Genomic DNA, 72089 nt, shown 5'->3' with positions numbered 1-72089 from the left:
TCACAATTTTTTGAGTGGGTATTATCTCTTCAGCAAATATTTATTGAGGGCTCCTTGGTGCCAGATAGTATTTCAGGTGATGAGGATACAATAGTGGACAAAAATAGTCACGGTTCCTGCCCTCTTGGTGCTTATTGTCTAAAGGGAGAATTGACATTAGATAAATCATGTCACACATTATGAAAAATTGCAACAGGAAGAAAGTATACTATTATGGGATAGTGAGCATTCAAATAGGGCGGTGCTCCAGTTCACCTTTGTCCTGTGACCAAAAGTTTTGCTCAACAAGTTAATAGAGGAAAGGTCATGACATCTTTATGAAAAATGTTCCAACTTGCAGAGAAGTGTGCAAATGGGCACACTGGGTTTGCTGTGACTTTTAGGGCCACTATGATTGTGGGCACTGATGTTAGATGACTTTAAGTGGAGACCTGTTCTGCTGCCCTCCTGAATCTTTTGACTCATCAAAGGTGCCTTTTCAAAGTCAAGAATGGTTCCAAGATTGTTCTCCGAAAGTGGTGGAGCTCGTGTTTAAATCTGAACCTGGGAAGCTGGTTCAGGTTGACCAAATGTCCTCTTCTCCCCAACCATCCTGGAATTTAGAACCTCCAGACAGCCCACCCAGAGGTGGGAACCATGGAGTTTCTGGGCAGCATTCCTACTCCAGCCTCTGGAGTTTCTCATTAGGTCTTGACTCCCTATTTCTGTTCTGGTAGTTCCTGATTATTTTCCTTTTTGCCCAGATGCTGATCTCAGTTTTTAACTCCTGCCCGGTAAATTGAAATCACCTCTGACTGGTTTCTTGTTTGTAAGTTGGTTTCTGTCTCTGGAAGAGTTGTGCTCCCATCTCCTGATAGGTTTCATCATTGTTTCCCCTTGCCTGTCATCTGGGAGGCAGGCAACTTCAAGTTTCCAGGATATATGATCATCTTGAAAGCAGATCGACTTTTGAGCTTCGTTTAGTGTCCTATTATGGTGATTAACCCAGAGTCATCCTGGTGTGGCTTTGAAGAAGTGAAATGCATCCTCCCTGCATTCTTCTCTGAGCTTCTTAGTGCTTTCAGGTCTTACAGGTAAATGTGTCTTACAAGGCTTGTATCTTTGTGTGTCTGTGGAACAAGTTACCATCGTGAGCAGGTTGAAAATTATTATTGTAATAAATTTGAAAAATAAGACTGTTAAATAAATTCATGATCACCAAACCAGAAACAAAAGTAAGGCTCAAACCTGGTCCCTTTTTATCCTCTCCCTTAGCAGCATGCTTTCCCGTTAGCCCAATCCTCCCTAAACTAGGTCTCAGAGTGTAAAAGTGGAACCAATTTTTATTTGTCTGGAACTCACCAAAATGTAGCATCTTTTCCCTCACATCCTCATGGAGTTACCAGCTCATTATGTTTGATTTACTGGACAGTCTGAAGCTCTTGACCGTAAGAAGAAATGATTTCCCACACTCTCTTGTGCCCTGAAGTATTTTCTTCTTTCCTCATCAAGAGTTTTATTTAATCTTTCCCTCCCTTTCAAACGACACAAGAATATGACCTGGAAGTGACCTTTTAAAGCTTTTCATATGTAAAGCAATTTACCATAATTACGATAGGACTGAACTGAACTTTTTTCTTGAGTTTGAGGAAAATTTAATATAAGTCCATTCATTTTATTTATTTTATGTAGTTTTAATTTTTATTTTAAAAAATAAGTTTATTTAATTTTGGCTGTGTTGGGTCTTTGTTGCTGCACACGGGCTTTCTCTAGTTGCGGTAAGCTGGGGTTACTCTTTGTTGTGGTGCGCGGGCTTCTCATTGCTGTGGCTTCTCTTGTTGTGGAGCACAGGCTCTAGGCGTGTGGGCTTAAATAGTTGTGGTGCGAGGGCTCAGTAGTCGTGGCTCGAGGGCTCTAGGGTGCAGGCTCAGTAGTTGTGGTGCACGGGTTTAGTTGCTCCACGGCATGTGGGATCTTCCCGAACCAGGGCTCAATCCCGTGTCCCCTGCATTGGCAGGTGGGTTCTTAACCACTGCGCCACCAGGGAAGTCCAGAATCCATTCATTTTATATTTAAGTTCGTGAGTCACACCCACATTATGTCCCTGGTAAAAATTCTGAAAGGCCACAGCAAGAAGCAGAAAAGGGCCACCTCCATAAGAGTGTCTGTCTATGAGCCCATGTTTGCTTTCCAACCCTAAACAGAAACGCCTGACTCAGCACTGTCTGGGAAAATCAGCCTTTGATTCAAAAAGATGTTGTTCAATGATGGTGTCACAGTCCCAGCCATAGCATCAGCCCACCAGGAAGTCTGAGGAAGGGAGGCAGGCAGCCAGAAGGACAGAACTTTCTTCTCACCAGGAAGTACCTACCTCTAAGCGAGAGATGGATCACTTGGTGCCACCAGGGGAAAGATAATTTAGCCATTGTGTTCACAATTAAGAAGCATTCCTCTTTTTTTTTTTTTTTGCGGTACGTGGGCCTCTCACTGTTGTGGCCTCTCCCATTGCGGAGCACAGGCTCCGGACGCACAGGCTCAGCGGCCATGGCTCACGGGCCCAGCTGCTCCGCGGCATGCGGGATCTTCCTGGACCGGGGCACGAACCCGCGTCCCCTGCATCGGCAAGCGGACTCTCAACCACTGCGCCACCAGGGAAGCCCAAGAAGCATTCCTCTTTACTCATGGAAGACTTTCAGTGTCACTACCGCCTGGAACCAAATGAAATCCTCCCAAGCCATGGTTGGGATCGAGAATTAACCACAGAACATGGTCACAGTGAGTTTGTGGCCCGGGCTGGGCACTCTGTAATTGAGCTTGGGTCGAGACCAATCTTCTCCACGGTCGCGGTGGCCCTGTGCCATTAGTATGGTGCCCGTGAGTGGAGGAGGCTGCAGCTCACTGAAGGTGCCAGCCGTGAAAATGGCTCAGAAGAGACGGCACAAACAAGCTGCTGTGCTCAGGCTCGGGTCCATGCTGTTGGTGGCCAAGCAGGACAAGTCAAGGTCGTAGAACTGAGATAGGCTGGGACCTGGGACCCTTTACTGGAGTGCTTGCCCTTGCACCCGGACAAACGTCTCCTCGAGCAACAGAATGCAAAGCACCTATAAGGGACTGAAAATCACTGCACGCATGCACCAACTACCATTTCTGAGATGCTGAGAGCAAAAGCAGGGTATTATGCATGGCCCCTGCACATAGCACCACCAAGGGGGCAGGCAGACCCCCTAAGCCACCCCTCCGGCCCAACCCACTGATATGTCCCCACCCTCATCCCATTTAAGGGACCAGCCTGCCCTCCTCGGAGAGTGAATGAGGGCACCTGTTACTTGTTTTCTCTCCCTTGTGCAGCAGCGCAAGTCCCAGTAAAATGTTGCCTGAATTCCTCATCAATTTCTATTGATTAAAGAGTCCAAGGACCCGGGTCAGTAACAGAACAACTTGGGACTTAGGGCATTGCCCCCAAGGAGCATCAGCACTTGGGGTTCTAGTGACCAGGCAAAGAGACCCTCCAGGTGTCTGAGCACAGCCTCCAGTTCTGCCAGGGTATGTTGGCATTTCTGCTGCTCGCCTCAGCAGTGGCCAGAGGTTTCTTCTTCTCCCTGTCCTCTGCCAGGGACTGCACTTCCAGCTCTGGAGCCGCCATCACCGACCTCCAGAACTGAACTTTATTCTTACAGGTAATTTAATGTTTTCTTTGAGTTTGGGGGAGGGATAGTCAACTCCGTTTATAAAAGGATGTATCCTGGGGTCCAAGCAATATAACCAATTGGCAAGGGAGAATGTTTGTATTAGAGAACAAACGGACCCTAACTGCCGATATTAACGGGGTTAATTGGTATTTATTCTTTAATAACTCAGTAACTCAGGGATCACTTCATGTAGGAAGCCTATTCTGAATTTCCCCACCCTCATCCAAAGACACTGAGTCAGGAAACCAGGATGTATGGTCACCCTCTATAAAGTTATGTCTGAATCTCAAAGTACTTACCACACTAATCAATCTTCTGTAATCACACAATCAGAAAATGATAGAATGCAAAAAACAAAGTATGGTGTAGGGGATGGTTGATTTGGATATTCAGAAATGTGTTTACCATTGGATATTTCATCCAATGGTAAACACATTTCTCTAGAGCAGACTGCCTCGTTTCAAATTTAAGCTGTCTCACTGACTGTGTAATATTGAGCAAGTCACTTAATCTGTGCCTCGGCTTTCCCCATCTGTAGAATAGGAATAATAATATTATCTACCTAACAGGGTTGCTGTGAAGATTAAATGAATTAGTTGTGCAAGATGCTTACAACAGTGCCTGAAGCGTAGTAAATGCTACCTAAATATTACCAATTATTATTATGGCATGTGGTTGGTCCAGTAGAAGAGGTAGAATTTGAAAGGGAGCTGAAGGATAAGTGTGCTAGGTAAAGACAGCTTTTTACCAGTATGCGGGGACACACTTTTTTAAGGCTGTAAAGGTTAGCAGCTAAGGTGATGTAATAGTTTTCATTTTATTTCTACTGGTCTCCATTCACTGCTTTGGTTTGGGAAAGTAATTCTCTGGTTTTTGGCCCAATGGAACTTAAACTCCACTTCCCTTCTCCTGAGCTCATGACAGACACTGATATGTTGATAATGGCATTTTTTCCAGTGAGCAGATGAAGCCTCAGAATGCTTCTCACCATGGCCCTCCAGAAAGGTCCTGCCAGTGCGACTGAAAAGACAAGAACACATATGCCATTCCCAGGTGAGTCCCTTGTTTCACAGCAGAGGGACCTGGAGCCTAGAGAAGTGAAGTGACTTGCCCAAGGCCACACAGCCAGCCAGAGCAAGAACTGGAACTTGGGTTTTTCCCCTCTTTGGTTGGTATTTGTCTTGCCATCATGTATGGTGGTATTTATTTTCCTAACATATCACTTGGTTAGCTTAGTTTCTGATTAGAATGGCCCCTGCCACCAATTACATTGATGTAGCTTTAGATGGTTAAATATACATATATATAAAATATACATGTGTGTGTGTATGTATGTGTGTATATGTATTGTCCAAAGTTCATAAATAACAGAAGTAAAACCAATGAATCATTGAAGTAGTAATCAGTAAAAGTTTATTGTACACATACCACAAAGACAGTTTATGAACCAGAAGCACTCAAACCAAAACATGGAATGAGGCTCAAGGTGTACTGTTAAAAAACAAATTATATACTGGGAAGGCAGTGACTGTTTATTCTTCACCATGATTGGTTATACTATTACAATTTCCTTAAATGATAGGGAATTGGTTAGTGGCCACCGCATATCAGTTTGGAGAGACAGTTTAAGTTTTGCTTATGATTTTCAGAGGCATAAGCAAGAAATGACCCAGGTCAAGTTAATCTTGCAAAATGAGCTAAATTAAGCTTTGCTTGTATGATTAAACTGATTTTGTCTGCTCAGGGACTTTTCCAGGCTGATCTCTTTGGTTTTGATTTTAACAATATCACATCGTATATTTATTACATTAAAGACATATGGCTGCAAATAATTAAAAACAAAAGGAAGCAAGGTACAATCATTCATCCACGAGATGCCCTACAACACTGTAGTGAAATTCATAAGCCTTGCTTGCTCTGCAGCAGTGCTGATGGCACTATCGATCTGGCTTACCCAAATTATTGTGGCATGATCTTGTAGTCAGGTTGCAAATGAGGAACTCCAGGCTAATCAACAGCAGACTGAGTGTACTTAGAGCTTCGTGCCTATAAGCATAAATTGTGATATTTTACTGCTTTTAAATGATGCATGATGAAATGATTGAAGACATCATTACATGGAACAATATCCAACAGGGAATGTGATATTCTTAATGATTTAGCACTTCCAGCTCTTATGGGAGTGTTAAGTACTTTTACTGAAGAACTGTAGGGAAGTGGTGTGTTTTAAGATTAAGACTGGATCTAGACAAACAGTGGAGTCTTGACCATATCACAGACATGTTCAGGGAACCTGGCAAGTGGGTGAAAGTGGAGGGTCTAGCTCTAAGCTGGATCTGAGTGATTTAATTAGCATTGCTGAAACCCTAGTAAAATGGTTCTCAATCTTGGCTGAATATTAGAATCACCTGGGGAGCTTTTAAACCTCCCATGCTGGGGCCCCCTCCAGGGATTGTGAGTTAATTTTCTGGGTGGGGCCAGGCATTGAGGTTTCTAAAGCTCCCAGATGATTCTAATGTATAGGCACAGAGGTAAACCAATGGTGTGGTCCTTGAGGAGCAAATACATCAGCCTTTTTTGGATCCTCCTTTTTAACAACGCTGGTGTAGGGATTGCTGTGAGAATAAATGCAGGAGCAGAGAGAAGGCGAAACAGGTAGGCGAATACAGGGGAGGGTCAGCAATTTCTCAAAACCTTCACCTACTTGTTCAGAGTTTTAAAACTCTCCTCATAGGCGAATCATTCGATACAATTTCTAAGGACAAATCATGTCTGGAATATGACCCTATGCCTTCTAACCTCGAATTGCAAAAAGGACTTAATGTATTCATCAATCCGTTCACTTAATGAGCTTTTACAAGAATACCTGGGGCAAAAAAACAGTATGTGCTCTCCAAAAGCAACACCTGCATAACTTTTTGGAAATTGACACAGGAGAGGCACAGAATATGCATATATGGGCAATGGACTTTTCTTCTTCCCTCTCCTTCTTTGGAGCCAGGTACTTTCTCTGGTTCACGAAAATGTAACTCAGGACTGGGAGGATGGTATTGCCTTTGCATAATAAGGTGCAAGAGATAAAACTACCAGAAGGGCATATTCGACAGCTGATGTTTTTGGACACTTTGCCTGTTGGCTACACCAGGACATGAACCCCTTCCCTTTTTTTTTAACATCTTGATTGGAGTATAATTGCTTTACAGTGTTGTGTTAGTTTCTGCCATATAACAAAGTGAATCAGCCATATGCATACATATATCCCCATATCTCCTCCCTCTTGAGTCTCCCTCCCACCCTCCCTATCTCACCCCTCTAGGTGATCACAAAGCACTGAGCTGATCTCCCTGTGCTATGTAGCTGCTCCCCACTAGCTAGCTATTTTACATTTGTTAGTATATATATGTCCATGCCACTCTCTCACTTCGTCCCAGCTTACCGTTCCCCCTCCCCGTGTCCTCAAGTCCATTCTCTATGGCTGTGTCTTTATTCCTGTCCTGCCCCTAGGTTCATCAGAACCTTTTTTTTTTTTTTTTGATTCCACATATATGTGGTAGCCTATGGTATTTGGAGGTTCCTTAAAAAACTAAAAATAGAACTACCATATGACCCAGCAATCCCACTACTGGGCATATACCCTGAGAAAACCATAATTCAAAAAGAGTCATGTACCACAGTGTGCATTGCAGCACTATTTACAATAGCCAGGGCATAGAAGCAACCTTCCCTCTTTTTTGATTCTACTTAGAGCTGTACTTCCTCAGCCCTGATCTCTCATGTTCCTCCCATCCAGTGGTGAAAATTGAGGTTGCAGAGAATGACAGTAAACCCTTCCTGGGGCTGCATGTAAGAGTTGACAGCGTGAGGGCCATGAGGAGGTTAAAAGGACTGAGGGGCTAATGGAGGATTGGGCGGAGGGGGTATGGAGTAGGGGCAGCTACTGAAATGCAAGCCGAACCCCACAGGGAGGCCTCTCCCATAAGCCCACCAACCACTGAATGAATAGATTTTCTCACCTCAATCTCAGGTAAAAGACTGATTGATTGCTCTTTGGGATTTTGTATATTTGTTTGCTCTTTTGTTTTTATTTATAGACTATATTATATTACCTTTCACAACAATGATGGTTAGTGCTGGGGTAATAAAGGCCATAGAATTTCAGAGAAAGGTCAGGCTCCTGTCAATAACCAAAACTTCAGGAAGCTGAAATGCTGAAAGTCACTAGAATTTCATAGACTATAGACTTTTTAATTGGAAAAATCACTGGAGAGACTTCACTCCACTCACTAATTTTCTAATGAAGTGACCGAACTTCTAGAAATAGTGAGGGAGTGGGGTCGAGATGAGGTGAGACAGAGGGAACCTTATAAGCCAGGCTGTAAGATGAGGGAAGACATAAGACCCACTGGAGGATGGAGAAATCGGCCGCCTGGTTATTCAGGTTTGCTTTAACCTTGGGCAGAAGTGAATTATTTTAACAAAAGAAACTGAAATATTAATATGAACAAGATGTAAAGCACTTAGATATGGCTCATGTTAGGAAAAAATATGAGATCAGGGAAGTTCTGTGAGGGATAAGGGCAGAGGAGAAGCATTGCAATTTACTTGGAAGTGAGACCTTCCCGTATAAACTTAGAAAACAAAAGGATGACGCTGCTTCCTTTTCCTTTTTCCCTCTTCGCTGCTCTCCCCCATCCTTTCTCTCTCCTCTTCCCCCCTCATCACTTTCTCCAGTCCAGTGTCATCACTGGGTGGGAATCCATGTTGAGTGACATGAGGCTCTCCTCAGTCAGTGTTTCCCTAGTGATCAAGACCGTGCCATCCAGGGAATTAACCTGCCATGTGTGTGGGGGTGGCTGTGCAGGCAGAGGCTGGGAAGGCAGGGCATAGGGAGCTCTCGCCTATATTTAGCAGTCTCCCTCTGTCCCGCACTCAGACATCTGGGTTGAGTGCTACCTCTGTTAGAAATAAAAATACAATAATAAAAAGGAGCAATCTGAATTCTGAATTTCATATGGAAATGATTAGAAGTGTGAATACTGTCAATGGAAGATGTCATCATTGCTACAGAAATAGGCTTTGTCATTACAGTAAAGGCAACTGTAATTTTATTTTGGAACTCCTTCTGCCTCCTCTTTCCTTATAATCTCCAAGAAAATAATTGAAATTAAAAATTGGTCCACTCTGCCCTGCTAACCCCACCATTAAATCTTCTCAATACTATTATGTTCATGATTCTCAACATCATAATTCAGGAATGAATCAAAGAGAACCCAAACACTGAAGTTTTCTCTCAAGGCCTTTACAAGCTCCAGAATTACTGTTGGGATAATTTAATCCCTAGGAACAACCAGGCTACTGATATTTTGGTTAGTCAACTTTGACGATGTAATGTATCAATACCTAGAGAATAACGGTCTGTTTCATGGTAGAAAATTGGAGTCCTTACTTCCAATCAGAAGTATAAGGACTCTTGATGAGATACAGTGAAGCTTCAAAACCTGGAAAAAGTGGGTAAAAATATATAAGGTTTGTTTCCTTCAACATATCGAAAAGGTTCTATCCTTTTTTTTTTTTTAAGTTTATTCCCAGGTATTTTATTCTTTTTGATGTGATTTTTTTAACATCTTAATTGGAGTATAATTGCTTTACAATGGTGTGTTACTTTCTGCTTTACAACAAAGTGAATCAGCTATACATATTCATATATCCCCATATCTCCTCCCTCTTGTGTCTCCCTCCTACCCTCCTTATCCCACCCTTCTAGCTGGTCACAAAGCACTGGGCTGATCTCCCTGTGCTATGAGGCTGCTTCCCACTAGCTATCTGTTTTACATTTGGTAGTATATATAAGGCCATGCCACTCTCTCACTTCGTCCCAGCTTACCCTTCCCCCTCCCCGTGTCCTCAAGTCCATTCTCTACATCTGTGTCTTTATTCCTGTACTGCCCATAGGTTCTTCAGAACCTTTTTTTTGATTCCATATATATGTGTTAGCATACGGTATTTGTTTTTCTCTTTGACTTACTTCACTCTGTATGACAGACTCTACATCTCACTACAAATAACTCAATTTCATTCCTTTTTATGACTGAGTATTATTGCATTGTATATATGTGCCACATCTTCTTTATCCATTCATCTGTCGATGGATACTTAGGTTGCTTCCATGTCCTGGAAATTGTAAACAGAGCTGCAATGAACATTGTGGTACATGACTCCTTTTGAATTATGGTTTTCTCACGGTATATGCCCAGTAGTGGGATTGCTGGGTCGTATGGTAGTTATATTTTTAGTTTTTTAAGGAACCTCCATACTGTCCTCCATAGTGGCTGTATCAATTTACATTCCCACCAACAGTGCAAGAGGGTTCCCTTTTCTCCATACCCACTCCAGCATTTGTTGTTTGTAGATTTTTAAATTATGGCCATTCTGACAGGTGTGAGATGATACCTCATTGTAGTTTTTTTTTTTTTTATTTTTTTGCGGGACGCGGGCCTCTCACTGTTGTGACCTCTCCCGTTCGGGAGCACAGGCTCTGGACGCGCAGGCTCAGCGGCCATGGCTCACGGGCCCAGCCGCTTCGCAGCATGTGGGATTCCCCCGGACCGGGGCACAAATCTGTGTCCCCTGCATTGGCAGGCAGACTCTCAACCACTGCGCCACCAGGGAAGCCCCTCATTGTAGTTTTTTTTTTTTTTTCCTCATTGTAGTTTTGATCTGCATTTCTCTAATGATTAGTGATGTTGAACATCCTTTCATGTGTATGTTGGCAATCTGTATATCTTCTTTGGAAAAATGTCTATTTAGGTCTTCTGCCCATTTTTGGATTAAGTTATTTGTTTTTTGGATATTGAGCTGCAAGAGCTGCTTGTAAATTTTGGAGATTAATCCTTTGTCAGTTGCTTCATTTGCAAATATTTTCTCCCATTCTGATGGTTGTCTTTTTGTCTTGTTTATGGTTTCCTTTGCTGTGTAAAAGCTTTGAAGTTTCATTAGGTCCCATTTGTTTATTTTTGTTTTTATTTCCATTTCTCTAGGAGGGGTGTCAAAAAGGATCTTGCTGTGATTTATGTCATAGAGTGTTCTGCCTATGTTTTCCTCTAAGAGTTTTATAGTGTCTGGCCTTATATTTAGGTCTTTAATCCATTTTGAGTTTATTTTTGTGTATGGTGTTAGGAAGTGTTCTAATTTCATTATTTTACATGTAGCTGTCCAGTTTTCCCAGCACCACTTATTGAAGAAGGTGTCTTTTCTCCATTGTATATTCTTGCCTCCTTTATCAAAGATAAGGTGACCATATGTGCGTGGGTTTATCTCTGGGATTTCTATCCTGTTCCATTGATCTATCTTTCTGTTTTTGTGCCAGTACCATACTACCTTGATTACTGTAGCTTTGTAGTATAGTCTGAAGTCTCGGAGCCTGATTCCTCCAGCTCCGTTTTTCATTCTCAAGATTGCTTTGGCTATTTGGGGTCTTTGTGGTTCCATACAAATTGTGAAATTTTTTGTTCTAGTTCTGTGAAAAATGCCATTGGTAGTTTGTTAGGGATTGCATTGAATCTATAGATTGCTTTGGGTAGTATGATCATTTTCACAATGTTGATTCTTCCAATCCAAGAACATGGTATATCTCTCCATCTGTTTGTGTCATCTTTAATTTCTTTCATCAGTGTCTTACAGTTTTCTACATACAGGTCTTTTGTCTCCTTCGGTAGGTTTATTCCTAGGTATTTTATTCTTTTTGTTGCAATGCTAAATGGGAGTGTTTCCTTAATTTGTCTTTCAGATGTTTCATTATTAGTGTATAGGAATACAAGAGATTTCTGTGCATTAATTTTGTATCCTGCCACTTTACCAAATTCATTGATTAGCTCTAGTAGTTTTCTGATAGCATCATTAGGATTCTCTATGTATAGGATCATGTCATCTGCAAACAGTGACAGCTTTTCTTCTTCTTTTCCGATTTGGATTCCTTTTATTTCCTTTTCTTCTCTGATTGCTGTGGCTAAAACTTCCAAAACTATGTTGAATAAGAGTGGTGAGAGTGGGCAACCTTGTCTTGTTCCTAATCTTAGTGGAAATGCTTTCAGTTTTTCACCATTGAGGCTGATGTTTGCTGTGGGCTTGTCATATATGGCCTTTAATATGTTGAGAAAAGTTCCCTCTATGCCTACTTTCTGCAGGGTTTTTATCATAAATGGGTGTTGAATTTTGTCAAAAGCTTTCTCTGCATCTATTGAGATGATCATATGGTTTTTATTCTTCAATTTGTTAATATGGTTTATCACATTGATAGATTTGCGTATATTAAAGAATCCTTGCATTCCTGGAATAAACCCCACTTGATCATGGTGTATGATGCTTTAAATGTGCTGTTGGATTCTGTTTGCTAGTATTTTGTTGAGGATTTTTGCATCTATGTTCATCAGTGATACTGGCCTGTAGTTTTCTTTCTTTGTGACATCCTTGTCTGGTTTTGGTATCAAGGTGATGGTGGCCTCGTAGAAGGAATTTGGGAGTGTTCCTCCCTCTGCTATATTTTGGAAGAGTTTGAGAAGGATAGGTGTTAGCTCTTCACTAAATGTTTGATAGAATTCGCCTGTGAAGCCATCTGGTCCTGGGCTTTTGTTTGTTGGAAGATGTTTAATCACAGTTTCAATTTCAGTGCTTGTGATTGGTCTGTTCATATTTTCTATTTCTTCCTGGTTCAGTCTTGTCAGTTGTGCATTTCTAAGAATTTGTCCATTTCATCCAGATTGTCCATTTTATTGGCATAGAGTTGCTTGTAGTAATCTCTCATGATCTTTTTTATTTCTGCAGTGTCAGTTGTTACCTCTTTTTTCATTTCTAATTCTATTGATTTGAGTCTTCTCCATTTTTTTCTTGATGAGTCTGGCTAGTGGTTTATCTATTTTGTTTATCTTCTCAAAGAACCAGCTTTCAGTTTTATTGATCTTTGCTGTTGTTTCCTTCATTTCTTTTTCATTTATTTCTGATCTGATTTTTATGATTTCTTTCCTTCTGCTAGCTTTGGGGTTTTTTTGTTCTTCTTTCTCTAATTGCTTGAGGTGCAAAGTTAGGTTGTTTATTCGAGATGTTTCCTGCTTCTTAAGGTGGGCTTGTATTGCTATAAACTTCCCCCTTAGAACTGCTTTTGCTGCATCCCATAGGTTTTGGGTCGTTGTGTCTCCATTGTCATTTGTTTCTAGGTATTTTTTTTATTTCCTCTTTGATTTCTTCAGTGATCACTTCATTATTAAGTAGTGTATTGTTTAGCCTCCAAGTGTTTGTATTTTTTACAGATCTTTTCCTGTAATTGATATCTAGTCTCATGGCGTTGTGGTCAGAAAAGATACTTGATGCAATTTCAATTTTCTTAAATTTACCTAGGCTTGATTTGTGACCCTAAGATATGATCTATCCTGGAGAATGTTCCATGAGCACTTGAGAAAAATGTGTATTCTGTTGTTTTTGGATGGAGTGTCCTATAAATATCAATTAAGTCCATCTTGTTTAATGTATCATTTAAAGCTTGTGTTTCCTTATTTATTTTCATTTTGGATGATCTGTCCATGGGTGACAGTGGGGTGTTTAAGTCCCTTACTATGAATGTGTTACTGTCGATTTCCCCTTTTATGGCTGGTAGTATTTGCCTTATGTATTGAGGTGCTGCTATGTTGGGTGCATAAATATTTACAATTGTTACATCTTCTTCTTGGATCGATCCCTTGATCATTATGTCGTGTCCTTCTTTGTCTCTTTTAATAGTCCTTATTTTAAAGTCTATTTTGTCTGATATGAGAATTGCTACTCCAGCTTTCTTTTGGTTTCCAGTTGCATGGAATATCTTTTTCCATCCCCTTACTTTCAGTCTGTATGTGTCTCTAGGTCTGAAGTGGGTCTCTTGTAGACAGCATATATAAGGGTCTTGTTTTTGTATCCATTCAGCCAATCTGTGTCTTTTGGTGGGAGCATTTAGTCCATTTACATTTAAGGTAATTATCGATATGTATGTTCCTAGTCCCATTTTCTAAATTGTTTTGGGTTCATTATTGTAGGTCTTTTCCTTCTCTTGTGTTTCTTGCCTAGAGAAGTTCCTTTAGCATTTGTTGTAAAGCTGGTTTGGTGGTGCTGAACTCTCTCAGCTTTTGCTTGTCTGTAAAGGTTTTAATTTCTCCATCAAATCTGAATGAGATCCTTGCTGGGTAGAGTAGTCTTGGCTGCAGGTTTTTCTCCTTCATCACTCTCAGTATGTCCTGCCACTCCCTTCTGGCTTGTAGGCTTTCTGCTGAGAGATCAGCTGTTAACCTTATGGGGATTTCCTTATGTGTTATTTGTTGTTTTTCCCTTGCTGCTTTTAATATGCTTTCTTTGTATTTAATTTTTGACAGTTTGATTAATATGTGTCTTGGCGTATTTCTCCTTGTATTTATCCTGTGTGGGGCTCTCTGTGCTTCCTGGACTTGATTAACTATTTCCTTTCCCATATTAGGGAAGTTTTCAACTATAATCTCTTCAAATATTTTCTCAGTGCCTTTCTTTTTCTCTTCTTCTTCTGGAACCCCTATAATTTGAATGTTGGTGCGTTTAATGTTGTCCCAGAGGTCTCTGAGACTGTGCTCAATTCTTTTCATTCTTTTTTCTTTATTCTGCTCTGCAGTAGTTATTTCCACTATTTTATCTTCCAGGTCACTTATCCGTTCTTCTGCCTCAGTTATTCTGCTATTGATCCCATCTAGAGTACTTTTAATTTCATTTATTGTGTTGTTCATCGTTGCTTGTTTCATCTTTATTTCTTCTAGGTCCTTGTTAAATGTTTCTTGCATTTTGTCTATTGTATTTCCAAGATTTCGGATCATCCTTACTATCATTATTCTGAATTCTTTTTCAGGTAGACTGCCTATTTCCTCTTTATTTGTTAGGTCTGGTGGGTTTTTACCTTGCTCCTTCATCTGCTGTGTGTTTTTCTGTCTTCTCATTTTGCTTATCTTACTGTGTTTGGGGTCTCCTTTTTGCAGACTGCAGGTTCGTAGTTCCCGCTGTTTTTGATGTCTGTCTCCAGTGGCTAAGGTCGGTTCAGTGGGTTGTGTAGGCTTCCTGGTGGAGGGGACTAGTGCCTGTGTTGTGGTGGATGAGGCTGGATCTTGTCTCTCTAGTGGGCAGGTTCACGTCTGGTGGTGTGTTTTGGCGTGTCTGTGGCCTTATTATGATTTTCGGCAGCCTCTCTGCTAATTGGTGGGGTTGTGTTCCTGTTTTGCTAGTTGTTTGGCATAGGTTGTCCAGCACTGTGGCTTGCTGGTCGTTGAGTGAAGCTGGGTGCTGGTGTTAAGATGGAGGTCTCTGGGAGATTTTCGCCGTTTGATATTATGTGGAGCTGGGAGGTCTCTTGTGGACCAGTGTCCTGACGTTAGCTCTCCCACATCAGTGGGGCAGCCCTGATGCCTGGCTGGGCACCAACAGCCTGTCCTCCACATGGCTCAGAATAAAAGCGAGAATAAATAGAAAGAAAGAAAGAGGATAAAATAAAATAAAGTAAAATAAAATAAAAAATTATTATCAAGGAAAAAATTTTAAAAAGTACAAAAAAAAAAAAAAAGAAATGGACAGACACAACCCTAGGACAAATTGTGAAAGCAAAGCTATACAGACAAAATCTCACACAGAAGCATAAACATACACACTAACAAAAAGAAGAAAAGGGGAAAAAATAATCTACCTTGCTCCCAAATTCCCCCTACTCAATTTGGGATGATTCGTTGTCTATTCATGTATTCCACAGATGCAGGGTACATCAAGTTGATTGTGGAGCTTTAATCCGCTGCTCCTGAGGCTGCTGGGAGAGATTTCCCTTTCTCTTCTTTGTTCTCACAGCTCCCAGGGGCTCAGCTTTGGATTTGGCCCTGCCTCTGCGTGTAGGTCGCTGGAGGGCGTCTGTTTTTTGCTCAGACAGGACGGGGTTAAAGGAGCCGCTGATTCGGGGGCTCTGGCGCACTCAGGCCGGGGGGAGGGAGGGGCACGGAGTGCGGGCGGGCCTGCGGAGGCAAAGGCCGACGTGACTTTGCACCAGCCTGAGGCCCGCCGTGCGTTCTCCCGTGGAAGTTGTCCCTGTATCCCGGGAACCTGGCAGTGGCGGGCTGCACAGGCTCCGCGGAAGAGGGGTGTGGGGAGTGACCTGTGCTCGCACAGAGGCCCCTTGGTGGCGGCAGCAGCAGCCTTAGCGTCTCCCGCCCGTCTCTGGGGTCCGCGCTTTTAGCCGCGGCTCGCGCCCGTCTCTGGGGTTCACGCTTTTAGGCGCGGGTCTCTGGAGTTCCTTTAAGCAGCGTTCTTAAACCCCTCTCCTCACGCACCAGGAAACAAAGAGGGAAGAAAAAGTCCCTTGCCTCTTCGGCAGGTGCAGACTTTTCCCCGGACTCCCTCCCGGCTAGCTGTGGTGCACTAACTCCTTCAGGCTATGTTCAAGCCGCCAACCCCAGTCCTCTCCCTCCGTCCGAAACCCGAGCCTCAGAGCCTCAGTTCGCAGCCCCGCCCGCCCCAGCGGGTGAGCAGACAAGCCTCTCGGGCTGGTGAGTGCCGGTTGGCACCGATGCTCTGTGCGAGAATCTCCCCGCTTTGCCCTCCACACCCGTTGCTGTGCTCTCCTCCGCGGCTTCGAAGCTCCCCCCACCGCCTCCCGCAGTCTCCGCCCGCGAAGGGGCTTCCTAGTGTGTGGAAACTTTTCCTCCTTCACAGCTCCCTCCCACTGGTGCAGGTGCCGTCCCTATTCTTTTGTCTCTGTTTTTTCTTTTTTTTTCTTTTGTCTTACCCAGGTACGTGGGGAGTTTCTTGCCTTTTGGGAGGTCTGAGGTCTTCTGCCAGCCTTCAGTAGGTGTTCTGTAGGAGTTGTTCCACGTGTAGATGTATTTCTGGTGTATCTGTGGGGAGGAAGGTGATCTCCGCGTCTTACTCTTCCGCCATCTTCCTCTCATTCCTCTGTTGGAAGATTTTTAATCACAGTCTCAATTTCAGTGCTTGTGATTGGTCTGTTTATATTTTCTATTTCTTCCTGGTTCAGTGACGGAAGGTTGTGCTTTTCTAAGAATTTGTCCATTTCTTCCAGGTTGTCCATTTTATTGGCATATAGTTGCTTGTAGCAATCTCTCATGATTCTTTGTATTTCTGCAGTGTCAGTTGTTACTTCTCCTTTTTCATTACTGATTCTGTTGATTTGAGTCGTCTCCCTTTTATTCTTGATGAGTCTGGCTAATGGTTTATCAATTTTGTTTATCTTCACAAAGAACCAGGTTTTAGTTTTATCGATCTTTGCTATCGTTTTCTTCATTTATTTCTGATCTGATCTTTATGATTTCTTTCCTTCTGCTAACTTTGGGGGTTTTTTTTTGTTCTTCTTTCTCTAATTGCTTTAGGTGTAAGGTTAGGTTGTTTATTTGAGATGTTTCTTGTTTCTTCAGGTAGGATTGTATTGCTATAAAATTCCCTCTTAAAACTGCTGTTGCTGCATCCCATAGGTTTTGAGTCATCATGTTTACATTGTCATTTGTTTGTAGGTATTTTTTGATTTCCTCTTTGATTTTTTCAGTGATCTCTGTGTTATTAAGTAGTGTATTGTTTAGCCTCCATGTGTTTGTATTTTTTTTATAGATTTTTTTCCTGTAATTGATATCTAGTCTCATAGTGTTGTGTTTGGAAAAGGTACTTGATATGATTTCAATTTTCTTAAATTTACCAAGGCTTGATTTGTGACCCAAGATATGATGTATCCTGGAAAATGTTCCATGAGCACTTGAGAAGAAAGTGTATTCTGTTGTTTTTGGATGGAATGTCCTGTAAATATCAATTAAGTCCATGTTGTTTAATGTATCATTTAAAGCTTGTGTTTCCTTATTTATTTTCATTTTGGATGATCTGTCCATTGGTGTAAGTGAGGTGTTAAAGTCCCCCACTATTATTTTGTTACTGTCGATTTCCTCTTTTATAGCTGTTAGCAGTTGCCTTATGTATTGAGGTGCTCCTATGTTGGGTGCGTAAATATTTACAATTGTTATATCTTCTTCTTGGATTGATCCCTTGATCATTATGTCGTGTCCTTCTTTGTCTCTTGTAATAGTCTTTATTTTAAAGTCTATGAGAATTGCTACTTCAGCTTTCTTTTGATTTCCATTTGCATGGAATATCTTTTTCCATTTCCTCACTTTCAGTCTGTATATGTCTGAGGTGGGTCTGAAGTGGGTCTCTTATAGACAGCATATATATGACTCTCGTTTTTGTATCCATTCAGCCAGTCTATGTCTTTTGGTTGGAGCATTTAATCCATTTACATTTAAGGTAATTATCGATATGTATGTTCCTATTACCATTTTCTTAACTCTTTTGGATTTGTTTTTGTAGGTCTTTTCCTTCTCTTGTGTTTCCTGCCTAGAGAAGTTCCTTTAGCATTTGTTGTAAAGCTGGTTTGGTGGTGCTGAATTCCCTTAGCTTTTGCTTGTCTGTAAAGGTTTTAATTTCTCCATTGAATCTGAATGAGATCCTTGCTGGGTAGAGTAATCTTAATTGTAGGTTTTTCCCTTTCATCACTTTAAATATGTCCTGCCACTCCCTTCTGGCTTGCAGAGTTTCTGCTGAAAGATCAGCTGTTAACCTTATGGGGATTCCGTTATGTTATTTGTTGTTTTTCCCTTGGTGCTTTTAGTATTTTTTTCTTTGTATTTAATTTTTGATAGTTTGATTAATATGTTTCTTGGCATGTTTCTCCTTGGATTTATCCTGTATGGGGCTCTCTGCATTTCTTGGACTTGATTAACTATTTCCGTTCCCATATTAGGGAAGTTTTCAACTATAATCTCTTCAAATATTTTCTCAGTCCCTCTCTTTTTCTCTTCTTCTTCTGGAACCCCTATAATTCGAATGTTGATGCATTTAATGTTGTCCCAGAGGTCTCTGAGACCGTCCTCAGTTCTTTTTATTCTTTTTTCTTTATTCTGCTCTGCAGTAGTTATTTCCACTATTTTATCTTCCAGGTCACTTATCTGTTCTTCTGCCTCAGTTATTCTGCTATTGATGCCTTCTAGAGAATTTTTAATGCCATTTATTTTGTTATTCATCATTGTTTGTTTGCTCTTTAGTTCTTCTAGGTCCTTGTTAAACGTTTCCTGTATTTTCTCCATTCTGTTTCCAAGATTTTGGATCATCTTTACTATCATTACTCTGAATTCTTTTTCAGGTAGACTGTCTATTTCCTCTTCATTTGTTTGGTCTGGTGGGGTTTTACCTTGCTCCTTCATCTGCTGTGTGTTTCTCTGTCTTCTCATTTTGCTTAACTTACTATGTTTAGGGTCCTCTTTTCTCAGGCTGCATGTCCATAGTTCCCTTTTTTTTTGGTGTCTGTCCCCAGTGGCTAAGGTTGGTTCAGTGGGTTGTGTAGGCTTCCTGGTGGAGGGGACTAGTGCCTATGTTCTGCTGGATGAGGCTGGTACTTGTCTTTCTGGTGGGCAGGACCGCATCCAGTGGTGTGTTTTGGGGTGTCTATGACCTTATTATGATTTTAGGCAGCCTCTCTGCTAATGGGTGGGGTTGTGTTCCTGTCTTGCTAGTTGTTTGGCATAGGGTGGCCAGCACTGTAGCTTGCTGGTCATTGAGTGGAGCTGGGTCTTAGCTTTGAGATGGAGATCTCTGGGAGCACTTTCACCATTTGATGTTACATGGAGCTGGGAAGTCTCTTGTGGACCAATGTCCTGAATTCGGCTCTCCCACCTCAGAGGCACAGGCCTGACACCCAGCCGGAGCACTCTCAGTCAGTGCCACGGCTGCTAGTGTTGGAGGGTCTCCTACAGAGGCGGGGGTGGCTGTGGCTTACCATGGGGACAAGAACACTGGCAGCAGAAGTTCTGGGAAGTGCTCCTTGGCATGAGCCCTCCCAGAGTCCGCCATTAACCCCACCAAAACTCTATCCTTTCTTATGGGCAGCTGATTGGCTCTGGAAATAACTTTCCCAAAATGAGTAGGATGTTTCCTTTAGATGAGTTAGGATGTTTCCTTTAGATGTTTTTAAAAAAATACGTTGTGTATTTAATGAAATTCCTCCTCTGATCCAACCCATAAGCAAGATTTGTTGACTTTCTAGCTCCAAAAACTATGTCACATCAGACCGTATGTCTCTGTCTCTGATGCCACCATCTTAGTCTGGCTCTCATCTGCTCTAGGTCCTCCTGCTCAGACTCATGCCCCATCCCATCCACTCTCACAGCAGCCAGTGTCCTCACCTTACATTGTACAGGACCCCACCCTCCACATCGCCCCCCTTCTTAGAGACCTGCAATGAGAGAAGTTTGAATTCCCCTAATGCAATGCCCCTTCTGTGCCCCACTGTCCCCCACCCTCTGTTACTTTCTCTCCAGCCCTCTGCTGTTTCTTTCATAAAACCTTATAACAATTTATAAATAGTTCATTTGCTTAGTTTTTTCTTGTGTCATCTTGCCTACCAGATTGTATGATTCATAAATTCAGGGATGTTTCTCTTTCTGTCTTGTTCATCTTTGTTTCTTAGTGGCAAGCTTAATGACTAGTACATGGTGGACTTTTTCCCCAGCATTTTTTAAGTAAAGAATTTCAAACATACAGCACAGAGAATTTTATAATGAACACCTAAATACCTAACTCCTAGTTTCTACTGTACTTTCTTCATCACATATCTATCTCTCTCTCTATTCCTGTATCTACCCTCAACACGTGGTTGAATTTTAATACATTTGTTGAATGAATGAGCAAATGAAGAATGTTACTCTTTTGGTCAATAGCCTGAAGCTATACATCCTGAGCTTCCTTGTTTCTGAGTGGAAAGAGGGTATGGGGAACTACGTCATGTTTCGTCGGATGTGTATCTGCTCAGCTCCGTACCAGGCATTGGGCCAGAAACTGAGGATGCAGAAATAAGGACAAATTTCCTGCCTTCCAGAGGCACAGCCTCCACTAGCAAGAAGACCCAAATATGTTAGTGATAGAAGAAATAAGCAGAAAATGTTGACTAGCGATTTTTTTTCGCTTGTGTGACTTGTTAATAAAGACTGACCAGTCCTATTTTGGTGTTCAAACTGCCTGATTTCTTGGCCTTTTGTGTTTTTTGTTGCACAAGTAGACAAAAGCGATTGTTTACTTGGCCAATGCCAGTGAAGGAATATTTTATGATTCCTAGTTTAATGAGTGACAAATGCAAGCCCATTTGAACCATGAAACTCTTAGCTTTATTTTTTTTAAAAGTTCTGTACATACCATTGAAATAAACAAATAATAGAAGCAAAAGAAAAGCATATAAATGTTCCTAATCTAGGCTAACTATGGTCAAGGTAAAGAGCATCTCTGCTTAGTCTAGAAAATCGACAGAGCAGAGCAGGTAGAGCTTTCTTCCCTTCTGCACGCAGATAGTTTTTTCTAAACTATGTTTGATTATATTTTTTGGACCCTGTGTTTATTATTTTGATCGCTCAGAGGAAATGCTTACCTTTGAAGTAACATCCTAGGGCAGTGCTTTGCAATATCCTTTATTAAGCTTTACTGTGTCTATTCACATTTATAATATTTTGATTCTTATTTTAGAAGGAGGATTTTTAGGAGGTCAGTGTAGTATCTTTGTGATTGAATTCCAAGAGTACTTAGCAGGGGTCCATGTATATAAGGGTGTTGAATCATTGTGAACTGGGAACGCATTCAAGTTCAAGCTTAACTGAGAATCCTCTGTTACATATTTAAAAGTGAAGCATTCTTTTAAAAGAGGCCTATGGGCCTGGACAGCATAGAAATGGGTGAACACAGCACCGCTAAGCCGCAAAAGCAGAGCTTGTTCCTCCAACCTTGGCTGTCTCCTCAGCCCCTCACCCCTTTTATTGATGGCGTTCTGCTTTCTAACACGTTTGGGATCCCCAGCCCATTAATCTTCATTTGCTCACATTGTCCCTCCATGGGCTTCTATGTGGCAAATATTTCAGGGCCCAGTGTGGTCCTGACCTGGATTTGCTTCCTGGCTTTGCCACTAGTAGTTAAAGGACCTCGAACAAGAAATGTACTTTTTCCAAGTTCTAGGTCCCTTAACTGTAACTGGGAGACCTTAAAACCTACTTCAACATGTAAAACATGTCCACCATGGAGAAGACTCTTGATAAATATATCAGTAGTTTTACCCTACCATCTTAAGATCAGTTACCACCTTGGATCACTAAGAAATGATGTTTGCAGAGAAATATGGATGTAAGCACCTAGATATTTAGTGCAATAGGAGAAGAAAGCAAATCTGAAGGTGGATATTTTATTTATAAAATTAAACCTAATTTATTTTGCAAAAATCAACACATACATGTTCAGATCTGGTTTATCTTCAAAACATGTGTTTTTGTTTTTTTAACAAACATGCAAGCTAATTTGGCATGCCAAACATTTTTCTCTTTAGCTCTCCTTGGAAAAATTTTTTTTCATAACACAAACAAGGGTGCAAATATTGTCCAAAAACTATTTACATTTTTACCCTCCAGAATTACTAACATTAAGATTTATTGAGAGGAAAGAAAAACTGCAAGGTTTTGCCTTTGGCATTCACATTTGATTCAGCAGTATAATTAAAAACTTGTATTTGTTTTTAAGATAAACACTTTGAAGGAAATTTAATAAATCTTGGTTTTGCTCTGCAAAGGAGCCACTGTATCAAAACATTTAACTGGAGCTGTCAAGTTCCTGCTGGTAGAATATTACTTCCAGCCTATTTATTAGCTTTTCTTCCTGTAGCCCAATATATGATTCCCCCCACCCCACCCTTCCACTGAGTGAAAGCACAGAAAGGATGCAATTTCTTGTCTCTTTTCCCCCAGCATCATGCAAGGCAAGGCAGCATCACAAGTCACAGTATCTGAATTTACTTGGATTGTATATTTTTTCTTACACTTAAAATGATTTTGTATTATAATACTTACTGGGTCATCTAAAATCAACATTGTTGATTTTAAACTGTTATAAAGCCATACTTTTAGAGACATTTGAAACAATTCATGAACCATGTCTGAAAGGAGATAATTACCTTCAACCTATTCTTTTGTGCTTGAAGTAAAAGAATTTTAGGTATCAGCAGGTTACTAGAAAATAAGACTTTAGGGGGTCTATATAATTTATTCAGATCTTTTTGTATATTGTAAACAAGGATAGGATACTTTTGACAGTAGTGTATGAACAATTTTTTAAAAAATATATCCTTATCCTTCACTATAGAATAGGTATCAAGAGAGCATTTTAAATATGATTCTGATAGGTCTCTTATGAACCTACTTCCCAGAAAAAGTTGATATGAAATTTCCCAATTAAAAACAAAATCTAAAGTCATAGATTTAAGCTGAGAGAATATGGTATGTGAGGTAAGGTCATTGTGTTATCTATGGTCTGATGCACAATGTAGCACGTACAAAAGAACCTAAAGAGACATCTATCTCAAATTTCAGGCAGGATATAAGAATGCATAGAGAGGAGAGAGCTTTTCAGGTGAGACAGTGAAAGAAGCTACAGTATTCACCTAAATTAATACATTGTAAGCAACGTACACATATGTAATGCCAGTTCACAGTTTACAAACAAGATCAATTAGAAATTGTACTGTGATAGCCACACATTTTGGAGAAAAATTCCCAAGCCAGGCGAATGTGGATTGGGATAAAAACATAGGCGGTGTATACCACCATAGCAAAAATGGTTAGTAAGATGGTATTGAACATGGATCGCTCCCAGGGCTCCAAGACAGCACAGCAGCTAATGATTTGGTATTGATAGTAGAGCCAGGAGAAATAGTCCTTCACACGTTTAAAATCCATGGCTGGTTCCTTCAAGCTGCAGAAAGTCTGTCCTGTTAAAAAAGGTAACAGATTAGAAGAAAAAAAAAAATAAGGCACTAAACACAGAATCTTCTGATATTTTCATGATCTCAGCATGTCAAAAATTTTCAAAGAATGTTAATGATCATTGAGTGAATTACTAATAGGAATATTATATGGAAATAATAACAACATATTAATCACAGGAATTAATAATATTGCCATTACTACTAATAATTACTACTAGAATGAATAGCAATAATATTATTAACAGTGACATCTAAAAATAATTGCTAGTAATAACTCTAGTGATAATAATATCTACAGTTGAGTCTAACCACATTTTCTTTAGCCCTGTACATTTAGAGAGATAAATGTGAGTTTTCTATTTCCTACAGCATATATTCTGGTAGAAGGTTAAAGAATAGTGTGCAGAAAAGAGTTAATATAGCAAACCTGAGGCTGCTATTTTTAGAAGGGTCCTTGGCTGGCATCTGGGAACTTGGCTTTTGGAATGTTCTTTCTGTTCCCTAATGGATAAGGATGATTCACTATGCCTAGACAGTGCAAACACTGTAATTTATGGTGAATACCTGCTTTATTCTGGGAGTCTGGAATTTTTGTAATTGCCAGGCAAGGAGTGTCCATGTGAGCAGCCCCAATAAAAACCTTGGTGCTGAGTCTCTAATGGGCTTCCCTGAGCAGAAACATTGACATGTATCACTGCAGTTTTTGCTGGTAAAGAAAGAAGCACACTTGGTGTGTCCACTCATGGGAGGAAGAGAACATCTGAAGCCTATAAATGGATTTCTTCAGACTCCAACCGTGTCTGTCTTCCTGACTGATCCTGTTGTATATCTTTTTGCTATAATAAACCTTAGCTGTGAGTGTGAATATATGTTGAGTCCTATGAGTCTTTCTAGTGAGGCACTGGACATATAGATGGTTTTGGGACCTCTGAAACAAAGGTGAAGCCCAAAGTGTACCTTTGGGTGGTCATTTGGTTTTTGGGTAGAGAACTTATGAAAGCCATATAAAAATGTTTTGTTGCCCTCAGATAGGATCACAGTTAAAACTATGTGGAAAACCTCCTAGAAGGAAGGGCATCTATCATTTCTTTTTTTTTTGATATACCAATTTTTTTTTTTTTTTTTTTTTTTTTGCGGTACGCGGGCCTCTCACTGCTGTGGCCTCTCCTGTTGCGGAGCACAGGCTCTGGACGCGCAGGCTCAGTGGCCATGGCTCACGGGCCCAGCCGCTTCACGGCATGTGGGAACCCCCCGGACCGGGGCACGAACCCATGTCCCCTGCATCGGCAGGCGGACTCAGCCACTGCACCACCAGGGAAACCCAATATACCAATTTTTATTTATTCATTCATTTCTTAAAGATTCTTGGGAAGATTTTGCAGACAGAGACATGGTGGGTGTCCTTGGGGAGACAAGCTGACCTGTACCTGTTGTGCTTACTCCTAGGAGTATCATGGTGCTACATCATCTAAGTCCACCTCGATAACTTTTATTATTCAAATCACAGTTAAATATTTTTGAAGATCATTCCTGTGTTCTGACCTGAATGTATCTCTCTTTTATTTGATTCTCTTTTGAGTAAAAGCACGATGTTTTTGCTCCTTAAGACCGTGGACTCAGGCTATGGGGAGACTCTCATGATCCTAATGCCTGGCACAGAGACTGTCATCAGTAAATACTTGCTGAACAAATGAGTAAATGAATGAATGACAAGTAACCAACTTAAAAAAATAATTATAAATGACTCACAGTCCCGACCTAAGTGGGATATGGTAGGCTATTGCTGACTTTCAATAACTTGGCTTTGATAGTAAGGAACCCTTTCTGACAAGGAAAATTTCCACAAAAACTTCAAGTGGGAAAGTCTCTGTGTTTCCAGGTCATGCTTATTTGTAATAATGGCCAGAGTAATCCAAATAAGTAGAGAATACCTTTACTTAGTCTCCTAGAAGCCAGAGTGGAGACAAAGTAATTGGATTTGAATGGTTTGTCCTGGCAGGTGGACTTCAGTGAGAAGTTACCTCCAATGTTCTTTTTCACTCCTAACTCTGGTTGCAGAGAAAGAGCAAAGGTCAAAGGTTTAAAAGAAAATGAGTGACAGAAGAAGTGATAATTTCAGTGAACAATATTATCCAAGCAACCAAGACCTTCCACTGATAGGCTGAAAGAGAGAAATTAGGAGGTATCCCTATTTGAGCTTTTAGGCTGTCCCATGAGACAACTGTATATTTCAAACTAAATTTAATTTTTAAAAATCTTATTGATGGATACCCACACTTGCTCCGTCCTCTTCATTACCTAGACAGAGTTTGGGGTGGCGCCAGGTAACTGATCAGGAGTGTGAGAGTCCATTCACCAGGTATGAAGTTCCAGACTGTGCTGGGTGAAGGTGGGAGAATGATGGCTCAGACAGGCCCAGACCCACCTCTTAGAAAGCTTGGTCCAGTTGGGAAGACAGGTAGCAACCAAATAATGTACACAAATATATAATTATCTACTGTATTATGCCCTAAAGGGCAAGAGCAATGTATAAGGGGCTGTGGGAAACCTAATCCAGTCTGAGTATGTCTCTGGGGAAGAGATATTTGAGATAAAATCCAGGAGATGATTGTGAATCTAACAGATAAAATGAGTAGTCAGATGGGGAGACTGGACAAGACATAGGGATCAACTTGTGTTTGTGCAAAGGTTAGGGGTGGGAAGGAGCTTGATAGGTGGTCAAGGGAATGACCAGAGTGAGGCCAAGTGCCCTAGGGCCTTAGCTGAGTGGGCAAAGTATTTTGTCTTGATCCTATGAGTGAGGGGGCTCCAAAGGTTTTTAACAGGGGAATGCTGTGGTGGGTTTGAGAGGATGAGCCTTTAAGATCATATGGACATGTTGCCTTCCCTGCATTCTAAAGCCAAACTGAAATGATTTTGAATACCAATCATTTCAGTAAATCTGTGCCTCTGCTGTCTCATGGGCGTTACTCATTCAGAATCAACCATATACTGAAAATCTGTTTAAAATATTCTTAATATTCTTTTTACTTTTATAAATGAGATAAATTACTCATTTAGAAACATCATTGACTTCTTCTCTCTATATTTTAGCTTTTAAAAATCTACTAATTAATTGCCTGCCTATTGCTTTCTCTTCAAAAATTAAATTTCTTGCTTGAGCAGCCCCAGTGGATACCTTGACTGCATCCTTGTGAGGGACCCTGAGCCAGAGGCCCTAAGCTAAGTTGTGCCCAGATTTCTGAGCCGTAGAAACCGTGAGGTGGTCAGTGTTCATTGTGTTAAGCTGTACAAATCAGTCAGTCAGTCAAGGAGATGACAGTTCTAAAGCAGACCAACATGCATTACACCAAAGCTGGATACCTGGTAAGAACTTGGTCACATATTGCTAACAATTTAAAGAATTAAGATTAAAAAATTTTTTTCTTGCCCATTTCTACAGTACGCTGGATCATTTCCCAGCCCTCTCAGTAGTCAGCTCTGACGTGTAAAAAGTACTTTATTGTCACATCTCACTTCAGTCTCAAGTAAAAGAGTCAATAAAAAGCATTGATATCCCCCTTTTCGTTGATTCTTTTCCCCCTTATTAATGAAAAGCAATTTTAAAGATTATCTATTCATTGTTTCTCATCAAAAGGTGAGAGGAGAGTTGGTTATTATTGGTAAATCATCTGCTACAACCTATTGTTAGAATATGCACTATATTGAGGTTCTGGATTTGCTTCAGTAATATGTTTTACTTCCTTTTGAGTCCATTTTTAAGTCTCCTGTGACAGGGGTCCCCAATCCCTGGGCCGTGGGCCACTACCGGTCTGTGGCCTTTTAGGAACCAGGCCGCACAGCAGGAGGTGAGCAGCAGGCAAGCGAGTGAAGCTTCATCTGCAGCTCCCCATTGCTCTCCACTGCTCCCCACTGCTCCCCAATGTCACATTACTGCCTGAACCATCCCCCACCCCACCCCCACCCCCGGGAAAAATTGTCTTCCATGAAACCGGTCCCTGGTGCCACAAAGGTTGGGGACTGCTGTCCTATGGGACAACATGGAAGATTTAAGACAACCACTTTAGACAATTTAAGATGAGTAATGTGGGAAGGAGAATTCATTCATTCATTAAATAAGGGTATTTTGAGTATTACTATGTGGTTTTCTCTTAGTAGTAACAGCCTCAGAAGGAATCTGTTCCAAAATGGCATTGCAGACAGGAGATGCTCTTCTAGGCAGCAGCAAACTGGACCATGTAACAAACATGCAGTGACGAGGGGCCAGGAATTAGCACTAAATTGGGGGAAAGGGCATGGAAAAATGCTAAGGAGGAAACTAGGAAAAGAGGCTGAATTTGAGAAATAAGATGACAAAAATGGCATGAAATTAATTATTCACAGGTAACCTAGAGCTAGATGACAGCAAACATCTTAATGTCTTAATCTTTCACAATCAAATGTGAAATTAACTTGCCCTTAAAGACCTGATGGCATATCCCAGTAAAGCTAAACAAGAGACTTAAAATGCTTACTTTATTCAAGCACACCACACTTCTCCTTGTTTTTAATTATATGTTTTTTAAAAGGTGATTTCCCGTATACGGAAAAGAGGGAGGAAGTAGTTTGTTTCTTCTCCTTCTCCTCCTCCTCCTTCTTTTAATTTTTTCTCTAAACTTGGTGATTTTTAAAACCCTCTTAAATCTTTAATGAGTTTGTGCATTCAAAGTTGACACTGCCTAAGCACATTGTGGTATGTCTTCGGTGGTACAGTGGCCTGGATGGGTTTGACTCTTAACAGCTGAAGCTGTGTGGTGATGCCTTCAGGTGACTGGGGAGGGTTGTGAGCCCCTGTGGGACACAAAGCGGGTGAAGCTCTCTGTAAAAAGTGGGGGTGAGGCAAGGGCCAGCACTGTTACCTGGAGGGATGGATACTGAGGCCTGAGGAAAGGCTTTTTCTGGGTCATTGTTTGTTTGCTTGTTTGTTTTTTAATGTTCCTTTTTTTCTATTGATGTATAGTTAACTTACAATGTTGTGTTAGTTTCAGGTGAACAGCACGATGATTCAAGTTATATGTGTGTGTGTGTGTGTATTCTTTTATAGATTCTTTTCTCTTATAGGTTATTACAAAATATTGAATACTGTACTATACAGTAGGTCCTTGTTGGGTATCCATTTTACATAGATAGTAGTGTGTATATGTTAATCCCAACCTCCTAATTTATCCCTCCCCACCCCCTTTCCCCTTTGGTAACCATAAGTGTGGTGTATATATATATATATATATATATATATATATATATATATATATACCCCAACCAAACTATATATACAATGGAATGTTACTCAGCCATAAAAAAGAATGAAATAATGCCATTTGCAGCAACATGGATGGACCTAGAGATCATCATACTAAGTGAAGTAAGTCAGACAGACAAATATCATATGTCACTTATGTGGAATCTAACAAAAGGATACAAATGAACTTATTTGCAAAACAGAAATAGACCCACAGACATGGGCCATTGTTTTAAAAACAGGATAACATCTCCTTCTTCAGGAGGATCCATGTAGTACCACATTCTAATATGCTTAATGGACTTGATTTATCAGGGTTTCTCTTGTAATAACAACAGAAACAATTTCTGTTTTCATAGGATTATCTGTAGCTTAGAAAGTGCTTTTTATTGCATTTTCATAATGGGTTTGGGACTAAGGACAGGCATTGGTTCAAGTTCTGACTTCTCCACTTGCTGAGTATGTGACCTTGGCCCAGTTACTTAAGTGTTCTGGGCCTCAAGTTCCTCATCTGTAAATGGAAATAATAATCCTTTATGTTTAAGGCTGCTGTGAGGATTAGCAAAAATGCAAGCAAAGCATCAATTAAAGGGATTTGTATATGGAGGAAATACATAGATAGGAAGATGGAATCTAACTGGTGAAAGGCTTTCCCTCTCCCCCACTTCCTTTTATTTATTAAAAATAATTATTACCATGCTGGTAATCGCACCAGGAACTGGAGATACCATGGTGACTGAGACAGTCATGGCCATTGCCCCCAAGGATTATCATTCAGCTGGATATATTCCAGAAATATATATTTTAGACAATATTTACCACATGTATTAGGTAGCTAAAGTGGAATCCTAGAATATTAGCAGCTGGATGGACCGTAGAATCCCCTAGACCCAATCACTCATTTTAAAGAAAAGTACCAAGACTATGAGGCTAACATTAAATTGATATTAAATTGGTTGACATCAAATTGGTTTGTCAAACTGAATTAAAGTGACTCGACTATTCCAGGTGGTGAATTCCCTGTGTTTCGTGAATTGACATTGGATGAAAGAAGCAAAAATTCCAATGGAGGTTTTCTGTGGTCCTCAAAGTTGATCAAGGACATTGAAATCAAGTGTGTAGGTATCTGGAAGACTTCAGCCTCACCCTCTCTCAGTTTCCCCAGGCTCTACTCTTCTCTTACTCAAGACTCTTTCCTGAAATCCCACTGTTCAGCTTCTCCTCTAGTAAAATGAAGGTCTGGCAAAGTCTTCATTTATTGCAAGTATTACTGGGAACTGGCAAAGGCTAAGGTTCTTGTTAGTAGTGTACAACTTAGCATGGATAAAAGACCCGAATAAGAGTTTTGCCAGGTTGGGGGAGAAACGGAGGAAGGAAGAGATTATTAGAGAAGGATTATGAGAGTCTTGGGAACCAGAAAGAGAGAGAGTGATTTCTAAAGGGAACCCAGTGAATGAATGGGGGACACTGATCGTAGAAAACAGTGAGGACTTGGAATTCCCCTAAGAAGTTATCTCATAATTGATTGGAGAGTAAGTGGCTATTTTTTATTTCTGAATGTCACTGAATGTATTTTTCTCTCACTAGATTTGTGTACAGTGGGGAAAAGTAAAGTTTAATCTCCTCTGTCACAATGAGAAGGTGAATTCCGGGGACTTGTGATCCACATTACTCAGGGGCAAGCCTTTCTTCTGGCCTGAACAGAGAAGAAGGTTAGAATAAATAGAGCAATAAAAAAACCCACATGCTCTCATGAACCCATGTATATGAGTCATGAAATGAGAACGCTGTGAAAGGGAACGTGCGGGGCGGTGGCGAAAGTAGAGACTGGGCTTGCTCAGGAGGCTTTTTGGTTTTGGTTCTCTCCATGGGAACAGGAGTGGTACAAGGTTAGGCAACCACAATGAAAGATGAGTAGCAGAGGATTTGTTAGGGTGGCGCTTTCCTTGGAAATACTGCAAACGACTTCATCCTGCAGCCCTCCTCTGCCTAAAGAAAGTACTCCAAATTATTGGATTTTCTAAGGAAGGGATTTCCCTTTCTAAACATTAGCTAAAAATGAACCTTCCCTCCGGAGGAGGGGAAAAAGACTTAACACATTTTGGTTTAAATTTCCTTCTAAAATGTCAGAATCCGGGGCTGAAGAGAAAAGTCAGAAGGATTTGCAACTGAATTTGGGTTAACTCCTTCTCAACTTATTTTGGAATTCTACGTCAATCACCCAGCTTTTTTTGTGCTTCATATTTGGAACTTGGAAACCTGAGAAGGGGAAAAAGTATCCTGCCTGCTGCTGCAGAGAGAGATGCTGTATCTAAAAAGAGACTGTGTCTGTACTCGGAAGTAGCTTTCTTTGGAAAGAACTCAATAGATTTACTCAAGTTCAAGGCTTCCTTTAATTAAGGAATTCATTTAAAGAAGGAGCAGAGTGATGTCCTTCCAAAGAGTACAGTGTGAAAAAGGGTGATAAAAACGAGTAAATTTACAATGGAGGAGACTGATAAGCGCTACCTCAGCCAGCTGATCAGGGCCACCATCAACAGTGATAACTCATGTTGGTAGTATGTATCCATGATACGATGGCATGAAAATGGCACTTTACTTCTTTGGTCTTCCTCCCCCAAACCCACAACCTCAGTCTAATAATGAGAAAAAACATCAGACAAATTTTAACAGAAGAGCATCTTAAAAAATACCTGACCTTAAATTCTCCTAGTACCTAAAACTCTCAAGATCATCAGAAACAAGCAAAGTATGAAAAATTGTCACAGCCCAAAGGAGCCTAAGGAAACATGACCATTAAATGTAATGTGTAATGGATGGAATCCTGAAACAGAAAAAGGATTTTAGGTAAAAACTAAGTAAATTTGAGTAATGTATTGGCTTTAATAATAGCATACCAACGTTGGCTCATTAACTGTAACATGTGTCATACTAATGTAAGATGTTAATAGCAGAAACTGGGTGCAGGGTATATGGTAATTTGCTGTATTATCACCTCAATTTTTTCATAAGTCTAAAAATGTTCTAAACAATAAGGTCTATTAAAATTTTTTGAAGGCAAAAAAATAATTAGGAAAGTCTTGAAAGGTCCAGAGTTACCCTTATTCCAAACTCCAGTGAACTTTGCTTATGCTGTTCTGCCTTTCTGCAAAACTCTTCCTCATAACTTTGAACATAATTAAATAATAGTCTTCCATAAAGGACTGGCTTTCAAATATTTTCAAACACAATAGAGATGAAAAGTACATTTTACTTTTGATCCAGGGTACATACACGTACACATACACATACATATACCCATATAACTGAAATAAACATCTCTCAAAATAATACTCTGCACGTTGATATCTTATTTCTTATTCCATTCAGTTTCATTCTGCTGTGTTCTATGTTATTGTCTTCATTCACTACAAAATACCAATCGTGAGCTACCATATCGATTTCTTAACCCACCAATTGCAACCTGCAGTTGGAAAAACCCTCCTTTAAGGCTTATCTCAACTGCTAGCTTCTCCAAGATGTCTCTGCATTGTCCAGTTTGGCAGACACTAGTCACATGTGGCAATTTAAATTTTTTGTGCTCATTAGCCACATGTGGCTTGTGGCTACCATATTGGACAGCACAGATATAGAATATTTCCATCGCTGCAGAAAATTTTATTGGGCAGTGCTGTGGACTCTCTCCATCTCTCACTTGGACTAATGAAATAGCCTACCAACTTGTCTCCTTTTCACCTTACAATCTTCCATGCTGCTGTTGCAATTAACTTTCTAAAATTATAGATTTATTTTTCTGCTTGAAATACTTCAGTGGCTCTCCATTTCCTATGAAATGAAACATTCATGTAAGGCCTTTCACAGTTTGATCCCTCCACCTCTCCTGCATCATCTCTGAACTCTCCTGCTAAATGCCATTCACTCTTAAGCTTCCATGTTTTAGTTCATCCTCTTTTCTTTTCTAGAAATATTTTTGTGCCCCTCTTCTTTTAGATAAAATCCTATTCATTTTCAAGACGTAGCTTCTGTGTTCTCTCTTCTATGAAACATTCTCAGGTCAGGAAGACCACCCTTCCAAGGAATGTGTATTGCTTTCTTTTATGGGTTACCATTGTAGCTTTTATACTGTATTATAATTAGCCATGTACAGTGTTTCCCCATTAGACTATGAGGTCTTTGAATACTGGCAATATGCCATGGTCATCTCTATATCCCCAGTGCCTGGAATGTGGGATACTTATACACTGGCTGGTGGGCTGGTTGGCTGACTGAATTGTAAGGCTGTAGAAGGTAGGGACCACACTTGTACTTATTTAATATTCCCATAGCACAATGTGGGGTACATAAGAGGTACTTATGAATTCTCATTGTCTGCTTTCAGGCAATAAGTTTTAGACAGATTGTTTTCTAAGTACTGTCAAATTCAGTACAATTTTTTGTAGGATGTTTTTTTGTAGGATGAAAGGGAGCTGGTACTGATAGGACAAATACTTTTAAAGTTTCCAATACTGTTGAAAGTTCATGGACTCTGTGGGGGAATTAAAAAGCACTTCTATAGTGGTTTTAAATCCCATTAAAATGGCTTTTTACAAGGGCTTACTCTAGGTGAGTAAAAATTTAAGATCGGTAGAAAAGTGGTTCTAATGGAAAAAAATCCCAGGATGAGAACATCTGGAGACCTGAATTCTATTACAGCTTTTTTTCCTCTTCATCTTTTCTTCTCTTCATCTTTTTTATCTTTATTTCTCTTCATTCATTCATTCATTTTACTTTGTGTCCTTGGGCAAGTTCCAAAGTCTTTCTGGGTCACAGCTTCTCTGTGTAAAATGAAGATAATTGATAATTGCTTCTAAGTCTGTCTCAGTGATATGGTAAGGAATGTGGGGATAGTTTGTGAGCTCTTTAGAAATATTTGTAAGAGTCATAATGATAGTAATAGTAGTGTTTGTTGTTCCTTGTGGATTGGTACAACTTTAAACTACTTGCAAGATTTTATTATAGAGTCAAAGGGTCTTCATAGAATATTCTATAACAGTTACCTCAACAATGGAGTGCTTTGGACATTTTACAGGGAAAAAAAACCCCTCAGCCCTTATTTGTTTGCTGAATGAACTTCCTGGTACATTGAGTAATAATAACAAAACAACACATGTATATAACCATTAACACAAGCCACTATTTGAAAGACATTGCAATCTTTACACAAATCTTTAAATGTGTGTTGGGCAGGGCCACCACATTCCATTGTGTGGGCTGTGCACTGCACAAACTTGTGTCATGGTTCTTGGAGACCTGATCACAAACTGCTTCTTTATGTAAACACAGTTTGATTCACAAAGATACAAGTTTGTATGATTAAAGGAAAAACCTCACATTGTGTCTATGTACAAATCAGACACAACAATAGTTTATTGGCTTCCCAGTTTCCAAATGTCTTGCTCTAAGTTTTCTGTGGGTGACTGTAATGTTTTCTGTGTCTCACAGAAGGTTCTATTCTTGCTTAACATTTTCCAGGGAATTTCCTTGTCATCTTAGAATACTCTCCAGTCACCCTTTGGCAAGCAATTCTTCATGCTGATACTGAGGTGAATATTGGAAGTCAGACCAGAAGTGATGGACTTGAAGTCCAAGTCTTTAGAGAGAGCTAAAAGAACCAACTTAAAGGTTTGTGATAAATCAAAGCCAGAGAAGCAAATCAAACAACCATAGGGCAATTAAGGAACTTTCTTTACACATTCATGAATTGCTTGCACAATTTATAGACTCCTCAGAGAGGAAAAAACAAACAATTGTAAGTCAAAGCATGCTTCTGCTTTTAGGCAGCTAAGTTACTCAATGTTTTATAATCTTAGAAGTGAGTTACTGAAATAGTGTACTAAGAGGAAAAAGTCTCACCAACAATTTAGCCAAGTTGTTGGTATGGTGTTGGTTTGAGTAATACACAAGAGTAGAGTGTTTTTGTGGAGATCTGAAACAACCTTTTGGCCTCCAATTTCCATTAACACCAACAAAAGCGGAACAACAGAAAACATGTACTTCTAGTCCAACTATCAGCTGAGGCCGCTGGGCATCACAGTGTGTGTTGAGTAACTGTAATTTCAAAGCAGTCCTGGTGGTTTGGCATTTTATGACAGACTCTAGAGGGATTTATGAATGAAGGACTTCTGGCTGGGAAAGGAAACTTGGAATTTGACTTTAACAGAAAATTTCATAATAGTTTAGGAAATACCAAATTCACGTTAGATCAATTTCAATGTTGTGTGGCTATCAAAAAGGAGATACATATAGTGAAATTAAAAATGAGAAGCACATAGGTTAATGCTGAGTAGATGTTATGAATAGGAAGAGAAACTTGTAATAGGAGAGGACATATCTTTCCTTTTTCCTGGTGTCCTGTCATTGACTCATATAGAAACAGGGCAAGGGGAATTCCCTGGTGGTCCAGTGGTCAGGACTCCGTGCTTTCACTACCAAGGGCACGGGTTTAATCCTTGGTCGGGGAACTAAGATCCTACAAGCCAGGCAGCCCAAAAAAAAAGAAACAGGAAAAGTATCCTTCTTTATTCCTGCCAATTTGGGAGTGGAGAGTAAGGCTTTCAGGTCAAGATTTTAACTGTAATGTCATTTCCTAGGATGAACCTCTTTATTACTATTTTTTTTTTTTTTAAAAAGAAAGAAAAAACCCATTATCCTAAGGAAAGAGGAAAGAATATAGCTTCTGGGTGGCTTTTTCCTTCTGTAGATATTGTTCCCAAGGGCTGCCAATTTGTTTTTAGAGGTAAAAAGTGAACAGAGTTGCAACACTAACAGTGGACTTAAAGATGTTAATAACCGTTTAAATAGGGGGATATATGTATACATATAGCTGATTCACTTTTTTATACAGCAGAAACTAACACAACATTGTAAAGCAATTATACTCCAATAAAGATTAAAAAAAAAAATAGAAATGGAGAGAATAAAAGCAGACCAAAAGAAAAAGTCATTAAATGTATACACATGTTAAAGCGCATTATTCAAGATAGCCAAAAGCAACCCAAATGTCCATTGGCAGATGAATGTATAAACAAAATATAGTATATACATGCAATGGAATATCATTTATCTTTTAAAAGTAAGGAAACTCTGACACATGCTACAACATGGATGAACCTTGAGAATGTTATCCCGAGTGAAATAAGCCAGTCCTAAAAAGACAAATGCTGTATGATTTCACTTATCTGAGGTATCTGGAGTAGTCATCTCATAGAAACAAAGTAGAATAGTGGTTACCGGGGGCTGGAGAAAGGGAGAAATTGGGAGTTGTTCATTGGATGTGAAATTTCAGTTTTGCAAGATGAAAACATTCTGGAGACTGGTTGCACAACAATGTGAATATATTTACCACTACTGAGCTGTACACTTAAAAATGGCAAAGATGGTAAAATTTTATGTTATGTGTATTTTACCACAATTTAAGAATTTTAAATGTCAGTGAATGACTCTAAAAATTAAGAAGGACTGAAATTTAAAAATACAATTTAAAAGTAGTCTGAACAATATTTTTTAAAAGTCATTGAGAGAAAAAAAAAAAAGTCATTGAGAGTCTCAGGACTTCCCTGGTGGCTCAGTGGTTAAGAATCTGCCTGCCAATGCAGGGGACACGGGTTCGAGCCCTGGTGCAGGAAGATCCCACATGCCGTGGAGCAACTAAGCCCATGTGCCACAACTGTTGAGCCCATGTGCCACAACTACTGAAGCCCACGCATCTAGAGCCCATGCTCTCCACAAGAGAAGTCACTGCAATGAGAAGTCTGCTCACTGCAAGGAAGAGTAGCCCCCGCTCGCTGCAACTAGAGAAAGCCCGCACGCACAGAAACGAAGACCCAACAAAGCCAAAAATAAATAAATAAATTAATTAATTAAAAACAAAAAAAGTCATTGAGAGTCTCAATTTGTAGTGGGGCATTACTAGTCTAGCAAAATTGCTTGTGAGGTTCCAGTTGGGAACCTCACAATTTACTTTTCTACTGTTAGAATTTCTGTTAGTAATTTACTTTTCTACTGTTATTACAAACCCCTTTCCTGGCAACTATGTGCCATGTACGTCATAACAGTTCTGCCTTTCTCTTTTCTTCCCCAGCTCTTTGCCATCAAAACTACACTTTGGTAAAGGAAATACCTGCTTACTGTCTGTTCCTAAGGACTCAATTTTCTCAGAAGCTAGAAGCCTGAGCACAAAAAAATCAAGATTTTGTCTCATCCCTGCCTATTGTCATTATATTTCATATGTCTTCAGAAATAGAAGACTTTTTTTCCCAAGGAGGAGTTTGAGGGCAAGGAAGGTGAGTTACTGCAATACTGATTTGTCAGTTACTGCAATACTGATTTGTCTCATACCTGCTGAGCACTTGTTCCCAGTGTTCTGCCAAAAGAAATCCGGTTGCATAGGCAGCTGGTCAACCAGGACTCTTCCAATAGTATTTTCTAATACTAATTTTCTAGGTTGTGTTTTTTGCAGTTTTTTTGGATAGCATTGAATAGATTTGCTCATAAAACTTTTTATTGTTTTTGTTTATTTTTCTGTTCTTCTTCCTCCTCCTCTTCCCCCTCTTCCTTCTCCTTCTCAGTCTTCTGGCCTGTTCTTTATTTCTTATTACATTGTGTGGAAGGCTTCTGGTGATGAGTTCAATGTTTTTGGTGACCAGCAACACTGAACTTTCATGGGTGTGATTTTTTTGTGACAATAGTAAGACAGCCTGTTGCTTTTTTACTGCCCTCAACTGACCTGCTTCAGTATCTCAGTTATTACTGCTTTTAGGAAAGTGAGTGGAGAGCTAGCCTGACTCCAAGGGTCATGGAGATAGACACAGCACTGTTGAGGTGTTCTCTCTGCCAACCCCCAGATCAAGGGACATTTCCCTACTGGATTGGTTAGCATTCTAGGTCAGCTAGTTTCTGAGATGGGGCAGAGGGAGGTGAGAAGGGAAAGGCAGGAGTGATAGAGCTATGTCAAGACATGTCATTGCTTTTAGACAGTTAAATTAATTAGATTTTGCAATCTTGTACTTAGAAATGAGTTACTTAAGTGAGATAACAAAAGAAAGAAGTCTCAATGACAATTTAGCCTAGTGGATTTCTCATTCTCCTGGTCAGAACGGCATTGACATATTATGCTGGCTTCATTCTCTTTCACCTGCTCCCAGGTACATGGGTACCTGCATGCTTCTAGTGAAAAGTGGAAAAGGGCTGAGCTCCAAGATTATTCTTTTAAATGAGTAACAATTGTTCATTTCCTAAGAACTTTGTTGATTCTCAAGTAAATGTGGAGATGGCTAATGGCAACTGGGCATATTAAGAAAAATATTTTCAACCAATAGATTTGGAACCAATTTAACTATACACTCAAACTGGGTGAGATGAAATGTTCTTTTCCCTCTTTGAATAAATGTGGGTTTGTTTGTCAAGAATACCAGAGGGGGCTTCCCTGGTGGCGCAGTGGTTGAGAGTTTGCTTGCCGATGCAGGGTACATGGGTTCGTGCCCCGGTCTGGGAAGATCCCACATGCCGTGGAGCGCCTGGGCCCGTGAGCCATGGCCGCTAAGCCTGCGTGTCCGGAGCCTGTGCTCCCCAACGGGAGAGGCCACAACAGTGAGAGGCCCGCGTACCACAAAAAAAAAAAAAAAAAAAAAGAATACCAGAGGAAATCTGCCAAGATAGAAAAATATTTGGGTTAAGATATTGTAGTAGGTTGAATGGTGGCCCTCCAAAAGATATGTCTACATCCTGGAACCTGTGAATGTAACTTTATTTGGAAAAAGTGTCTTTGTGGAAGTAATTAAGTTACAGATCTCTGCAAAAGCTCATCCTGGATTACCCAGGTCAGTCCTAAATCCAATGACAAGTGTTCTCAGAAGAGAAGGCTAGTGAAGACAGAGGCAGAGATTGGCGTTATGTAGCCATAAGCCAAGAAGCCATCAGAAGCTGAAAGAAGGAAAGGAGAATTTTCCCCTAGAGTCTCTAGAGGGATTGCAGCCCTGCTGATATCTTGATTTCAGAATTCTAGCCTCCAAAACTATCAGAGAATAATTTTCTCTTGTTTTAAGCCACCAACATTGTGGTACATTGTTACAACAGCCCTAGGAAATGAATTCAGATCTCTTCCTTAAAACCACTAGAATTGTATAATGTGGAATTCTCTTAAGGGGACAGAAACAGCATTTATTAAGTACCACTGTGGCAGGCACTGGCTAAATGCTTAACTTAAATGATTCCAACTTTAAAGATGAAGAAACTGAGGCCCAGAGTCTCACGGTGACCACATGGGGAGCTGGGTGAGAAGCCTCCCGAGAGGCAGTGTGGTGAGTAGTTACGAGCTCTGGCTCTGGATCCTGTCTGTGTTTGACCCTGGCTAAGTTGCTCAACCTCTCTGACTCAATTTCCTCTACTGGAAAAAAAGGAATGATAATAGAACTTCATTCATACAATTTCTGGGAAGATTAAAGGATGTAAAGTATAAAGAATAAAACATAGGAAGAAGGCCTAAGTGAATGTTAACTGTTATGATCATTATACACTATACTAACGTAATATTGCTAAGCCTATGAATACCAGACAAAGAATAGAAGAGAATGAGATCATTTTTAAGGCAGAATGTGTCAACTTTATCAGTTGTTAAGATCGAAGCCACTTTAAGAGAGATTATTCTTCAGAATGTTTACTCAGTTCTGGTGTGGCTATCACAGAGTAGATAAAAAAGTATATTGCCTCATTTCAAAGATGAGGAAACTGAGACTCATTACGTTTTTGTACTTCACTACTGTCAGAAGCCAAGGGGGAAACAACACTGAGACCCAGTCTTGGGATTCTCTCACTCCAAAGTGCTCTTTCTATCATGCACATGACTTTATAAATGCTTTACAAATGCTAAGTGTCCAACAAGTATTTTTTGAATTAGAAAAATCAAGCCTCATTATCAGTAACTTTAAAGTAATAGTGGAGCTTCCCAAACTATTCTGAACTGAAGAAATTGTTGCCAACTGTTTCAAAACCATAAATCTCTTAAAATATTGCAGCAAAAGAGAAGGATTAAGAAACAGAAGATAAATCTGTTTCTTTTTGTCCACACCCTCTACCTTTTCTTTTTTCCCCATTTGCTATAGATTTAATAAAAGTGGGTAGGTGGCTAGTGGTAGTCTAGGTTTTTTCCACTCTATTTCCTTTTCTTTCTTTCTTAAAAATAAAATAAGCAGAAAGAAAGTGAATGTCCCATATGAACACTGACCAGGCTTACTTTCATTAACGTTTTTTAAGAAAATGTTTTCAGTGTATCATATTCCTCTCTTCATTTGTCCCATCTGGTTAGCTAAGTACTTTTTGAAACATTTACTCCTTTCTTGTATCAGAGGTCTTCCAGGATAAGATACTGCTCCATTTAAATAAAAAATGAAGGATGCCGAAACAGAAGCAGTTTTAACCAGCAAACCCATAAATAAGACAGTAGTTAGTGCTATGTAATCCTGACACTGGCACTTGTACTGAAATTGGCCAGAGGTTCTTAACCAGGAGGCCAAGAACTTGGTTGGGGGGCTGGGTTGTGGAATCTGTGAACCCCTTGAAATGTTTGCGAATTTTGCATAAACATTTTTTGGTATACACTTCAAAGGAGCCTGTAATGTCTATAAGCTAAGAACCACTGTTTCAAGGCCTCATTACTAAAGCGAATTGCCACATTTCACTCCTTTGTATCATCTTAAATGCCATTATAATATCAAGTGTATCATAAATGTTTCTTGGTTGCTTAAGCAAGAACCAGAAGCTTCATCTTGTTAAAGATGTCATCTTATAGGCAAAAGGGGCAGATTTCTAAAAGCGAGACTCTATGATATAATCAATCAGAAGAATCTACCTGCCTAGAAGGGTCCAGGTCTGGGTTCTTGTCCTTGCTTTCCTGAGGAATGATTCTGTGTGTGTTACTTCTCCTCTCTGGGTTGCAGCTTCTTCATCTGTGAAATTAATATTTGAATTAAATAAACCCAGACGCCTTCAAACTTTAAAACAATTCTATTCTGTGTAAAAGATTATTAAACCTCTTAGAGAGATGATCTCCCACAAAATTTTAGAATGTATTATAAAAACAAAGCATCACAAGCTAGCCTTATTTTAAAATTTATTTTTAGAGAAGTTTAGTTTGAGGACATGCCATCGGCTAGTGATTTCCCAATGTGCTCTGAGGGCTATAAGGTGCCACATTACCGTCTGTGGCAGGGTTGAGGAGAGGCCCCAGATGGGACAAAGAGACAGAAGCTAAGAGGCTCACATCTCACATCTCACTTCTATCAGAGTAGCCTGCTTTTAATCTGCTTTATACACTAGGTTTCTGGGTGAGATTTTGTTTGTAGAAAGTGTTTCATAATTTTAATTTTCATAATTTTAATTATTTAAAATAAATTTTAATTATTATTAAAATTTAATTGTTGATATCTATGTGGGGGAAAAAAAAGGAAAAAGAGATTAGGTTAATCACTGTATTTAAACATCCATCTTTGAAAAGGCACTGGAAACAGTCAGAAGCCCTAAGCCTTGTTTCCTATTTTGTCATTTATTAGCTGTGTCACATCAGGCATGTAAGATAGTCTTTCTGAATCTTTGTTCTCAAATATAGAATGATGATAATATCTTTTCCACAGGATAATTGTAAGAATTAAATGAAATAATATTTGTGAAAGTGTTTTGTAAATGGGGAAGCATTATAAAGATGGTGAGTGGGTCTTTAGTGGTGAGCTCCAGGGCTCTGCATTTTGTCCTGACCATTATAGCATCTTTTTCCATCTGAATTATGTCATAGAAAGTAAGGGTGATCAAATTTGCAGATGAACCAAAGTTATGGGGTGGAGTTCTAAAAGACTTAGCAGATTACAGAGTCCCAAAAATGACTGAGGGTAAAACTTTGGGAAAAATACAAAGTCTTGTTCTTCAGTTCAAAAAGTCAATCGTCCAAGGGTAAGACAGGGAAAAATGTGGCCCATGATCAGTTCAAATAAAAAAGACTAAGGAATTTTACTTGACTTCAAGTTCATTATAAGCCAATAGTGTTGTGAAATGGTTGACAAATAAGTGATCCAATTGTCTTAATCTGTTTGGACTGTTATAACAAAATACCACAGACTGGGTGACTTATAAACAACAGAAATTCATTTCTCACGGTTCTGGAGACTGGGAAGTCTAAGATCAAGGCGCCAGCACAGTTGCGGTCTGGTGAAGGTCCTCTTCCTGTTCCTAGCTGCCACCTTCTGGCTGTGTCCTCACATGGTCTAAGGGACAGGGGATCTCTCTGGAGCCCTAAGAACACTAATGTCATCATGAAGGTCCCATTCTCGTGACCTAAGCACCTCCCAAAGGGCCCACCTCCTAATACCATCTCCTTTGGTGGTTAGGATTCAACATATGAATTTTGGGAGGACACATTCAGACCATAGCACGAATATTCTTATATATTTATAGAAGTACTGTGCCACCAGCTCTTGGCTTTGATTAGCATCCTTCTAGCTGCTGAAAATAGTCACTCCAGCAAGTTGAGCACATCCTCAGGAAGCTAGATGGCGAAAATCTGGAAGGTTTCCAATGGGAAGCATTGAAAGAAGATTTTGGGGGAGGGACATATCAAGGAGGTCTTAAAAGATCTAAGAGGTTTTAAATGGTGTTACAAGCTATTACGGAGGGAAAGGTTTGGAATTGTTTTATTGTTTTCAGAGGTTAATCGCAGGAAAACCTGGGGAATTCCCTGGCGGTCCAGTGGTTAGGACTCGATGCTTTCACTGCGGTGGCCTGGGTTCAATCCTTGGTCGGGGAACTAAGATCCTGCAAGCTGTGTGGTGTGGCCAAAAACAAAAACAAAAACAAAAAACTCAGGAAAAACTTTAAACAGTAAGAGTAATCTAAAGGGGAAAGTGTTGGCTGATTGAAGTAGTGAGAATTCCATTAGGGAACTGTTCAAACAGAGTCTAGACAGCACCTTCTGAGGGTTGCTACCCATCAGAAGGAAGGGTTTAAGAAGAGATTACTAAGCTTTCATCACATCTAAGGTACTACTTCTATAATAGCATTCAGTATCCCATTGGAGAATGATTTGCTTCATTAAATTTTTTTCCATAATAAAAGAATATGGATTTTGAAATTGGCAAACTGGAGTTTGCTATAGTGTGTTATTCTGGGTGTTGTTTAACCTCTGTAAACATCAGTTACAACATCACTAACACAGAGATGGTTAGTTATTTCTGTGTTGTTGTGAAGATTACACAACATTGGTAAAGGATGCTTAATGGTGCCTGGTTTTAGTAACAGCTCAAAGCTGGTAACTTTTATCACAATATTATTTGTTCCTCTTATTTTCTACATGCATTTTATTTCTTCTCCTAAGAGATTCCTTTCAGGTGACTCTATTGAACCCATAAGACGCAAATGATGTAAGTAGGTAAAATGGTGACTCACATGAGTCTGGGAGAAAGAATTTGCCCTATAGGTCATGGGGGTGGGGAGAGGGTACCATATCATCTGTTTTGTGTTTGCATCAGGGTTTCCTCTTAAATGGAGGAAACCTGTGGAACAACATTTTTGTCCTGAATTATAACCTGCTTTTCCTGCCCATCAAGACCAGAACTAGACCAACCTGACTGATTTTTTTCTTTGTTTAAAGTTTTAGACAATAAAATATCCTATTAAAAATTTAATGACTGGGACTTCCCTGGTGGTCCAGTGGGTAAGACTCTGAGCTCCCAATGCAGGGGGCCTGAGTTTGATCCCTGGTTGGTGAACTAGATCCCACATGCATGACACAACTAAGAGTTCGCACACTGCAACTAAGAAGTCTGCATGCCACAACTAAGAGTCTGCATGCTGCAACTAAGAAGCAGTTTACTATTCTTAGAAGAAGATAAAAACATGAGATTCCCCCATGTTTGGGGAAGAGGCCAAGAGAATTCTCTTTAATAGGAGTAGAGGGAAGTATTAAAGTTACTAGGTTTCCATAGATGGTCACAGGTTAGCATTTCATCTTATTTAGAAGGTAATAGATAAACAGTGCATGTGAGGAGGCACTAGGATAATTCTGACTAAAGATCTTACGCAAAAAGAGGATTATCAAACTTTCAAAAGAAGCAAAAAAGACAATATAACACTCTTAGGTTTAGATAAGGCTTGACTTCAAATAAATTTTTTTTTCCATTTTTCTGTCTTCTTCTGCATCAGTGAACATTTATTGAGCATGACATTCTGTGAGGCACAAGTATGTTCCAGAACAGAGATGAACTGGCACTTTGGCTGGTGGGTGTGAGAGCAGTAGAGGTATTACTGCCCCAGAAAAATTGCTTTGGACGTGCCGTCTTGAGCTTTTTTCCTTCTTTCTTTTTCTAGTCCTTCAAATTTTCTTGTTCAATATTCTACTTATATTCATTCCCAAATTCTCTTTATAATCTTTTCAGAGATCTTGAACCCAAAGTGATAACTTTAGTTTAGAATTCCTAATGGACATCCTTCGATCTTATAATAGAGCTGAAAGGGCAGGGATGCAATATTTGAGTAGCAAACAGTCACCCAGGAAACTGCCATTCTGTATCGGTAATAATAGTGGATATTTATTGAGCAACTTATGTTCCAGAACTTTATATGTATTACCTTAGACAGTTCACTTAACAACATTATAATAGAGGCACTATTTCTATACCCATTTTACAAATGAGGAAATTGAGGCATTGGGAAATTTCAATATTAACCCAAAGTCTCACAGTTAATGTAGAGCACACACTCTTAATTACTACTCCGCCAGGCTGCCTCTCTATGCAAAGACCTCTGGTTACAACCTGGCAAATCACCGTGCATGCATGCATCCATCCATCCATCTATCCATCCAATCAAATATTCAGTAAGCATGTACTAGGGATATAAACTATGAATAAGACTGACCTACTCACTCTCCTCAGGCCACTTTCTAGAGAAGAGGAGAGACAATTACACAAGTGTCCTACACAGTGCAATAAGTGCTATGATAGGGAAGTGTAGGGTACTCTGGGGCATAGAAAGAGGCTCTAACCCAGCCTAGAAGGGGATGTCAGGACAGGCAGGTCAAAAAGATGAACCAGTTTGCAAGGCAGAAATAGAGACACAGACATAGAGAACAAATGTATGGACATCAAGGGGAGAAAGGAGGGGTGGGATGAATTGGGAGATTGGGATTGACATATATAAACTAATATGTATAAAATAGATAACTAATGAGAACCTGCTGTGTAGCACAGGGAACTGCACTTCGCTGTACACTAGAAACTAACACAACATTGTAAAACAGCTAAACCCCAATTAAAAAAAAAGTTCTGTCTTCATCACGGTGTGTGCTTTGACTATTTTGTAACTAAAAGCATATAAGGTAACCTCAAGAAAGAAAGGTCTTTGAAAGGTCTTTGACCTTTCTCAGGAAAGAAAGGTCGGTGTTGTTCCCCCAGTACTTGGCACATAGTGGCTGCTCAATTAAAATCTGTTAACTAAATGAATGAGAATTCTAATGCTCCATAATAACTCCTTTATAACAGGGAGGTTTTTGACTTATTTCTAATTTGATTCAAATGCTTCTCCTCAAGCCTGAAATAAATGTTCCCTTTTGACTTAAAAAAAAAAAATCAAGTCCTTGCTCCCTTTTAAGCCATTTTCTAAAAGTTCTATTTCAGGAGATCTGCCACACCCATTATATTTTACTAGAACAATGTGTCCTCAGGTATCTTTTAAGCCAGGTGCCCTGAGGAGAGATTCTAGGAAGGTCTGGGAAAGCAGAGGCTCTCTGGTTGCTTTTCTCCTTTGTTCCAGTTGATCTGTGGGGTTCCGTGCTCTGTTACGTAGCTCTGAAAGATTTGTTCTCCTTTCACCTTTCCAGAGTGTCCTGGAAATTTTTCTTTCTCTCAAACTCTCCCCCACCCTCTTCACTCTTTCAAAAGGTGTTAGCTTTGGGAAAGTGGTCCTTAATTATTTACCACACAATCCGCTGGCAGACTACGAGAATCCAGGGCAAAGCAAGAGAGAAAGGCCACAAGAAAACTGAAAGCCCAGGCTAATGATTTCCCATAACAAGAATTTTTGTTGTCATAAGGCGGTGTTTTATTTAGGTTGTAGTTCTTTAGAAAAGACATGAAGTTATGTCTTCCTTGTGCTTGCTTGGAATGTTGGGGCTAATGTAATATTTTCTTTGGTGAAACAGCAGTAAATCCAAGGTAGTAAAACAATGCTGACGGGAAGGGGAAACCAAAGCTCCTGGGGGAGAAGTTAACTTGGAGCAGGTAATCCTTATGGCCCATCCCATACGTGACCTTTATATTATCTAATTACATAATTTTACTTCCTAGCCTGATGCCACAGTTTAAAGTTGTACCTCGTTCCCTTCCCTGCTTAGTTTTTCTCCAGAGCCCTTATCTCCTACTCATACACTGTATAATTCACTTAAAAATTATGTATTTATATGACAGCCCCTCTAGAATTTGAGCTCCTGAAGGGTAGGAATTTTTGTCTGTTTTGTTTATTACTCATCCAGGGCCTAGAATTGTCCTGGTGCAGGGTAGATGCACAATAAATATGTTGAATTAAAGCATTATTAATCCGAATCAAAGCAATATCAATAAGTAATAACTATGATCAGGTTTTTCCTACATGTACTTAATTTATAGACAACTGGTTGGACATTTAAAATTAATTTTTAGAAATCTGACAAGATATGACAATAGGATCTCTACAAAAGCTTTGATGGTCGAAAACTGCGTGAAACCCATTTTCATCAGCATGGTATGCTCTTCTAAACTTGTGCATGGAAGGATAAACTTGGCCTGGAGAGAATGGAAAATCTTGAGGTTTCCTGATGCAGGTAGACTTATTTGAATCCCTAAGGCTAAAGGTATACTTTGGCTCAGTGTACTCATAACTGTTGCTGGCAACAAGTTCAAGTGTTGCTTATACCCCCATGAAACTCAGACTCACTAATTTTATATTCCCATTTCTGGACAAAGCATTATCATCCAATTCCACAGTTCTTTACAGGATCAGGTAGTTTATGGGAACACAAAATATAGAAGATGAATAGAGGAGAATATTAATTATTTGGGAGTTTCTATATTTGAGATTATTATAATCACTGGAGATGCTTCCCAGCAGTGACATGTCAGTGTGTTCTGAGTACTACAGTGGCCGCTCCAGCTCTTCCTTTACCCCCAAGACTTCTACTTCCGGGCCAATCTAGTGCAAGTGAAACCGGGTTAGTCTGTGTGGCAGACAAGTACACTTTTGGCTGAGATTCAGGTACCCTCCCTCTCTCACACATTGTGGCCTTTTTCAACAACTGGCCTAAAGAACTGATAAAGAACTAGACTTATCTAGAAACAGGAGGAACAGCTGGCCTCGCTGAGCTTGGATTAATATAATGAGTGGATGAGTCCCAAAAGTTAGGGCATTGCAAACAAATTCTCTATAGGACTGCATCAATGACATTTGACATTTCTAAACAGAGAAAAGCTTGGGCAGGTGTGTAAACATATACAAATCATATAATATGTATCCCCTGTGTCACTCAATTATTTCATCTATCTCATGTGGCCCTTAGGAAAGATCTTCACATAAACTATTGGTCTGGTGGTACATGAAGATTCATGAACTCCAAGTTCTAAACCCACATGTTCTTTTAACAGCTTTATTGAGATATAATTCAAACACCATACAATTCACCCAAAGCACACAATTCAGTGGTTTTTAGTATACTCAAAGTTATGCAACCATTACTAATCAATTTTAGACCATTTTTGTTACCCCCAAAAGACACCTTGTACCCTTTAGCAGTGGCTCCCTATTCCTGCTCATTGCCACCCCCATCCCCTCCAGCCATATGCAACCACTAATCTACTTTCTGTCTCTATAGGTTTGCCTATTGTGGATATGTTATATAAATGGAATCACACAATATATAGTCTTTCACTTAGCATAATCTTTTCGATGTTCATCCATGCCATAGTACATATCAGTACTTTATTCCTTTTTATTGCTGAATAATATTCCATCGTTCCATTCCATATCTCATTTTATCTATCCATTCATCAGTCAATGGATGCTTGGGTTATCTTCACTTTTTGGCTATTGTGAATAATGCTTCAGTGAACATTTGTGCACAAGTTCTTACAGGGACCTAGATTTTCAGTTCTCTGGGATAATACCTAGGAGTGGAATTATATGGGTTATACGGCTGGGTTATATGGTAACTCTATGTTCAACTTTTTGAGGAACTACCAACTTATCTTCCACAGCAACTCACCCATTTTACATTCCCACCAGCAATATATGCTGGTTCTAATTTCTCCACCTCCTCTCCAACAATTATTATTTTCTTCCTTTTTGATTATAGCCATTTTGGTTGGTGTGAAGCGGTATCTTGTGTTTTTGATATTCATTTCCCTAATGACTAAATGATAGTAAGAACCTCTTCGGTGATTTGCCGTTTGTACCTCTTCTTTAGAGAAATGTCTAAAATCTCTTGCCCATTTTTAAATGGGTTATTTGTCTTTTAGTTGTTGAGTTTTTCCTCTTTTGCATTAAGAATGCGGGATGGTTGGAAGGAGAGCCTCAGATCTTTCACATGCTCTTGCCTAGGGTAGAGCTTCTGCAACACTGGTGGTGGATGAGATGCTTGTGGCCTGCTTTCCCAGGGATATACCATAGCCCTATGCTGGGATCTAGGCTGAGGGGGAGTCCTGTGTTCTTGGCTGTACCCCCCCTCAGAGTGGAGCACCATCACATCCAGGTGGAATTGGCAGGGAAGTGAGTTGTGGTTCAAAATCCAAACTCTTGCTGTTCTTATGGAAATGTAGTGGATTGTCTTGAACAAAATTTTCTACATTTGTTGTTTTTCCTCAGGACAATTTCTAGAGACTAAATAGTTGTGTACCTACAATTTTCAACCGTAATTTTAAAGTTATAGTATTGTTGTTTTGCTAAGGGGTGGGTTCACAGAGCTCCTCATACCACCATTCTGGAAGTTGAGTCCCATTTGGATAATTTTTAATGAAGATTTTGCATCTTGTATACTTGGTGGTGAAATAGTTTATGCTGACATAGTAGATATAGAATTACAAAGGACAGTTTTTTACAAAAGTATTTGCAAATTTACAAACAGTGGATTAAGAAAACCAGTTGAAGTTGAGAATTGGTTGACTTTCAACTTCATATCCACTAAATTTCTAGAATGCCCACCCATTTGGTTTGATGAACCACTGTTAATTTATTGTTATTAAATAGTTGTGTAGAAATCTTTGGGTAATGAGGGTGACAGTACATTTCATATGTTTGTTGTTACTCTAGTAATCTATGTGCAAAACCATCACAGCCATTGAAACAGTCATCAGAATGATGCCTGTTTTAAAAAGCATAGAAATAATTTAGATGTGAAAATCAAATTATTCAAACCTCATTAGTTTTATGCACTAATCTAAAAAATTCACAAGCAAAACGGATCATGTATTTCTTAACTTTTGTTTAATTCAAAAGAACTACTGGGCCACAAAGTCTTGTAGAAAAACAATTTTCCCAACTTCCCTGGTGCATTTATTTGTAGTTTTAAGGCTAAGATTTACATTTAACAATTCTTCAAATTCTTTATTTGATCAAGGGCTGGGTTCATATGTTCATTGCCAACCAGTTGAATGTCATTTTAGTTGAAACAGATCTAGAATCTCTGCTCTTATCTAAACCCTTCTTTATTATACCACATCCCCACCCGCATGTCAAAGTTATCTATATGTACCTTTCTCCTTGGGTTTAGAAGTCTAATTACTTATAAATGAACACAATCATCTTTAAGAAACTACATCCTGCGTAATAATCATGAAAAAATGTTAAAATGTATTCCTTGTTGGAAACTCTTCACTTTTTGGTCAGTTGACTTGTGTGTATTATTGGCTCAAGTAGCAAAAATAGGCAAAAAATATTGTATAAGAGCATGAAACAAGATAAAGATGAATATTTAAGAATGAAATCAAGCACCTCCCAATGACATGTCTCTGAATAGTTATTACTGAACTATACAAAGATAAATAATGAAAGTAATTAACAAAGTAATTTTCTCTTCTTTTGGCTGGGAAAGTTTTAATAATAAAGTTTGACTTCTGTTGAGTGAAACATCTTAGTTTCTAACATAGTTAAAGGCAAATGGAAAAGCCCATTCAATTCTTAAAATTTTTAACGCAGTTAAATAATAAGCTGGTACATTGCATTATGGCTTGGTATTATTTTTTCCTTATAAAGACAGGAATTCTATCCTTCTAAAGCTACTTTACAGTTCAAGCAGATATTTGGAAGATGGAAGATGCTTACCTCCCAGTTGGGTGTATCTCCTTGCGGCTTAGGTGAGCACCAGTGCTTTGGCTTCTCCCCAACTGCTGCGAGCTTCCCACTGCGCTGGGCACCTCGAGGCTCCAAGAGTTAGGTGTTCGGCCCCGCCCTCTGCACTATTGCTAAAACTCCAATTCTGCCAGACTGATTCCGGTGATTAATTATTGACAAAAGGAAAACACTCCCAGGCAAACTTGTGTCCAACCGCACTGCTCCCAACGACTCCTTCCAGAAGAGAATGCCGGCTGCACCACTCCCCTCCCCCCTTGCTCTATGGTCCCAACTTCCCACACGCTGCCACTCTCAGTCCTGGGCGACCAGGCTCGTCCTCGGAGGAATGCAGCCCAGCGACTTCTACATTTTAAAATTTGGTTTCCTGTAGCTCGTTAGCACTTCTCCGGGGAAGAGCCTCTCAGGAGGGGGTGCTTTCCGGATGCAGGGGAAGCCGGGGCTCTGAGAGCAACGGAGCAGGCTAAGGCGTCGCTGTCACCTCCGGCTGCTGCAGTAAAACCCCGAGTCGCGGCGGGGATGGGCAGGAGGGGGTGGGGAGGCGCCCTCCCCCTCGCTCGGATCGGAGCCCCGACACTACCGGAGGGGCACCTACTTCGGTGGTAGTGGTGGGAGCGGGCAGATAAACAGGAGGCGAAGGTGGGAGCTTTGGGGCTTTAGCCTAAGCCAACGTCAACCCGCCCAGGGAAAGCCTGCGCCCAGCATCCATCGATCTGCAGACTTCGGCAAGGGGGTGAAGCCGGGCGGATGCTGAGGACTGCGGTCTGAAACTCAGCGGCAGGCTGCGAAGTGAGCCCAGGGCTCCGGGCCGGGGCGGCAGTCGGCCCAGCAGGCATCCCACCGCATTCGTCTGTCAAAAACGGAAGAAAACAAACCCTTTTAGCTTTGGCAGTTAATTTTGGTGCCTTTGAACGTGCAAAACGCCTCTCCCCGCCCCACTCCCTCCATCCAGCACCTTCCCTCCTCCCCGTTGGCTGGGCGGTTAATCGTTGAAAGGCTGGACCCCCTCGGGGAAGCAGATGGAAAGATCGTGCCCAGCGAACTTGTGTGTGCTCACTCACAAGTGAAGAGAATTTGGGCCCGGACTGCGGCAGGAAGGCAAATTGGGGAGAGAGGGCTGGGAGGTTCGTTGTCTACACTCGCGGCGCAGGCTGCCGCGGCTCCCGGACCGGCGACCCCAGCGCTCGCGCTCGGCGCTCAATTATCTTCCCGGGGAGACGCGGGACCGCGAAGAGCATCTTCCCTGAAAACCAGCATCCAGAACACCATCGATTCCTTTTCTACCAAGGACACAGTGCTTAGATTGAACGCCGCGGCTGCTTGCTGAGAGCGCAGAGGACCTTGAGGCTCCTAGCCCCGATATCTCTGTAGCCGAGACTCTGCCCAAGACCTAGTGGGGTCCGGGGCGAAAGAGTCTTTTGATTAATGAGCATTCGGGCAACATCTGCCCGTCAGCCCCCATCGCCTAAGGAGGACACGTTGCACACGCTCGGCCTCATTGTGTTGAAGCGCGAATTTTAGCTGCGGGCAGGTTTCCGTTCACTTCACAACGCGCTTCCAGCAGGTTCCAACCTGCCGGTGCAACGAAGAGAGAGACTCATGTAACTGGGTGGGGGTTACTGCAAGCCGGGGGGAGGTGTCCCCAAAGGAAGCCGAAAGTGGTTGGGGCCAGGGAAGGGAACCAATGGAAACCGAGCACCTTGGAGCATCTGTGTTGGCCGTTTTACGTCGTTATCTTTTCTGTGTCTTGTATCTAAATAGTAGCAACCTCTGCTAATATTTTTTATTTACCACTTTATGTTGTTCACATTCCTTATCTTCTGGCTTCTCCTGACAAACCTTGTCATGTTGGCAGCACAAGTATGACCACCCCCATTGGGAGATGAGGAAATAGAAACCCTGAGGAGTGACTTGTTCAGGTCGCCAAGCCCCTACTGCGGTGGTGTCAATACTATTTACACTGGTTTTTAGGTCTCATTATTCATTATCTAGTTTTCTTATCAGATTGTGACATGCCTACCCCCATACACCCCGTGATTGTACATTTGTGGGAGTATAGAAATAGGTCTCTTCCTGCCCAAAGTTTGTGAAATGGCTATGAGACCTTGCAATTATTTGAACTGTAGGTGGGGGAAAACTGCTATAGCTTGCAGAAGCATCTAGGCCTTTAAAAATAATCTTAAATGACATATGTAATATAACCACACACAGATACACCTTTATGTATATCTTTGCACCCCCAAATGGAGAATAGGTGTTTTTGTTTTTTAATAAATTTATTTATTTATTTTTGGCTGTGTTGGGTCTTCGCTTCTGTGCGAGGGTTTTCTCTAGTTGTGGCAAGCAGGGGCCACTCTTCATCGCGGTGCGCGGGCCTCTCACTGTCGCAGCCTCTCTTGTTGCGGAGCACAGGCTCCAGATGCGCAGGCTCAGTAGTTGTGGCTCACGGGCCCAGTTGCTCCGTGGCATGTGGGATCTTCCCAGACCAGGGCTCGAACCCATATCCCCTGCATTGGCAGGCAGATTCTCAACCACTGTGCCACCAGGGAAGCCCCAGTGTTTTTTTTTTTTTATTACAAACAGAGCATTCTCAAAACTTAACTAGATCACAAAATAAAGATGGACACTTTTTTTCTTATTAGATGGACACATTTTAAGTGGCAGAAATCATACACAGCTCATTTCCCCCGATTGACATAGCACAATTGGAAATTTAAGAATACTTTAAACGTAGGTTAAAGGGAAGCACAAATGGGAAACTACATTAGAAACAGAAGAAAAACAAAAATCCTACATAAAATCAGGAGAGTATAGAAAAGCCATACAACGTTCAATGTATTTATTGCAAAACAAGGTACAAACCAAGAAGCTTAGAAGAAATTACAAAAAATTGTGTTAACTCATGTTAAAAATAAAAGCAGAGGGCTTCCCTGGTGGCGCAGTGGTTGAGAGTCCGCCTGACAATGCAGGGGACACGGGTTCGTGCCCTGGTCCGGGAAGATCCCACATGCTGTGGAGCGGCTGGGCCCGTGAGCCATGGCCCCTGAGCCTGCGCGTCCGGAGCCTGTGCTCCGCAACGGGAGAGGCCACAACAGTGAGAGGCCCGCGTACTGCAAAAATAAATAAATAAATAAATAAAAGCAGAAATTAATGAAATAGAAAAATAAAAAACAAGGAGAATTGATCAATGAAATAAAAAACTTATTTATTGCAGCGAACAAGAAAAAATCAAGAAACAAAGGTACAAGCAACATTAGAAAAGTGGTATATAACCACAGATGAGTTGGATATTAAAAACAAAACAAAGAAAAGATAATATTATTTTTCCTACAGAGAGGATCCTCCCTTTGTGCTGATAACTAGAAATAGTGAGATAACAAATGGTTAAGACATACCACAGCGTATAGAAAAGGGAATAAGATTTGAAGAAGCAGGCAAAATTTTTAGAATGTAAGAATGTTAAGAATATAAAGTAATTCTAATTGTATCAACTGAACATTTGGAACCAGGCCTTTCATCATCATTATCATAAAGCAGCTGTTGAAGAACTAAAGGACACATGCTTGCTGGAGTAGAAAATTTTATAAAGTAATCAAAGTTAAAAGTAATAAAAGACTATATGCTCTCAAGGTAACCTGGGAGGTTTGAGGACAGGTATTACAGGGAAAAGAATAAGATCACTTTGTAAAAGCTGTATTTATGACCCAGAAAGTTTGTTTAGAATATCTCTGGAGTTCAGAACACCAGGCAGGAGAAAGGACATGATGTGAGAATCCACTGAAAATGACCAGCCTGAAAATGGTCTTACCTCCAGGGGGCCAAAATGAATAGCCTGAAATGTGAGTTTTCTCAAGCTCCAAACCTGCCCAGGGTGGCATGGTAGAAAGAGTATGTACTTTGGGGCAAAGTCTGGTTCTACTAACATCTTTTCTACTAAGAAACTGTAGTCTGAGACAACTTGTCTAGTATTTCTGTACCTTAGTTTTCTCATCTATGAAGTGGAAATAATATTGCCTCCATGGGGTTCTTCTGAAAAATTAAAAGAGCCACTGTTTACAAAGTAATTGTATAGTTCTCTATCTTCCCCACTCCCTACTCCTCCCCTCCCTCCCCCAACTCCTCCTTCTCTAAACACCATCTTTCAGGATCTCCTCTTCTGTCCATTGACATCTCTCCTACTTTGTCAGTAAGACTCTACCTTCCTTCCCTTCCTTTCAGTGACCCAGCTACCTCCTCCATGACTTTTTAGCAATTAGGAATCCAAACATGATGACTGAGTACCTTTGGAATGCTTTGGAGAGACACCCATGAATCTAAAAATACTCAGCCCCTCTCTTATAAAGTGAATGGCAAAAGCAGGATTGCCCTTCCTCCCTCCCTTCCCCCTCCCTCCCTTCCCCCTCCCTCCCTTCCCCCTCCCTCCCTCCCTCCCTCCCTCCCTCTCTTCCTTCCTTCCTTCCTTCTTTCCTAATTCATATTTTTTTATGTTCCTATGTGGCTGTGTTCTAGCAGAATGAGTGTCATTGCTCCAAATCACTGATTATAATTTAACAGAGATGCAGTGCTTAGGCTGAAGTCTTTAATGGAAAGACCCTAACATTTAACCATTCTTACTTTTAATATTAGAATAAAGATCATAATAGTAATGAGAGTCAGTAGTTTATTCTAAAAATTGGAAAAGCAGTATTTCATTAAGGGACTAATTGTCTGTCCCATTAATCATTAACAAACATATGAGATGTATCATAATAGGCACAATTCTTGACCTTAAAAGCTGTTCTTAGCAATAAAGAGACCCCAAGAGAACAACACAGAAATTCCCAGAGCAGCAGTAAGACCAGTTTGACAAAGATTTTCTGAAGAATTTATTCTAAAGCAGCCTCAAATGCTGCCTTTTCATACAATGTCCAAAGTGTATCTACATCTATTTGGACAAGACAGAGAAGACAATGGAATATCAGAGGAATCAAGAGAAAAGAATAAGGCTCCAACTGACTATATTAGCAATATCTCCCTTTATGTATTAACTCTTATTCTCTTCTATTGATCTTATTATCAGGAGGGGGAAAAGAAAGAAAAGCAGTAACAGATGTGAGTATTTAAAAGCAAGAACAGAAATCTGAAGCAAATTTTATTTACTTCTTTCTGGTTTGCTTTCACTACGTGCAGATTAACCTTCCTTATTTTTTTTAAACCTTGTTAGATTAGCACTACTTATTTTTATGATAGCGTGACAAAAAAAGTGTTGCCTTTCATTTCAGTAAACAATGTTGCCCTCCATCAGCCACTGGAGCTGCCCCACTGATGCGCCCTGAGGGGAATTCAGGATGGAGAAAAACAGGATACTGGCTCTAGATAATTAAGATGCATATTAAAGAAATAATTTCAGTGAGCCCAGACTCCTGCATCTTCCTGTACATAGAAAAGCACTAGAATCATTAACTTGAGAAGTCTGGGGGGGGGGTTGTCTTTTTTTTTTTTTTTTTTTTTTTGACTAGCAGTAACTTTTGATGTTCTACTACTTGTTTTTTCCCAGCAAAAACTCCTATATATCCTGGTTCCTCACTTACGTCTTTGGAACATTTCTTCAGAGCTATCTGAGAGGTTGTCTACCCAGGCTATAGTCCTCCGTACAGTCACTGAATAAAACATAACTTGCAAATTTTAGGTTGTGTGTTTCTTGTTTTTTCTTTTCCTGTCGACAGTGGCATAAAATGTTATTATTCTCCCAGAGTAGAACTCTTCATAACACTCAATAGATTTGTAAAGATATTGAAAAGATTGTCATATGTTAATGAAACTTACATATTTTAGTCTTCGCTGAGTCACCAACTAGCGGTATACCTTTGGCTGAGTCCCTTTAGTAATTTTATATTTATTTATTTATTTATTTCAGAAAAAGTGGATAATTCTGTTTTCCTGTAAAATGGAAAACATTTTTTTCCCCTCCTGGCTATGTTGTTATAAAGATGCACAAGATATCCTTCATTATCCTATCAATTCTTTTGTTTCAGTTTCCCTCTATCCACATAGAATTTTATTTTCTTCATTAATTAGCCCTGTTAGTTTAGAAACAAACAAACACACAAAATAGGAAAGTTGTATGGCTGGGATCTTTGAGCTCTCTGCCAAACTTCAAAAGAAGAATAATGACGATAATGACTATCATATTGAACTACAATCACCAAGGTTTTCCATAATCATCTCTTTTTCTTACTACAAGTTTGCAAGGTAGGAGTTTTATTTTATTTTTATAGACAGTAAACCAAGAATCAGAGAGGTGGTAACTATTTTTAGGTGACACTTAACCTGCTGTATTGTGCAGGTTAAGAGAACAGATGTTGGAGCCAAACTTCCCATATTTAAATCCCACCGTGACCACTTTCGTGAATAAGGAGAGCTAACTTAAATCTCTCTAAAGCCTCAGTTTCCTCATCTGCCATAAAGGATAATAACCATGTTGAATTATTTATGTTAATATGCAAAAAGCATGTAGAAGAGAAAATGTCCCATAAGTGTTCACTACTATTGTCTGCAGAGTTCAATGAGATTATAATTCATGTAAATCAGTGCAGTGTCTGGCTCTTAGACAATGCTAAATATGACGATTTCACTTTAAAAATATTTTATTTTTATAACGTATATAGTTTTTTTTTTTTTTTTTTTTTTTTTTTTGCGGTACACTGGTCTCTCACTGTTGTGGCCTCTCCCGCTGCGGAGCACAGGCTCCGGACGCACAGGCTCAGTGGCCATGGCTCACGGGCCCAGCCACTCCGCGGCATGTGGGATCTTCCCAGACCGGGGCACGAACCCGTGTCCCCTGCATTGGCAGGCGGACGCTCAACCACTGCGCCACCAGGGAAGCCCCACGTATATAGTTTTAAACTAGTCTGTCAGGAATATTAGTCCCTCCCTCCTTCCCTTTACCCCTCCCTTCCCCCACGATTCTTCCTCCCTATCTTCTCCTCGTCCTCCCTTTTTGTGCCCATAACTATGACTCACTCAACTGTATTGTCTATGAGCTTTTTTTTTTTTTTTTAGAGAGACCCATTGTTTACCCTAATGTTTCAGACCAACATAAAACATACTTTAATTCAGTATCACATATTCAGGAACAGAACTCTTTACTTCCCCCATCTTTATAAAAGACTTTTGCTAAAACAGTAGTTGATAAAAAAAATAAGAATGTTCAGGTTTAGAAAGTAGAAATTAGCTTACAGATGAAAACTTCCTATTTTTGAGAAAAATTGATGGATTAAATATAATAATGAGAACTCTCAATATCTGAGATACGGATTGGTCTAAAGTGGTTGTATTAGCCGGGGTTCTCCAAGAAACAGAACCAATTTATCTATCTATCTATCTACATATCTATTGAGATATTTATTATAAGAAATTGGCTCACTCATGACTGTGGAGGCTGAGGAGTCCCCATATCTAAGGTTGGCAAGCTGGAGACCCAGGAGAGCTGATGGTGTAAATTCCTGTCCAAAAGCTGGCAGCCTTGAGACTCCAAAAGAGTTGAATTTCAGTTCAAGTCTGAAGGCAGGAAAAGATCAGCTTGCAGCTCAAGCTGTCAGGTAGGAGGAGTTTTACCTCTTACTCAGACTTTTTGTTCTATTGGGTCTTCAACTGATTGGATGAGCCTTCAAAAGAATCCACTATAGGGAGGGCAATCTGCTTTACTCAGTCTATAGATTCTAAGGTTAATCTCACCCTGAAACACCCTCACTCATAGACCCACTCATAATAATGTTTGAACAAATTTCTGGGCATCCCATGGTGAAGCCAAGTTGATACATAAAATTGATCGTCACAGTGGCCAAAAATTTGGATTGATCCAACCATTTTGCTTTGGATTTTGACATATGACTGCATCTCTCCCAGTACAAACTTACTTCACCCTTCCTTTGCTAAGGGATTTATTGCTTCTTTTAAGGCTTTTGATTTGACTTCTTTTCTTATCCTTAATCAGTTTGAGTAAGACTCTTCAGCTACAATGAATAGCTATGTAATGAGAAAGGGAGGACTCCGGCCCCATCACTGCCTGCCCCCATTGAGTGAGTTGTCTCCCATCTTTAACAAAACTTCTTTCTCTGACTCAAATTCATAGCTGCTGTAATGTTGTGACATTTTTCTGTGGAGAATTTGGCATTCATTGTAAAGTTATTTTTAATTACTGTGAAATTAAATTTTGGGGCCAAGATTGTATTAGGGATAAAAAGAACAAATCCAGAGTGAAAATAAGGCAACAAGAAAATGCAGATGTCAAGAGTAAACAGCAGGAAGAGAAGCTCATGGAAACACAATGGCAACTGGAAATGAAGCCGTGGTCCTTTTTGGGTCATCTGTCCCAGTCTCCAATACCTAATCTAGTGACTTGTATTTGAAATTTGTATGACAGCTTTATGCGAGGCATCAGGAGAATTTGGTGAAGCATCTCACAAACCATGTATTAATCAACCAAGAAATTCTTCCCAGCAGGACTAGACTTTTAAATATCAGGCAGATACAGCATGCCATTACCTGTGTAAATTAAAACAGAATCTCACCATAACTAGCCACTAAAAGTTTATATTGACCACTTCATCTTTTTATTTTTTAAATGGCTGTCATTTTCTTCTACCTATTATTTTTTTTAAAACAGCATTATTGAGATATAATTCACATACATTTAATTCACTCTTTTATAAGATGCAATTCAGTGGTTTTTAGTGTGTCCACAGAGTTGTGAAACCATCCATCATCACTACCTAATTCCAGAATATTTTCATGACCCCAAGAAGAAATTTCATATTTATTAGCAGTCATGTCCCATTTTCTCACCCCCACCTCCAGCCCTAGGCAACTACTACTCAACTTTCTGTCTCTATAGGTTTGCCTATTCTGGACATTTCATATAAGTGGAATCATACAATATGTGGTCTTTTGTGAATGATTACTTTTATTTGGCATAACATTTTTAAGGTTCACTTATGTTGTAGCATTGTTACTGAGTCTAAGCTGATACTGCTCGCGGCACGACAGGCTAATAATTGAGAGACGAGCTGCTGGGGCAAGGAATAAGGGTTTTATTCGGAAAGCCAGCTAACCAAGAAGATGGTAGGCTCGTGCCCCAAAGAACCATATTGCCTGAGTTAGAATTCAGGCTCCTTTTATACTAAAAGAGGAGGGAGTAAAATCAAACACTTCCTGGTTCCCATCAGCCTCCAAAGGGGATGTGTTCATTTCTTCCTCCCTGCAGTCATTCACAGCTGGACCTGGTCAGGATGTTTCCTGTGAGCTAAACAAAGGTATTTTAGCTTAATGCTCATTACAGAGGGAGCAGGGTTCCCAGCAATGGACCCTTATGTATAATTTAAGCTTATAGGCAACATCCCTTTAGTGATTAACTTGTAATAGAATGCAAAAGGTTCTTCCCTATTACAGCATGTATCAGTTATCCATTCATTTTTATTGCTGAATAATATTCTATTGTGTGACTATACCACATTTGATTTATCCATTCATCATTTGATGGGCATATGAGTTGTTTCTACTTTTGAGGTATTGTGAAGGTTTTTGTACCCATTTTTTGGTGGATGTATGTTTTTATTTCTCTTTTGTATAAACCTAGGAGTGGAATGACTGAGTCATAACTCTGTTTAACTTTTTCACGGGTCATAACTCTGTTTAACTTTTTGAAGTACTGCAAAACTATTTTCTAAGGTGGGTGCACAATTTTACATTCCCACCAGTAATGTATGAAGGTTCCAATTTTTTTCACATCCTGGCCAACACTTGTTATTATTTGTCTTTGTGATTTTAGCCATTCTGGTGGGTGTGAAGTGGCATCTCATTGTGGTTTTGATTTGCATTTCCTTAATGAATCATGATACTAAGTAATTTTTCATAAATTAATTCATTATTTGACATCTTTAGACAAATGTATATTCAATTTTTTGCCCATCTTTTAAATTTGGTTATTTAATTATATCTTTTTATTGTTGAGTTGGATAAGTCCTTTGTCCGTATATAATTTGAAAACATTTTCTCCCATTCAGTGGGTTGTCTTTTCACTTTCTTTTTTCTTATTTTATTCTATTTATTTTATTTTGTTAACATCTTTATTGGAGTGTAATTGCTTTACAATGTTGTGTTAGTTTCTGCTGTATAACAAAGTGAGTCAGCTATAGGTATACGTATCTCTCCATATCCCCTCCCTCTTGCGTCTTCCTCCCACCTTCCCTATCCCACCCCTCTAGGTGGTCACAAAGCACCTTCACTTTCTTAAGGCTGTTCTTTGAAGCATAAAAGTTTTTTAATAATTTGGTAAAGTCTAATTTATCTTTTTTTCTTTGATCTCTTGTTCTTTTGGTGTTGTATGTAAGAAACCATTGCTAACCCAAGGTCATGAATATTTACTCTTATGTTTTCTTTTGGGATTTTTAGAATTTTAGATTTTACATTTAGGTGTATGATCCATTTTGAATTAATTTTTGTGCATGGTGTGAGGTAGGTATCCAAATTCATTCTTTTGCATGTGGATATCAAGTTGTCCCAGCACCGTTTGTTGAAAAGACTGTCTTTTCTCCATTGAATTGTCTTAGCACCCTTGCCAAAATCAACTGACCATTTGTATGGACTGAATGTTTGTGTCCCCCAACATTCATACTGTGAAATCTAATCCCCAGTGTGATAGTATTTTGAATTAGGGACTTTGGGAGGTGATTAGAGCAAGAGGTAACTCCCTCATGAATGGGATTAGTGCCCTTATAAAAAGAGACCAGAGAGCTAGATAGCTGTTTTTTCACTCTGTGAGAACACAGTAAGAAGTCAGCAGTCTGCAATCTGGAAGAGGGCCCTTTTAAGAACTCAACCATAGTAATACTCTGATCTTGGACATCAGCCTCCAGAACAGTGAGAAATAAATTTCTGTTGTTTTTAGGCCACCTAGTTTATGATATCTTTGTTATAGCACCCCAAACTGACAACATAAATGTAAGGGATTATTACTGGACACTCAATTCTATTCCTTTGATCAATATATATAGCCTTATGCAATATCATACTGTTTTGATTACTGTAGGTTTACTGTAAAAGATTGTAAAATTGGGAAGTATTGGTTTTCCTGTTTTGTTCTCTTATTCTGGATCCCTTGCATTTTCATATGAATTTTAGAAGCAGATTGTCAATTTCTGTGAAAAAGGCAGCTAAAATTTTGATAGGGATTTTATATCCCTTTCTACAGATTGAATCTATATGTCAATTTGGGGAGTAAGCCATCTTAACAATATTAAGACTTCCTATCCATGAACATGAGCTGTCTTTCCATTTATTTAGATCTTCTTTAATTTTTTTCCAACAGTGTCTTGTAATCTTCAGTGTACACGTCTTGCACTTCTTTTATTAAACTCTTATTCTAAACCCCAAATATGAATAAAGCTTAGTAATGTCCAGGAATTATGTCTTGGTTAACCCAGCATCCTTCCTACCTGGCTTAGTGTCTTGCATTATGGTCAATCCCTGTGCTTATTGAAGTAAATTGAGAAAATACATTTTATACTTATAGAAAGTTCACAATATTTTTCCTTTCTATTACAGCATCCCATTAAGGAAACAGAACAAGTATAATCCCATTTAATAAGAAAGTTAACTGATGGACATATTAAGGCCAAGGAGGTTAATTGGCATGGCCAAAGATACTCGGTCCATGTCAAATATAAAATTAAAGCACAATTCAACATTTTCCTCTAGTATTGTATTAATTCTGAAAGCTTTTAGACCAAGAAGCATATTGAGAAGTTCAGGGGAAAATGGGGGATGGCACTAAGTGATTTTTATTGAATTACATTAAAAATGTATATTGTCATATCATCCAGCTCCTTTAGGGCTAAAATAAGGTTTCACTCTGGGGTGTATTTCTTTCTTGAACTTTTTAATTTAATTTAATTTAATTTTTTCTGTACGCGGGCCTCTCACTGCTGTGGCCTCTCCCGCCGCGGAGCACAGGCTCCGGACGCGCAGGCCCAGTGGCCATGGCCCACGGGTCCAGCCGCTCTGCGGCACATGGGATCCTCCCGGACCGGGGCACGAACCTGTGTCCCCTGCATCAGCAGGTGGACTCTCAACCACTGCGCCACCAGGGAAGCCCCTTCTTGAACTTTTAAATTAGCAAAGTGTTTGCAAAAAGTCTTACAGTTATTTTCATGCCACATTTCAGTGACTCACTGATGTGAGGATACAAAAACCTTGACTTAATGAAAGTTAAAGTCTAACTACCATAGATGGAGTTAAAGATGTGGCAAACCTTGTAGACTCTCTCTTCTACTTGTATTTCAAAGGTACAGATCTCTTTTACGAGTTGACACCTCCTAGAATGGTCTCTGATTCGGGCTTTAGAATTGAGCATCCAGTTAAGTGTATGGTTGAGCATCTGATAAAGAAGCTTCTGATGGGATGAAACAGGTATTGAATTACTGTGATTGAAATGAGAGCAGTGTATGGGTATCTAGCATTTATTGGGAACATTTACCAATCAGGAAGACATTGTCAAGGTCAGGCAAATGGACCAAGAGAAGGGTACTAGCCTTGGCTACATGTTACTAATGTCACAACTCTCATTAGAAAGGGGAAAAAAGGCCCACTGAGAGTTTCTTGATGATGAAAACAGGAGGTGCATTAAGAGGAATGCCTGTTATCAAGAGTATCAGACGTTGTGACCTAGAAGAAACCATTGAGATTGACTGATGATTTTCAGGTCTGAACTGGATGGATAATGATGGCTGTCTGGACCCCAAATGAAGAAATTTTAATTATAAATGGTTAAAAAAGAAATGACTTTATATTCCAGGAAGTATTCCCCGAGGTAGTCAGTAAAAATAATAGGATTTTTCTTCTCTGTAGGAAAATGTAAGTAGAGGGACAGGGGTGTTCTGAAATGGGAGTTAAACACAAAAGAACTTGTAGATGAAGAGGTGAGTTGAGTTGCTCTTAACCACATACCTGTTATCTATCAATTGTTTAAAAGTCAAACCAGTGAATATAAAGGAAAGGTAAACATTTAATGAAGGCCATGAAATAGACCCTAGGCAGCAAATGTGGATGTAACATTTTTAATTCTACTATGTTCAGATCATTCTAGCGGTCCATGAAATTTGCAATTTTGCTGAGCCACAAGCTTGACTTCTGAATTTGATGTTGGAATGAAAGAGCAAGTTGCTTGTTAGGAAGTGACCTATCTAGTAAATAAGAGGTAATATTTAAAAAGTTGTTGTTTTGGTTTGTTTTAGTTTTTAATTTGCCAGCAGCTCTGGCAAAAATAGGTAGGGGGTAACATGAATACTTGCAGTAAAATATTTGAATTCCTTGGGTTTTATTTCATGTTAAACTTATCTTTCATTAACATAGATAATCACATTTCTTTGGAGGAGATGGAGTGGTTCCACATTTCTATTTAGGAGTTTCCTAGAGATCACAAATAATAGGAAGGGGAAGACTTTTGTCATGAAACTGCATTTCCATAGTAAGCATCAAAGTTTAATTCAGGAGAAAATTAAATAAAAATTGCGGGAGTTTATTTAATTAATTTATTTATTTTGCGGTACGCGGGCCTCTCACTGTTGTGGCCTCTCCCGTTGCTGAGCACAGGCTCCGGACGCGCAGGCTCAGCAGCCATGGCTCACGGGCCCAGCCGCTCCGCAGCATGTGGGATCCTCCCAGACCGGGGCACGAACCCGTATCACCTGCATTGGCAGGCGGACTCTCAACCACTGCGCCACCAGGGAAGCCCTGGAAGTTTTTTTTTAAGTGGGAAAATTACAATCTAAAGTTAAATGTGTTAACTAAGGCTTCAATTTTCTTTCTGAGTAGATTTCATGTTCATATATACAGATAGTCTTGTTAGGATCCAACTAAAATTAAAAATTCAAAAAATTTCACAACACTAATTTAAAGTTTCATATTTGCATCCATGGCTTAACACACTTTAAGTTTCCTCTGACTGTTTTAAAATGTCCCTTTGGTATCTCTAGCAGGTGTTTTAGGTATAAAACACAGTTCTTTCTGATCTCAAGCCCAATCTGAGGATTGTGGGATCCTCAGCGATTGAACAAGTCATTTAGGGTTATTCTGGAAACTTACAAAATGTTATTACAGCTATGAATACCTATGATGGTCTCATTCACTCATTAATTTATCCAATTAATATTTATTGAGAACTTATGTCCAGCTGTGCCCACTCTGGCATACAGTGGTGACAAACAGGCTGATTTCCTCCCTTCACGGAGTTTTATTTTTGTGACTTAAATTAGTTGAGCAATTTTGACTCCCTTCCAAGCCTGTTTTAGATACCATAGTTTTGAAGGATTTATTTTAAACAATAATCCTATCATTGAAGAATAGGTCAGGAAGCCAGGTAAAATTGCTCTGAATGAGAAGTCTTGAAGATCTCTGTCTTCACCTTTTTTTCTCCACATTTTTTCCCAAAATTTTATTTTGAAAAATTTGAAATCAGCAGACAAGTTGCAAGATTCATATAATTAATACTCATAAGGCCTTCAATTCACCAATTGTTGACATATCTTCACCTTTTTTTAAAAAAATTATTTTTGGCTGCGTTTGGTCTTCGTTGCTGTGCGTGGGCTTTCTCTAGTTGTGGCAAGTAGGGGCTCTTCTTCGTTGCGGTGCAGGGGCTTCTCATTGCAGTGGCTTCTCTTGTTGCAGAGGATGGGCTCTAGGCACTCGGGCTTCAGTACTTGTGGCACGTGGGCTCAGTAGTTGTGCTGCACGGGCGTAGTTGCTCCACAACCTGTGGGATCTTCGCGGACCAGGGCTCGAACCCGTGTGCCCTGCATTGGCAGGCGGATTCTTAACCACTGCGTCACCAGGGAAGTCCACGTCTTCACCTTTTTGACGACTGTCATACTTACATCTCCTAAGAGCATTGTAGGCAAAAATCTTACAACATAGGCTGATGAGAAGTTAAATCAAACGGTTTCTAAGACCCCTTTCAACCTAGGATTTGGTGAATTGGTAATAAACCAGGGAAGAGGGATCTCTCCAAAATGACCCCAGAAAAACACAGAAACCCCCTAGAATGTGCCACTTAATTCTATGTAAATGTAGTAACCTCTAATGAGCAGCTCTAGGTTATGTCTATCGCACTATTGACCCTTACTCATCCTTTATCATTTTAAGCAAAGAAAGTCTGGAGACTAATGGAAAAGCATTATAGAGCTTTTATTGATCTCTGCTGCTCACTGTGAACTGGAGCTAGAGACTTGTTAAGCTAAATGAGCTCAACTGAGACTCTGGCTGTCAACGTTTACACAGAACCTGTGTGTTAGCCTCTGGGTCTGCAGGGGTTTTCTTCTGATCAGGCATAAACATTGCACATGGAAAATTTTGACCTGGGATTTCTGGTAGTCATTAAGAAAAATAAAGTATGACCTTTTATTTTTTAGTGAAATATAGCAACTTTTGTTGTGTGTATTTCAGAAATAGATATGTTTAGAATTTATTATTATAAAGTGTTTTTCTACTTTAACATTTGGTAGCATTTCCTCATGGTTAGTAAGTAAAATTATAACCTCGTGCTTTGTTGAGTGGGCAGTGTTAATCTCACTTCAGTGTCCTTTGTGGTTCGAGATACTTAAGCAGAGGCTTGGGAGGGATTAATATTACAGAGCAGTGATTTTCTTTTTTTTTTTTTTCATAAATGTGTTTATTTTGGGCTGCGTTGGTCTTCGTTGCTGTGTGCAGGCTTTCTCTAGTTGCGGTGAGCGGGGGCTACTCTTCGTTGTGGTATGCAGGCTTCTCATTGCAGTGGCTTCCCTTGTTGCAGAGCATGGGCTCTAGCCGTGTGGGCATCAGTAGTTGTGGCACGTGAGCTCAGTAGTTGTGGCTCATGGGCTCTAGAGCACAGGCTCAGTAGTTGTGGCACACGGGCTTAGTTGCTCCGCGGCATGTGGGATTTTCCTGGGCCAGGGATCGAACCCGTGTCCCCTGCATTGTCAGGTGGATTCTTAACCACTGCGCCACCTGGGAAGTCCCCAGGGCAGTGATTTTCAAAGTGTGGTCTTTAGTCCAGGAGCATTAGCCTCATGTGGGGACTTGTTAGAAATTCCCTCTGCTCCAGGTGGTTCTGATGCGTGCTAAAATTTGAGAACCCTGTAATAGGAATATGAGCCTTAGATCAGTACTTCTGTAGGAAGAAGAAGAGGAAGGAGAGTATCAGAAGCCCCTGGGTTTCTTCTTTTCTCAAGCTCACAGTCTCTCTTCCTCTGCCCCTCCTTCTACTCCCATTGTTGCACAGTGAGCTGTTACTCTGAGAATCTGACACACTCTTTGGAGGCTTTGGGGTGAATCTTTGGACCAGAATGAAATTTTCTAGACGATGCTCAATCATGATGGTGTCATGTCCTGACCTTGTGACCTTTTTAGGATTTATAAAGTTCTGTTGTCTTTGCATTTACTATAGATACACTGATAGCCCCAACTGCTACTATGAGCTAGACAGAAATAGTAGATGTACGTTGTTTTACAATCTTGAACTTGCTTCTGCTTGCCGACCTTTCCTAGAAAAGTTGAAAATGTTCTACTCTTTTCTGAAATAAAGGTTTGAGTACTATTGTATAATGCCTTGCACTTTGGGTTTCTCACCCATTGAGAAAAGACAGTGCAATGGTTGGGCTGATCACGTGGCCTTTGAATCCAGGCTGCTTGGGCACAAATGCTGGCTCTGCTTGCTCCATGTGTGACCTTGGGAAAGCCCTCATCCTCCTCTTGGTCAGTTTCTTCATTTGTAAATCAGGCTGGGAATAATGTCTCCCTTTTACTAAATTTTAAGCATTTAATGCCTTAATACATGTTAACTTCCTGGCACTTGATAAATACTCAATAAACATTAGATATTACTTCTATGACTATTGTGTAATGAGAAAATTACCTACAAATGAGAAGATAACTAATTAGAGCAATAAGTGTGACTGGAAAATATATATAATCTGTCAGGATAGAGTAAAGAAGCTATAGAGTCAGACACACACAGGTTTGATTTCTTGGTATGTGTGTTCTGGCAAGTAATTTAGTCACACCCGAGCCTGCATTTTCTTATCTCTGAAATGGAGATAATGCTTTCTGCTTTGCAGGGCAGTTGTGAGCAGAAACAAGAACATTTTGGAAGAGGCTGGTGTACTCAATACAAATGGCATTATTCTTTTTATTGCTGCTTGCTTTTCTCGAGCTAAATTTTAAATAGCAACTTCCCTTTCCTATGGAAATGTAGGGAGTCTGATTTAGAGGAAATGTGTATGTGCTGTGGAATGGCCCATATGCCACTTCGCTATTAGAATATGACTCATTATTCCTAAACTTAGTGTTGCTTTATTTGTATGCTATTTGCTTTTCTCAGAAATCCCTATGTTCAGATCCAATCATAAACTTTGGATAATAAAAGAGAGTAACCTCAGTTAAGTGCATTTTTTTGGAGCCGCCGCGCATCACTCATATGAGGTTGTCCAACCAAGCCGTCACGTAAAGAGGACCAGTATTCTGGTAAAGCAACTGTGGAATTCTCCATTTGTACAAAGCTCTTTTATTTACAAAGCTTTTAAAATTGTATTGTGTTTTCTATTGAGGTACACTTTACATATGGTGACAGGTGTAGATCTTAAGTCTGCATTCAATCATTCTTGACGAATGCATACACTTCTTCTATCAAATGTATAGAACATTTCCATCACCCCATCTCCTCCTGCCCCTTCTCAGTCAATTCCCCATGCAACCACTGTCTTAATTTCTATCCTTATTGGTTAGCTTTTTTTGCTGGAAAACTTCATATAAATTGAATCATGCAGTCTTTTACGTCTGTCTTTTTTTCCCTTTAGTATAATGTTTTTGAGAGTCATCTGTGTTGTTGCATGTGTAAATAATTTGTTCTTTTTTGTTGCTGAATAATATTCTATTGTGTGGCTATGTCTCTGTTTATCCATTTTCCTCTTGAGGAACACCTAGGCTGCTCCCACTACTTCTTTTCATCATCAATGTAATGATGTTGAATAAGCAGAAGGTTCTGATATCTCCATTTTCCAGACCAGAAAGCTGGAGCTCAGAGAAATGAGGCAATGTAAGTTCTCACTGCTGGCAAATGCTGAATCCAGGAGGAGAATCTGGTCTTCTGGTTCCAGGGCCTCTGTTTTCTTTCCATTTTCCAAGGCCAGTTTGTTTCTGGCCTTTACCTGGAGTTCTGCCCTATCTGACTCCAGGGTTCTGTCTAACTCTGCCTCATCTTTTTTTTTTTTTTTTTTGCGTTACGCGGGCCTCTCACTGCTGTGGCCTCTCCCGTTGCGGAGCACAGGGTCCGGACGCGCAGGCTCAGCGGCCATGGCTCATGGGCCCAGCCACTCCGTGGCATGTGGGATCTTCCCGGACCAGGGCACGAACCCGTGTCCCCTGCATCGGCAGGCGGACTCTCAACCACTGCGCCACTAGGGAAGCCCACTCTGCCTCATCTTTGAGAAAGACTCAGAATGTCAACATTCAGGAATTCAGCCCTACTCTGAGGTAGCCCTTGGCAAAGCTTTAGTTTCTCAGGTGGAGCGAATGGATTTCTGAGGCTGGCCCAAGGGTTGAAGCACAGCAGGGGATCTGGATGGCATTGGGTTAGATTACAGATCTTCAGATCTGTTCCGATGTTCTGAAGGTGCTCTAGGAGAGAAGCTTTGTCTTCCGGAGTGCAGAAGGGAAAAAGGATGAGCATGGAGTAGGACAGGCCTCTGTTAAACGCCAGCTCTGCCACACACGCTAGCTGTGGGAGCTCAGGCAACTCCATCTGTAAAGTTTCTCCATCTGAGTCTGTTTCTCCATCTGGAAAGAGGTATTTTAATGCTTCCCTCCCGGGTCCCAGTGAGGCAGTTTGTGACATAGAACCTGCTCTTTCTGTGCTGTATTAAGCTTAAGCGAGCGTTACAGTGCGCTGTTGACCTTGCTGTGGGATTTCCATGTATGGAAGAACGTATCCTCCCCTTTATCTCTGAAGACACTAATTCATAATTTATAGACTCTGAATAGAAACAAGAAAGTTTACTTGTCAATAAAGTCCTCACAAAAATAAAGCAAGGGAGGGGTACAGAGGGACTCATTTGCTTTAAGAGATCTGGGAAAATGAATACAGCAAAATGCGTGCCATGAAGACAGTCTTCTCTCATTCCTTCTCAAGAAGGATGCAAACATCTTCAGGAGGATGCCCCTTCTTCAGGAGCTGATTAGGCTGCATGGGTAAAGAAGGCCTGTAGGAAAAACAAAAGGAGAAAGCATTTTACTCTCAGGCTCCATGACCCCATTCCTGCCCTGTTATGGATTCAGCAATGTCTCTGGGTCTCCATCTCTCCACATATGACCCTTAAAGTGCACTCTGATACACACCTCAGGATTGATGTGAAATTTGATGGGTTCAGTTTTCCAATAATTTACGTGGATGCAAAGATTTTGGTAAAAAAATTTTATCTGTATACTACGTAATTTGAGCTTAAGTGTGCTGTCCAAGAAAACCTTACAAGCTATGAGAAAATTTGATATGTGATCCCTTAATAGCAGGATATATTAAACTTTGGTCATAGCAAAAATTGGGAGGAGGACCTACGGTTGGACAATTAGCTTGGTTATTACGAGTGTCTGAGGAAATTTCAAACAGTCTGTGACATACTGAACTGTTTTCAACCAAGATGGAAAAAAGCTGGTCTCAAGTGATCCAGCGAGGGCTTGCTGCTCCGCAGAGCGCCCTTGCTTCCCAGTGCTTACCTTTGTTTCCCTCCATATTCCCAAGGAAAGGACCCTCTTCTAAAGGCTCAGGGCTTGTGCCTGGAGAGGAAAAACAGTCCTAATAGTCTGGAAATCAGAGCGCTTGCAAAGCATTTATGCAGGAAACTGAATGATATGCTTCATTTATGGCTTTCCATAATTGGCATTTAAACAGTCATTCTGCTGGCTCAGCTTTATCATGTAACAGATCCCTTGTGTGTAGGAGGAAGAAAGAATGAATATGCCTCTAAAAATGGGGTGCCTTTTTTCATGAAGAATACTTGAGAGATGAAATAAGTTAAAAAGGGGTAAGAATAGGATAGAGAAAAAGACATCCCATGAGGTGGATGTTTCTGTGGCAATTGTTTGGTTTGGGCTTTTCGTTGGAGAACATTTCCTTTCAGAATTTATACTATTTTATGCATTACTTTCAAGTGTACTGCATAATTTCCTATTTATTTATATATCTGTCTCCCTTCTAGGCATAAAGGAAAAGACACTTTGAATTTCAGGTGACGATAGGCATACAATTTAGCCACTTATTTAAAAGGTAACATTTATTGAGTGCTTTTTTAATGTACCAGGCACTGAAATAATCACTTGTATATGTATTGCTTTATATGATTCTCATAACAATCATATGAGAAAAGTATAATTATTATTTTTATTACTATCACATTAGAGATGAGGAAACCAAAGGCAAGAAGAGTTGCCAAGTTTAGGCAATTGTAAGTAGCACATGTCAAAGCCAGAGCCTTTAACTATGGTTTTATACTGTATTGAACCTCTTGATGGTGGAAGTCCCATCTCATCCCTCTTGATATCTTCAGCACGCAGCTGTGTCTATAATACAATGTTTGTTGAATGATTTACAGAACCCAAACATCTTTAAAGGGACTTTTGCAAAACAACGGGTATCCTTAGATCTTTTTTTCCCACCGTGAACATTAAAGAGGTGGAGATTATTAAGGGAAAATTTGGAATCCCTTTCGGAAATGGTAGCTTTGAGTTGCCAATTAGACATCCAAATGCGAATGTTGGTTAAATAGTAGTATTTATGGGGCCAGAGCATAGGGGAGAAATCAGGGCTGAAGATGAAAATATGATTTTCTTCAGTGAATAGATAGCATCTAAAATCATGGGCCTGGGAATTTCCTGGTGTCCAGTGGTTAGGACTCAGTGCTTCCACTGCAGGGGGCGTGGGTTCAATCCCTGGTCGGGGAACTAAGATCCTGCAAGCCGTGTGGCATGGCCAAACAAACCACAAAAAGAAACAAACAAAAACCCCACCATGGGCTTAGATGAGATTTATGGTGGGGTGGGTGGTGTGCAAGAGAAGAGAAGAGGACTGAAGGCTTAGTCCTGGGCTTCTATAATTAGCAGCTGGGTATAGAAGAAGAAAAACTGAGTTGGAATGGGAAAACTAGGAGTGAGGAGTCATGGATGCTAAGAGAAGAAAGTGATCTGGGAAGATGAGCGTGGACAGCTGTGTCACAATGCGGTTGGATGAGGACAAAGAAGTGACCATTGGGTTTGGCGTGGCTGAAAGTCCTTGATAAGAGTTGTTTCATGGGCACGGTGGGGATGAAAGATGTGTAGAGTGGTTGGAGAGAGAATGGAAAGCAAGGATTAGTCAATTCTTTAAAGTTTTACTATAAAGAGCTGAGGGACGGGGCAAAAGCTGAATGGGGACATAAGGTCAAGGGAGAGATTTTCAAAAAGAATAGGTGAGTATTAAGGTCTATTTTATGCTCAAGGACATGACCTAGTAGTGAGGGAGAAACTGAAGATGCAGGAGCGAGAGGGGAGAATCACTGGAGTGATGAGGAAGCATAGAGGCGAGGGAAGCAGAGCTCCAATGGAGCGTCTCCCATATTCCAGGAGGGAAGGCAGGATACGCAGTGCTGATGGTAACATTCCTCCTTTACCTTCATATTATTAGACTCTCAAGAGCTGGTGGATTTCACAAATGCTAACTGATGTAAGTGTATTCTTACGGATAAATATATACACAGAAAATATTCAGTCAGAAGCTGGTGTGAGAATCAGGTAAAATTTAACAGTCAAAGGCGATTTCATTATCAGACCTACATTTAATATTGAACTTTAA

At 40.1% G+C, this 72089-nt stretch overlaps 1 protein-coding gene and 1 pseudogene across 2 annotated transcripts; both read right to left on the bottom strand.

The window, feature by feature from the left end:
• Positions 1-2654: 2654 nt before the first annotated feature.
• LOC309961783 (MAD2L1-binding protein-like) lies at positions 2655-3622 on the bottom strand (annotated as a pseudogene). The gene is made up of 2 exons: positions 3415-3622; positions 2655-3000 (listed from the first exon to the last, which is right to left on the bottom strand). The product of its transcript is annotated as an MAD2L1-binding protein-like (transcript).
• Positions 3623-23272: 19650 nt separating this feature from the next.
• SPTSSB (serine palmitoyltransferase small subunit B) lies at positions 23273-50221 on the bottom strand (the record flags this gene model as incomplete). The annotated part of the gene is made up of 3 exons (XM_082839904.1): positions 50174-50221; positions 40695-40791; positions 23273-23535 (listed from the first exon to the last, which is right to left on the bottom strand). Exon 3 carries the CDS (start codon positions 23501-23503, stop codon positions 23273-23275), a length of 231 nt encoding a protein of 76 aa, XP_082696030.1. The 5' UTR covers positions 23504-23535; positions 40695-40791; positions 50174-50221.
• Positions 50222-72089: the final 21868 nt, after the last annotated feature.

Source organism: Leucopleurus acutus, assembly GCF_964270905.1.
Source record: "Leucopleurus acutus genome assembly, chromosome: 5".
Classification (NCBI taxonomy): Eukaryota; Metazoa; Chordata; class Mammalia; order Artiodactyla; family Delphinidae; genus Leucopleurus; species Leucopleurus acutus.
This window is presented reverse-complemented; position numbering and strand designations above follow the sequence as displayed.